Genomic DNA, 71,692 nt, shown 5'->3' with positions numbered 1-71,692 from the left:
CCCGGCCATTGGCCGGCCCTTATCCCCGGCCAAGTCCCGTCCGACTGACTCCCGGCCGGCCAAGTCCCATCCGGCAAGCTCCCGGCCGGCAGCCTCCCGGCCGGCCAAGGTTTGTCTCGGCCATTGGCCGGCCCAAAATCCTTCTCGGCCAAGGGGTGCCTCAATGACCCCTTGGTCGCCTATAAATAGAGAGGTCCGCCCTCTCCCAAAGGTAATCCGAATTTGAGTACTGAAATACTGTCGAACTCGTACATCACTCGTTTCGCTCATCTTTGGCCTCTCACCACCTCTAAAACCTCTATACTCCACCTCAATCCTACCAATGTTAAGCGTCGGAGAGGTAAACAGCGGCACCCCCTCTGTTTTCCCTTCCTAGTTCACCGGTTCTTTCTTCCTTTTCAGGTACTTGGACGAACTCAAGGGACACTCACAGCTAAGGGACGACTTGGGATACCAAGTCCGACACGCTCGAGCCGAAGTGAGACCACTTGGTCCGACCTTGGGTCTAACCACTTTGGGCTCCTAAATAGTTGTCCGAAAACGAGCGACAACATTTTGGCGCTAGAAGGAGGGGATCTGCCAACCTTGGCAACGCTCTCCCTTCCAATCCTTTTTCTTCCTACTCCTACGACTCTCGAGAGATGAGTCATGTTCCCGCCACCTCCGTGGGCACCCGAGCGACTAGCTCGAGGTACGGCCTCAGAAACCTAGCACATCGTCTAGGAGGGCAACCTCGTGACAACGAGAGCCAGCCCCAAGACTCGGCAAATGACCCTGAGGCCACGCTCCGAGAGGACATGGCTCGAGGGCTTGCCGAGCTCCTAGACCGCCCCGGCGTCGATGGCGCGCTCATTGTCGACCTCCTCGGCTACCGCATCGAGGACCATGTCAACCATGACAAGAAAGACCCCGACTACGTGGCGAAGTCAAGAACCAACGAGACCAACCTCGACCACGCTACTCACGAAATCGAACGCATACATGCGCCCTCGAGGGGACACCCTCGAGAGACCACATCGAGGCGTCGAAGATCGCACAATACCCGACGACGCTCAATCTCAAGGTCCCGAAAGGGATGCCCCGAGCTCACTATTTGCGTCCAAAACCCCCGGATAGGCGACGACACCGAAGGTCGTGGCGCCCGTCAAGGACATCGCTTGAACGACATATCCTTGCCAAGGGTGATAGGGACGGCCAATGGAGATTTGAGAGACCACCTCAATTCCTGAAGGGAATCTCATGGATGCGACTTGAGAGAGAAACTCAACGCCCGACGCGAGACCGCGAGAGAGGCTGCCTTGGGACACCAATCACCCAACGTTGCTGACCGCGCATCCAACAAAAAGTGCGCCACCACACTCATAGCACCGGCCCCCGGTCCCGGCTCGCAAAGGAAGAGGCGTAGAAATGGTCAAGTCCATAATGACCATCCTTCTCCGACCCCGAAGCAATCCTTCGTCCCTCTCAACGCAACACCCGACAGGATCCTGAGCTTACACAGAGAGAAGCTGGGATCCCCACCTCCGATGAAGAAGGACCCCGCAACGCGAGACAAGAGCAAACAATGCGAATATCACCATGACCACGGGCACGCAACAACTGAATGCTACCAACTTAGGAAGCGAATTGATTCCCTGATTCGAGGTGGGTACCTCAAGGAATTCGTCGCATCCGCTAGCGAGGTGACAACCCCGGCTGAGCGCCCGACTCGTCAAGAGGAAGGAAACACCTACTAAAGAACAAGCCCTTGCCATTTGCAGCCGCGATTGGCGAAGCATTCACCGCTAAACTCATGCCCGAACTCGCTCGACTTTGTCCTCACTTTATTTCAAACATTTAATTTTCTTTTTCAAAGAAGGCCAAGTGCCATGACAACATTATTGTATATCCATGGCAACCTATAACGACCCCCTTATTCAAATAAAGAGTTATTCTACACATGGTGGCAGATTATTGTATATCCCCTACACGAGAGTTTCCTGCTTTTTATCTCACAAACGCAAGAAACTCGAGGGGCTAACAGGGAGCAATACTCAATCAAAACAACTCAACAACTCAAAAACAAAACAAAAAAATATAAAGGTATAACAAAGTCTCAAAGGGCCGATGGTTAGGCCGGATATCCCAAAGAGAGACAATCTACATCACTCCTCGAGTTGAGTTCGCTACTCGAGTTGAGTCTCGAGTCCACGAGTCGACTAACTACTCCTCGTGCCGACTCTACGTAATTCATCGAGTTGAGTTCACTCCTCGAGTCGAATCCCGAGTCCACGACTCGACTAGCTACTCCTCGTGCCGACTCTACATAACTCCTCGAGTTGAATGCACTCCTCGAGTTGAGTTCACTCCTCGAGTTGAGTTCACTCCTCGAGTCGAGTACAGAGTCCACGAGTCGACTAACTACTCCTCATGCCGACTTTACGTAATTCCTCGAGTTGAGTTCACTCCTCGAGTCGAATCCTGAGTCCACGAGTCGACTAGCTACTCCTCGTGCCAACTCTACATAACTCCTCGAGTTGAATGCACTCCTTGAGTTGAGTTCACTCCTCGAGTTTAGTTCACTCCTCAAGTTGAATTCACTCCTCTAGTTGAGTTCACTCCTCGAGTTGAGTTCACTCCTCGAGTCGAGTACCGAGTCCACGAGTCGACTAACTACTCCTCGTGCCGACTCTACATCACTCCTCGAGTTGAGTTCACTCCTCGAGTCGAGTACCGAGTCCACGAGTCGACTAACTACTCCTCGTGTCGACTCTACGTAATTCCTCGAGTTGAGTTCACTCCTCGAGTGGAATCCTTAGTCCACGAGTCGACTAGCTACTCCCCGTGCCGACTCTACATGACTCCTCGAGTTCAGTTCGCTCCTCGAGGTGAGTCCCGAGTCCACGAGTCGACTAACTACTCCTCGTGCCGACTCTACATGACTCCTCGAGTTGAGCTCGCTCCTCGAGTTGAGTTCATTCCTCGAGTTGAGTTCGTTCCTCGAGTCGAATACCGAGTCCACGAGTCGACTAACTACTCCTCGTGCCGACTCTACATGACTCCTCGCGTTGAGCTCGCTCCTCGAGTTGAGTTCATTCCTCGAGTTGAGTTCGCTCCTCGAGTTGAATACCGAGTCCATGAGTTGACTAACTATTCCTCGTGCCGACTCTACATGACTCCTCGAGTTGAGCTCGCTCCTCGAGTTAAGTTCATTCCTCGAGTTGAGTTCATTCCTCGAGTTGAGTTCACTCCTCGAGTTGAGTTTGCTCCTCGAGGTGAGTCCCGAGTCCACGAGTCGACTAACTACTCCTCGTGCCGACTCCACATGACTCCTCGAGTTGAGTTCGCTCCTCAAGTTGAGTTCACTCCTTGAGTCGAGTACCGAGTCCACGAGTCGACTAACTACTCCTCGTGCCGACTCCACATGACTCCTCGAGTTGAGCTCGCTCCTCGAGTTGAGTTCACTCCTCGAGTTGAGTTCACGAGTCGACTAACTACTTCTCGTGCCGACTCCACATGACTCCTCGAGTTGAGTTCGCTCCTTGAGTCGAGTACCGAGTCCACGAGTCGACGAACTACTCTTCGTGCCGATTCCACATGACTCCTCGAGTTGAGCTCGCTCCTCGAGTTGAGTTCATTCCTCGAGTTGAGTTCGCTCCTCGAGTCGACTACCAAGTCCACGAGTCGACTGACTATTCCTCGTGCTGACTCTACATGACTCCTCGAGTTGAGCTCGCTCCTCGAGTTGAGTTCACTCCTCGATTCGAGTACCGAGTCCACGAGTCGAGTAACCACTCATCGTGTCGACTCTACATGATTCCTCGAGTTGAGTTCACTCCTCGAGGCGAGTACCGAGTCCACGAGTCGAGTAACTACTCCTCGTGCCGACTCTACATCACTCCTCGAGTTTAGTCTACGATTCGACTGATAAGTCTTCGCGCCAATTTTACACGCGACTCCCCGAGTTGAGGTCACTCCTCGAGCTGAGTCCCGAGTCCGCGAGTCAATTTATAAGTCCTCGTGTCTACACATGACCAGCCCTCGAGTCGACCTCACGCGTAGCTCCTCGGGTCGGGTCTATATAATAAGTCTCGACTTGAAAATCCTCATGATAGACATGCACGGCTGCTTGACTTATCAATAACCGATATACTCACAAGTCTCGATGACAAACCTGCGTGCTCTCATGCAAGCAACGCAAAAACCGTCCCTAACGACGTGTTTAAGTTGCCCCTAATGGCGCACCAAAATTCACCCCACGGCGCTCTCGTGAGGGAAAGAATGGGCCAATCGAGTCCCCAAAACGTGACGCGCGCGCCATGGCGTCGCATTCACAAGGGCACAAGACCCGACCCAAGAGACTCAACCTGAAAAACTCGACCAGTGCACTAAGATGCCACACTCGCCAGGGGATCAAGTCTACATCTATCCCCACCTGTCACATGACACGCGCGCCCAGCTCGTGCGCCAATAGGCAGCGAGTCATAAATGGGTTTCAAAGGCCTGCGCCCGCTGGACGTAACTGGTCTAGCCAGCGTCCACGGAAAACCTGGTCACACAAATGTGGCACCACGCTCTCCCCCCAGGTCGTGCGCCAATAGGCATCGAGTTACAAATGTGTTTCAAAGGCCTGCGCCCGCCGGACGTAACTGGTCTAGCCAGCGGCCACGAAAAACCCATTCACACCAACGTGACACCAAAGCCCCACGAGGCCAAAGCCATGCAAATCGATCACGCCTTCATTGGTAGGTCGAGAAAATAAGCCACGTACAATCAAGTCGCGCGAATCGATCACGCCTTCATTGGTAGGTCGAGAAAATAAGCCACGCACCGATAAGACGTGCTAATCGATTACGCCTTCTTTGGTAAATCGGGAAAATAAGCCACGCACCACCAAGACGTGGAAATCGATTGCGCCCTCGTCGGCAAATCGAAGAAAATAAGACGCGCACCAACAAAACAATGCGAATCGAATACGATAGTATGTCGAGAACATAAGACACGTAAAGCAAAAGCCGTCCCTCGCGACGCACAAAAGCCGTCCCTCGCGACGCACAAAAGCCGTCCCTCGCGATGCATCAAAGCCGTCCGTCGCGACTCGCAACACACAAAAGCCGTCCCCCGCGACGCACGAAAGTCGTCCCTCGTGACGCACCAAAGTCACCCCTCGAGAGTGTTCGTCTGAAGTCCACGCGTCAACGTGATTCTTGAGTTCCCACTCGACCACGCCCGACCGGAAACTTGGGGGGCTAATGTTGTCGGCCCGTCAACGGTGGACAAGGGCAAAGTCACAACGCCGACTCTCGGTCGGCCAAATCCCGACCGGCCGGCCAAGGTCCGTCCGGCCGACTCCCGGCCGGCCAAGACCTGTCCGGCCAGCTCCCGGCCGGTTAGGTCCCGTCCGGCCAGCTCCCGGCCGGTTAGGTCCCGTGTTGGAATTGATATAGGGTTTAAGAAAAAGATTAAATGCTTCGGGAAGCGGCGGAATTTTAAAAAAATTCTTTACAAGTAAAAACAGTTTTTACTAACCTAGACAAAGAGCAAGTACATGTAATTAAAAACTAATATGAGCTAGAAGTTTACTAACCTTTCTTGAAGCTTGAACTTTGAAGAAGCTTTTGGAAAGTTTGCAACGCTCGTCTCCCCTCGCAGCACGTCTCTCTTTCTTTCCTCGGCACCTCGAGCAACCACGAAAGTTTCTATCACTAAATCACTCGAAAAGAAGGAATCAGTGAGTGGGCACTTTTAAACACTACGACTTAAGAACGACTCTTGAAGTCGCAGAGCTAAACACTAGGTCGAATGAGGACCTAGGTGCCAAGACAAGAAAAAATCAAAAATAAACTAGAGAGAGAGAGAGAGAGAGGATTTTCGGCCACAAGTTCTAGAGAGAGAGTCTCTCAAATCTCTTAAACTTTGATGAATGAAATGTGAGGAAATGAGGCTCCTATTTATAGGAGAGGTCTCACCTTCTATAAGGTAGTTTCCTCTTCTACAGAATATCACATATTCATGAGCCAATTACCTCTTTTCCCACTTGAGATGCTCGGCCAACATAGGCTTCAATAAGCCTTGGATTTGTTTCCTATTTTGTTCCAAGCCTTGCTTTGTCTCTCTCTTGGCCGAAGTTATGCTTTCCTTCTAGAGGAAATTTGTTTCCTCTTTTTCTTTTGGCAAGTATCTTGATACATTTATGCACAAAATAAACTCTCTTTCCTTGGGTATTATGGGCGCCTATTCTCATCTAGAAGGAGCTTCTAGAAGCTTCTTCATTTGTTCATGACAACATGAGAAAAGCCCATTAAGAATTTTCAATAAAATTCTTATGAAATGAAATTAATTCACAAGGCCCAATAATCAAGTTATGGCCGAGTGACATTAAGTCATCAAATGAACTTGTCAAAAAATTTATTGACATTCATTTCATCATATGTCTCAAAAGAAAAAAATACCCTTTTGACTATTTTCGTTCTTGTTTTGACTTAGCTTCCAGTTTAACTATTCCTATCGATGTGATTCGTGACAGTGACCTCATGGACCCAAATGAACAAAGCTTGAGCTAAACACTTGGACTCAAAAGTTCACAAACCTTTTCCAAGTTTAGCTTAATGCCAACTGACTCCACTAAAGAGCTGACACTGAAAATCTCTCGGTTCAAATGAATTTGTTTTCTACTCAAGAGTTCGACCTAATTATGATGAGCGGATCCACTGAATATTATCTATGTTTACCCTTCATGAATGTCATCAGCTAGTCGGGATTTACTAAATTACCATTTTACCCTTCTAGCTGTTATTTCCTCAACTCCTTTGTCGCTTGTGAATAAGTTAGAAACAATGTATTGACGAGGAGCTAACAAGTGACATTGTTTCATCCAAAAGAGTCAGGACTCAATTTGGACACTGGCCAGTTCATTTATTCACACTCCAAGGAACAAAGCATGAGGTGACATACATTGCATTTCAGCAATCTTGTACATGAATTCCATATCTATGAGAACTTCACAAAGTTACTCATGACATACTCACAACTTAGTACTTCACCAATAGGCCTTGTTCGGAATCACATAGTGAGTCCGAACTTTGACTTTCTCAAATGAGAATACTAAGGTGTGAAATGGCATGTCTCATTTCAGGATTAAGGTAAGCATGATGCAATTCATACATAGTGACTTCGAGACACAAGAGGTTAAATGGTTTGTTCTTATATTGTCTCTAGAAGTGCACTGGTCAATTCAGTACCTTCGGAAGATACCTAGAAGAACTATAGAGTCCCAAACTCTCAATGCCTCATAACCAGACATCATAGATTCTTCTAACAATCATACTGAGGTCAATAGTCCTTTGACCCTAAGATTGCGAATATATCGTTCTAAGCAAACTACGAAGAGTTTGTTCATGCAAATCTACATTTGTCTCTTCGCAAGTTGTTAAGTTTGTTTATGGACTAAAAGACTAAGGTTTTATCATAAAGCTTCAAACAAAGAAAGAATGAATGAACGTTTCAACTTTATTAATGAATGAATAGGCAATTACAAGCAAGAGTCTTCATGAGACTTTATTACATCAAATGTACAAAATAAAGACTACAACTCTTCTTGTGGGCACCATTGACAACATCCCATCCGGCCAGCTCTCGGCCGGCCAAAGCCCGCCCGCCCGGTCAGCCCCCGGCCGGCAGCCTCCCGGCCGGTCAAGGCCCGTCCGGCCGAATCCCGGCCGGCCAAGACCTGTCCGGCCAGCTCCAGGCCGGTTAGGTCCCGTCCGGCCAGCTCCTGGCCGGCCAAGGCTCGTCCGTCCAGCTCCCGGCCGACCAAGGCTCCTCCAGCCAGCTCCCGGCCGGCCAAAGCCCTCCCGGTCAACCCCCGCCCGGCAGCCTCCCGGACGGCCAAGGCTTGCCCCGGCCATTGGCCGGCCCAAAGGTTATCCCCGGCCATTGGCCGGCCCAAAGGTTATCCCCGGCCATTGGCCGGCCCTTATCCCCGGCCATTGGCCGGCCCATATTCCCGGCCATTGGCCGGCCCTTAGCCGGCCCTTAGCCCCGGCCAAATCCCGTCCGGCCGACTCCCGGCCGGCCAAGTCCCGTCCGGCCGACTCCCGGCCGGCCAAGTCTTGTCTGGTAAGCTCCCGGCCGGCAGCCTCCCGGCTGGCCAAGGTTTGCCTCGGCCGTTGGCCGGCCCAAAATCCTTCTCGGCCAAGGGGTGCCTCAATGACCCCTTGGTAATCCAAATTTGAGTACTGAAACGCTGTCGAACTCGTACTTCACTCGTTTCGCTCATCTTTGGCCTCTCACCACCTCTAAAACCTCTATACTCCACCTCAATCTTACTAATGTTGAGCGTCGGAGAGGTAAACAGAGGCACCCCCTCTGTTTTCCCTTCCTAGTTCACATGTTCTTTCTTCCTTTTCAGGTACTTGGATGAACTCAAGGGACACTCACAGCTAAGGGACGACTTGGGATACCAAGTCCGACACGCTCGAGCCGAAGTGAGACCACTTGGTCCGGCCTTGGGTCTAACCACTTTGGGCTCCTAAATAGTTGTCCGAAAATGAGCGACAACAGTTACAAACAACAAGTATAACCCTCCCACTTAGTTTTTGGAGTTGGCACATCGTCTTTATAAGTTCGGAAACAAATTTCCTAGTTATAGAGTGATAGAGTGGACGACTAGAAAGGAATCCTAGATCTTCATGTTCAACGAAGAGCAGTGTTAGTGCATAAAGACACAAGGTACATACTCGGACATTTTCCTATTTTCTATTCGGGAAAGTGCATGAGGGAAGTGCGAACTTCAACTCACTCGAACACTTGAAAGTTTGAGATTACACATCATTATTTTTCGGCTTGTCTACAAGGAGACCTCCCACTCAAATTTTCAAGAGCCTGTAGATTTTGAACATATGTGATATAGATATAGTTTTGAAAACATTTTTGAAAACTTATTTGATTTGGATGACAAAATATTTTCAAGTTTGAAAACGAAAACGGTTTTTCAAAATTCAAACTAGTTTTGTAAAAATTCAATTTCAATTAAACTTTCAAAAATCAAAACATTTTAATCTTTCACATTATGTTTATAATCTCAAAAAAAAAATTTGCTCAAGAAAATTTTCTCATTAGAGTTCTATAACTCATGGTAGTGGGGCTGAACATCCGGATTTCTAAAAAACCCGGACTTTCGGAGCAGCCACACACCTCGGAGTAAAATCGCCATAACTAGCGGCTCCGATTTCCTTTTGACCCGAACCCAATTGCATTGGAAAGACGATAAACACACCTTTAATTTGATTGTAGATCATCAAATTTCGACTTCTGAATTGAGAGTTATACAACTTTTATTGTGGATTTTCTCGAGCTCGAAGAAAACTGGAAATAACTGAAGGGCGGACTTTGAGTGCGAAAAAAAGAATCGAGTGTAACAGAACGTTTTAGGAAGTTGTTAAAGCGTTTATTTGTGTTTTATTAACATGTTATAAAATAAATAACAACAAGCATAAAACGAATCAAGTAAATAAAAGAAACTAGTCAGACAAGATAACTAGTCACAAAAATTTACTCGAAAATTTCTCAAATTCAAAAACACGTTTTTCAATATTAAAAATAAAAACTTTTAGAACCGATTCTAATGTGTTTTAATAACATCCAAAACTCATAGAAAATGAACATGATTTTTAATTTAAAGGCAAGACCAATAAATTAAAAAAAATCTAAGAAAATAATTCTAATTTGTCACAAAATTAGTAAACTTTCGAAAACAACTTTCAAGCTCATAATTTTAATTACGTGTACATGCATATCTTTGACCATAGCTCTGATTCCATTTGTTGGAATTGATCTAGGGTGAAGAAAAAGTTTAACGCTTCGAGCAAGCGGCGGAATTCAAATTTTTTCTTTAAAACAAGTAAAACTATTTTACTAACCTAGACAAAGAGCAAGTACATATAAATTAAAATTATAAACGAGCATTATAAGTTTACTAACCTTTATGAAGCTTGAGCGTTGAGAAGCCTTTGGATGGTTGAAATGTTCGTCTCCCCTCGCGGCACGTCTCTATTCTTTCCTCGAGAACTCGAGCAACCACGAAAGTTTCTATCACTAAAATCACTCGAGAAAGAAAGGAATTAGTGTGTGGGCACTTTTAAACACGACGACTCGAGAACAAGTCTCAAAGTCGAAGAGCTAAAAATACTACGTCAAATGAGGACATAGGTGCCAAAACAAAAACGAAAGAAATTAGAGAGAGAGGGAAGAGGGCGGCCAAGCTAGAGAGAGAAGCTCTCAATCTCTAAAACTTGAGATGAATGAAATGACAAGAATGAGGGCTTTATTTATAGGAGAGGTTTTACTTTCAATAAGGTAGTTTCCTCTTCTATAGAATATCACATATTCATGAGCAAATATTTCATCTTTCTCTTTCTCATTTGGGCGTGTGACTTGAGGCTTCTAGAAGCAAAATTGTTTCCTCTTTTGCTTGCCTTGGCCGCCCATCATAGTTTCCTCCTAGAGGAAATTTGTTTCCTCTTTTTCTTTTGGAAAGTATCTTCCTACATTAATGCGCAAAATAAACTCTCTTTCACACTATGGCATGAACGAAATTCAGCCTTCTTTTCCTAGGGTTGGACGTGCAAGGCTTTTAGAACGGGTTTCTAGATTTTTCTTCATTTTTTCATGACAACATAAGAAAAGCCCATAAAGAATTTTCAAGTAAAATTCCATGAAATGAAATTAATCCTCAAGGCCCAATAAACTCTTCATGGCCGAGTGTTTTAAGTTTCATTTGTCATCATATGACAATGTCAAAAATTTATTGACAATCATTTCATCCTATGTCAAAAAAGACAAAAATACCCTTTAGACAATTTTCGTAAAACTTGTCTCGTTCTTGTTTTGACTTAGCTTCTAGTTTAACTATTCCTACTCGATATGATTTGTGATAGTGAACTCGTGGATCCAAATGAACAAAGCTTTGGCTAAAATACTTGAACTCAAAAGTTCACAAACCTTTTCCAAGTTTAGCTTAATGTCACCTGACTCCACTAAAGAGTTGACACTGAGAATCTCTCGGTTCAAATGAATTTATTTTCTACTCAAGAATTCAACCTAATCGTGATGAGTGGATCCACTGAATATTATCTATGTTTACCCTTCATGAATGTCATCAGCTAGGTGAGATTTACAAAATTACCATTTTACCATTCTAGATGTTATTTCCTCAACTCCTTTGTCGCTTGTGAATAAGTTAGAAACAATGTATCGACGAGGAGCTAACAAGTCACGTTGCTTCATCCAAAAGAGTCAATCGTACTGAGATCAATAGTCCTTTGATCCTTAGATTGCGAATATATTGTTTTAAGCAAACCATGAAGAGTTTGTTCATGGAAATCTACATTTGTCTCTTCATATGTTGTTAGGTTTGTTTAAGTACTAAAGACTTTAGATTATCATAAAGCTTCAAACAGACAAGGAAGAATGAATGAACGTTTCAACTTTTTATTAATGAATAAGAAATTACAAGCAAGAGTCTTCATGAGACTTTATTACATCAAATCTACATAAGTAAAGACTCCTATTCTTCTTGTGGGCAACATTGACAGCATCAACAACACGTATACAGATTTTCGGATCAATGCGATCAATTATATCTCTATTTTCCTTGGGTATAAGTTTCATATCGATTTGATGTCTATAAGAGATTTTTGGAACTTGATCACCCCACGTATTCGGCTCAAAACCCTATAAATAGACGAGGAAGTAACATAAGCGGGATATGCACTATTTCATACAAAAACTCGACCATAAAATTTCAACTATCGTTCAGCACCCTCATTTACACTTTCTCTTTTACTATATTTAGAGAAATTCTTTCCTTGAAACTTAGAGTTCTCTGGATCGCGTTCTCCAAACCTAGAGTTGTTGGTCTTGAATCAGATTTGCTATCAACAACTCGAATATAGATTTTCGGATCAATGCGATCAATTATATCGCTATTTTCCTTGGGTGTAAGTTTCGTATCGATTTGATGTCTATAAGAAGGTTTATTAGTGACTGTTACCCGTATAAGTTGCAGAGTTCGAGCTAGGACTCGAATGCACCAAGAATTATAAGAATCCAATACTGAGTATGAGTCAAGTAGGCCTGAAAGAAAAATGAAATTAGGAATGCACGCGTTCATAATGCAAGAACGAACCCTAACGAGGAGAATAAATTAATAGAGAAGAGGAGCTGGTAGGTCAAAGACTAATCAATCGATGAGATGAGAAACTAGTAGGTCAAAGACTAATCAAACAATAAACCACATCGCCATAAATATTTAAGTAAAACGCACACCTCGATGGTTATCCTGAGCACACAAGGAAGTAACCACCCACTAGACACGTTTGGGAAAAGTTATTCAAGGACTTATAGAACGTGGGCTTTGTCACCCCCACGTACTCGGCTCCAAACACTATAAATAGACGGGGAAGTAACATAAGCGGGATATGCACAATTCCGTACAAAAACTCGACCATAAAATTTCAATAATCGTTCAGCACCATCATTTATACTCTCTTTACTAGATTCGTCTGTACTTAGAGAAAATCTTGCCTAGAAATTCAGAGTTCTCGGGATTGCGTACACCAAACCTAGGATTGTTGGTCCCGAATAAGATTTTCTATCAACAACACTAATACAGATTTTCGGATCAATGCGATCAATTATATCTCTATTTATTTAGGTGTAAGTTTTATATCAATTTGATTTCTATAAGAGGGTTTATTAGTTACTGTTACCCGTATAATTTGCATTGTTCGAGCTAGGACTCGGATGCACCAAAAATTGTACGAATCCAATATTGAGTCCGAGTCAAGTAGTCTGAAAGACAAATGACATTAGGAACGCACGCGTTCATAATGCACGAACGAACCCTAAGGTGAAGAACCTTAGAGAGAAGAGGAGCCAGTAGGTCAAACACTAATCAAACAATGAGAATAGAAACCGGTAGGTTTAAAGACTAATCAAATAATAAAACATGTGGTCGTAAATATTTAAGTAAAACGCACACCTCGACGGTTATCTGTAGCATAGAAAGATGTAACCAACCACTACACACGTTTGGGAAGACTTATTCAAGGATTTCCAGAACATGGAACTTGATCACCCCACGTATTCGGATCCAAACCCTATAAATAGACGAGGAAGTAACATAAGCGGGATATGCACTATTTCATACAAAAACTCGACCATAAAATTTCAACTATCGTTCAGCACCCTCATTTACACTTTCTCTTTTACTATATTCATCTATATTTAGAGAAAATCTTTCCTAAAAACTCAGAGTTCTCGGGATCGCGTTCTCCAAACCTAGAGTTGTTGGTCCTGAATTTGATTTGCTATCAACAACTCGAATATAGATTTTTGGATCAATGTGATCAATTATATCTCTATTTTCCTTGGGTGTAAGTTTCGTATCGATTTGATGTCTATAAGAAGGTTTATTAGTGACTGTTACCCGTATAATTTGCAGAGTTCGAGCTAGGACTCGAATGCACCAAGAATTATAAGAATCCAATACTGAGTCTGAGTCAAGTAGGCCTGAAAGAAAATTGAAATTAGGAATGCACGCGTTCATAATGCAAAAACGAACCCTAACGAGGAGAAGAAATCAATAGAAAAGAGGAGCCGGTAGGTCAAAGACTAATCAAACGATGAGATGAGAAACCGGTAGGTCAAAGACTAATCAAACAATAAAACACATCGCCATAAATATTTAAGTAAAACACACACCTCGATGGTTATCCTGAGCACACAAGGAAGTAACCACCCACTAGACACGTTTCAGAAAAGTTATTCAAGGACTTATAGAACATGGGCTTTGTCACCCTACGTACTCGGTTCCAAACACTATAAATAGATGGGGAAGTAACATAAGCGGGATATGCACAATTCCATACAAAAACTCGACCATAAAATTTCAACTATCGTTCAGCACCATCATTTACACTCTCTTTTACTAGATTCGTCTATATTTAGAGAAAATCTTGCCTAGAAATTTAGAGTTCTCGGGATTGCGTACACCAAACCTAGGGTTGTTGGTCCCGAGTTAAATTTTCTATCAACAACACGAATATAGATTTTCGGATCAATGCGATGAATTATATCTCTATTTATTTGGGTGTAAGTTTTATATCGATTTGATGTCTATAAGAGGGTTTATTAGTGACTGTTACCCGTATAATTTGCATTGTTCGAGCTAGGACTCGGATGCACAAAATATTATAAGAATCAAATACTGAGTACGAGTCAAGTAGGCCTGAAAGACAAATGAAATTAGGAACGCACGCGTTCAGAATGCAAGAAAGAACCCTAAGGAGTAGATATTCAAAGAGAAGAGGAGCCGGTAGGTCATAGACGAATCAAACAATGAGAAGAGAAACCAGTAGGTCAAAGACTAAACAAACAAGAAAACACGTGGCCATGAATATTCAAGTAAAACGCAGACCTTGACGATTATCTTGTGTAGACAAGCATGTAAACACCCAACACATGTTTGGGAAGACTTATTCAAGGACTTCCAGAACAAGGGCTTGATCACCCCACGTACTTGGCTCCAAAACCTATAAATAGGCGAGGAAGTAACATAAGCGGGATATGCACAATTTCATACAAAAACTCGACCATAAAATTTCAACTATCGTTCAGCACCCTCATTTACACTTTCGCTTTTACTATATTCGTCTATATTTAGAGAAAATCTTGCCTAGAAACTCAGAGTTCTCGGGATTGTGTGCTCCAAACCTAGAGTTGTTGGTCCTGAATCAGATTTGCTATCAACAACACGAATACAGATTTTTGGATCAATGCGATCAATTATATCTCTATTTATTTGGGTATAAGTTTTATATCGATTTGATGTCTATAAGAGGGTTTATTAGTGATTGTTACTCGTATAATTTGCATTGTTCGCGCTAGGACTCGGATGCACCAAAAATTGTACGAATCCAATGCTGAGTCCAAGTCAAGTAGGCCTGAAAGACAAATGACATTAGGAACGCACACGTTCATAATGCACGAACGAACCCTAAGGTGAAGAACCTTAGAGAGAAGAGGAGTCGGTAGGTCAAACACTAATCAAACAATGAGACGAGAAACCGGTAGGTTTAAAGACTAATCAAACAATAAAACACGTGGTCGTAAATATTTAAGTAAAACGCACACCTCGACAGTTATCTTGAGCACAAAGTTCTCGGGATTGCGTACACCAAACCTAGGGTTGTTGGTCCCGAATAAGATTTTCTATCAACAACACGAATACAGATTTTCGGATCAATGCGATCAATTATATCTCTATTTATTTAGGTGTAAGTTTTATATCAATTTGATTTCTATAAGAGGGTTTATTAGTTACTGTTACCCGTATAATTTGCATTGTTCGAGCTAGGACTCGGATGCACCAAAAATTGTACGAATCCAATATTGAGTCCGAGTCAAGTAGTCTGAAAGACAAATGACATTAGGAACGCACGCGTTCATAATGCACGAACGAACCCTAAGGTGAAGAACCTTAGAGAGAAGAGGAGCCGGTAGGAAAACACTAATCAAAGAATGAGAAGAGAAACCGGTAGGTCAAAGACTAATCAAACAATAAAACACGTGGTCGTAAATATTTAAGTAAAACGCACACCTCGACGGTTATCTTGAGCACATTAGGATGTAACCAACCTCTACACACGTTTGGGAAGACTTATTCAAGGACTTCCAGATCATGGCCTTGATCACCCGTACTCGGCTCCAAACCCTACAAATAAACGATGAAGTAACATAAGAGGGATATGTGTTACCGGTCGTTTTCGAAACACCGAAAATTAAAAAACGATTCAAGGCCCGCCAGGCTTTGCCGGCCGGGAGCCCAACGGGCCCCGGCCCACCAGGCCCGAGCACCCCGACGCACCCACAGCCCGGCACGGCCGGCGCGCGCGCACCTGCCCCCCTACCCTGAGGCCCCCGGCCCAATGGGCCTCAGCGCGCCCTATCGCGCCTGGCTCACGCGCGCCTCGGCCCCCCGGCCGAGCGCCCCTGCTGCCTCAGCCGGGTGTCCCTGCCACCTCAGCCACCCCGGTCGAGCGCCTTCGCCAGCTCGGCCGCCTCGGCCGAGCGCCTTCGCCAGCTCGGCCACCTCGGCCGAGCGTCTTCACCAGCCCAACCACCTCGGCCTAGCGTCTTCGTCAGCTCGGCCACCTCGGCCGAGCGTCTTTGCCACCTCGGCCGAGCGTCTTTGCCACCTCGGCCGGGCACGCCCGCTGTCAGGCACGCCGCGCCAGGCACGCCCCGCGCCCATCCAGGCGACATGTCCCGCGCGCACTGCGCCCTATTGGGCGTGAAGCCTCGCGCGCCTCGCTCCCGGCCACCCGGTGGGCCTCAAGGGGCTGGCCCAAGGCCTCCCCTCAAATACTATAAATACCCGCCCCCCCTAGGGGAGAAAAGGGAGGACATTCATACATTTTCGAGAACAATACTTCTCTTCTCTGAAGAATTCTCTCGTGCTCTTGTGACATTCCAAGAGCGCGCAGTCCTCTTCCCTCGGCTCAGAAACAAGGACCCCCCTCCACGAGAGGGAGCGCGCTCCTCTTCTGCTACTCGAGCTTCTGCAGTACGCACTGCTCTCCAGCTTCTTGGCCCTTGAGCTAGAACTCCGAGCTACGAGCACGCGACCCCTCTAAAGTCTTCACCAGAAGCTACGAGCCGGGTCCTACTCTAAAGACTTGGGTTCCCAAAGCCTCTGAGCCCAAGATAGCCCCCATACACAAATTGAACTTCATTCTGACCTGATCCCGACTCAAGGGTACGTAGGCAGCCCACCTTTGGCACAGTCACACCCCCCATAACACACCTCAGGGTCTGGAGGGTGCAGCTCGGTCTACGAGCTCCCATTTTTGGCCCGGGCGCAATCACTTGGTCCGGCCTTGGATCGAACCGCCCGAGGTATTTAATAGTTTTTCATTTTCGTGCGACAAGATTTTGGCGCTAGAAGGAGGGGACTTCCCGACTTACACAGCTTGAAATCCCTTCTACAGCTCGACCCCTTTCTTCTCGACTCCAGAAAGACATGAGTGGTCAACCACACGTTCATTCCGAGGGCGTGAACAACCCCGAAAACGCAACCGCGGTGAAGAAATATTTCTTGCGCTCCTGAGCGCAAGGCGACGGGGAGTCTCTCAACGACGAGAGCCACACTCCCTCGCCCCCTCCTCTTCAGGACAGTTGGGACGACCGCATCCTTGAAATGGAGGAGAAAATCCGCCAGCTAAAGATAGCCAATGCAAGGTACCACCGCAAACTGGCGGGCAAGGCACCTGCACAAGGCGCCCCCACGGGGAATCTTAGGACCTCATGGACGAGGGACATGATTATGACCCCGACTATGAAGGCTTGGAAATTTCGGCGGACGTTGAGACTTCTCTCACCAAGGACGGGGAACTCCCTGTTGAGATCGAAGCCGGTCCGTCGAAAACGAAAGCAATACCGGTCTCCTCTCAAGAAGAGACCTCCCGACGTTCGGCCCATGACCGACTCGGTCAAAGAGGCAATGTCAAGGAAGGTACAACGACTCGGCGAGTAAGGCGCGTGGCTCGAAGCTCACACCCCCATACCGCCGGGCCGGATCTTAGAGATCGACTTACCGCCCAACGGAACAACCGTGGCGAAGACCTCCGAGAGAGGCTGAGCACTCGTAAGGGTCATAACACTACGGCCCCAATCAATGGGGACCCTCGCACGGCTCAAGGGTTGAACGAAAGGCGACAGGTGACTCCTCCTGAACAAGGAGTGACCCCCAACACTGGCCTCGACGACGTCACCATGATTCACAATCTTCGTAACGAGGTGCGTGACCTGCGTGAAGGCGGCTTGGCCGGTGATACATACGGGGTCGTGGAAGAACATTCCTCTCCCTTCACCGCCCAAATCCTTGCTGAGGTGTGCACGGGAAACTTCAAACTCCCGAATCTCCCTCCATACAATGGGAAATCTGATCCCACGTATTACATCCAAAATTACGAAACTTGTATGACGATGCAGGGCGTCTCACCTGGGGCTCTATGCCAAGCTTTTAGTCTTACCCTCACCGGACCCGGTTTCGAGTGGTTTAAGAATTTAAGACCAGGGAGCGTCTAATCGTTCAAAGACCTGAAGGACATGTTCCTGGCACGATTTGCTGCATCCATGGTCGAAAAGAAGACCAAGATGTACTTATGGTCAATCAGGCAAGAGAATAACGAGTACTTGAGACAGTATCTCACTCGATTCACCACAGAATCGAACAAGGTCGACCGCTTTGACGACAGTGACGCAATTACAGCCATCATCGAGGGCTTGCGCACTGGAGACTTCCTAAAGTCCGTCGTCGGCAGAGTTCCTTCTACGATGGCCGAGTTAATGAACCGAGCCAAAACCTTTATGGGGGTAGAAGATTACCTCGAAGGCCGTAGAGGGGTCCACCAAAGTTCCCGCCGTCGAGATGAGTCCGGCAGCGAGCCGAGTAACCCCCGCAAATGGGTGAACAAGGGCGGTCACACTACCGATAGCCGACCCCCTACGTCTCAAAAGCCGCTTCTTGCGAGCAATTTTAGAGACTACTCGGGTTACACTCCCTTGAACACCCCGGTAGAGCAAATCTACGCTGTGGCGTGTGACAAGTTCGTTACTCCGGCTCCAATAAGGGACCGGTCCCGCTATTGCGAGTTCCACCGGGATTACGATCACACGACCGCTCAGTGCTTCCATCTTAGGAAACAAATTGAGACGTTAATCCAGAAGGAAGAGCTCAAAGAGTTTGTCCTTCGCTTGGTAGGAGCGGCAGTCCCCACCGACAATAGGCCACAGCCTGAAAAAGGTAGAGGGACCAACCCAAACACCGACCGCACGGCGGTCACAGCTACGGCTGATGCGCAACTCCACGTCGTCACCACCATACTAGGTGGCTTGCAAGACGGGGACTCGGCCCGGCAAAGGAAAAAGCTCCTCAGAGCTGCCTCCCAAGAAGGCCTTGCCGGGCAGGTTAACCTCACCTACGAGGAACCTCCGTCCGTACTTTACGAGACGATACAATTTACCAATGAAGAGGCCAAGCGAGTTGTGCACCCGCACAATGACGCTATAGTCCTTAAGGCCCAGGTGGCCAACAACTTGGTAAAAAGAGTTCTTATTGATAACGGCAGCGTGGCCGATATAATATTTAAGACCACCCTCGAGCGCATGAAGCTCGGGGGGCTCCGCCCTGTCCCAACTCAGACACCCCTGTTTGGGTTCACGGGAGAAAAGGTCATGACTGAAGGAATCATTGATTTACCAGTCACCTTCGGAACTATCGGAGGCATCGAAGTCGTTCACATGGTCCCCTTTCTTGTGGTCGACCAGGAGTCGCCCTACAATGTTATCATTGGGCGACCCACGTTGAACAGACTAAGGGCTATCACGTCCACTTATCACCTACTAGTGAAATTCCCCACCGAAGAGGGAATTGGCATCATGGCCGGTGATCAAACCCAGGCGAGGATATGCTACGTCCAAGGCGTGGACGGCAAGCCTGCTGAAAAACGGGTTAACACGATCTACCAACTGGAAGACGACTACCCGTGTGATAAAAAAGACGCACGGCAACTCGGGGAATTAGACCCCCGCGACGATGTCGAGAGGTTGAAAGTTGACACCCCCGATGATCTCACTTCGATCGTTCTCGACGAAGCTAAACCTGACCAGGTAGTAAAGATCGGTGCACAACTCCCTCTCGCCATCAAAACTCAACTCTCGCCCTTCCTTCGGGAGTTTAAGGATGTCTTTGCATGGACACATGCAGACATGCCCGGCATAGACCCCGATGTGATTGTGCACCGATTGAATGACGATAAAACCATCGCTGAAAAGGTACAAGCTAGACGTGCGTTCAACCCCGAACCGTACCTAGCAATAAACGAGGAAGTCGAAAAACTTCTCTCCGTTGGTTTTATCCGAGAAGCCAAGTACCCAAAGTGGGTGGCCAATGTGGTCATGGTCAAAAAGCCCAACGGGAAGTGGCGCATTTGCATAGATTACAAAGATCTTAACAAAGCCTGCCCGAAAGATTGCTTTCCACTCCCACGCATCGAACAACTGGTCGACGCCACGGCAGGACATGAACTCCTAAGTTTCATGGACGCCTACTCGGGCTATAACCAGATAGGAATGCACGAGCCCGATCAGATCAAGACAACCTTTGTCACTGATCGCGGCCTCTACTGCTACAAGGTCATGCCTTTCGGCCTTAAGAATGCAGGAGCTACTTACCAACGATTGGTAAACCGGATCTTTGCCGACCTAATCGGCAAGACCATGGAAGTGTACGGGACTACATGCTCGTTAAAAGCCTACTGGCTACCAACCACGTAGACAACCTGAGGGAGATGTTCTTAATCCTCCGCCGGTACAAAATGAAGCTCAACCCCAACAAATGTGTGTTCGGGGTCGAATCCGGGAAGTTCCTAGGCTACATAGTTAGCCGTCGAGGTATCGAAGCGAACCCCGAGAAAATCAAGGCACTCCTTGACATGAAGTCCCCGCGACGTGTCAAGGAAGGCCAAAGTCTGACCGATCGGATTGCCGCCCTATCGCGTTTTGTGGCCAAAGCAAACGACAAGTGTCAACCGTTCTTCAAAGCGATTAAGAAGACGGACAACTTTGAATGGACGGACGAGTGCGAAAAGGCCTTCCAAGAAATGAAGGCCTACTTCGGGAAACCTCCGTTCCTCTCCAAGCCAAAAGAAGGCGAGACGCTTTACATCTACCTCGCCATCTCCGAACGAGCTGTGAGCGCTGTGCTGATCCGTGAAGAAGATAGGGCTCAATGGCCCATCTTCTACATAAGCAAAGCCCTACTTGACACCGAAACGCGTTATACAGAGATAGAGAAGCTCTCTCTTGCTCTCCTCGTAGCCGCCAAAAAGCTACGCCCATACTTCCAGGCTCACCCAATCGTTGTCCGAACCGGACACCCAATCGTTAAGGCTCTTCAAAAGGGAACATCGACTCGCATGGCGATCTGGTCCCAAGAATTGAGCGAGTACGGGATTGAGTTTCATCCGAGGCCGGCAATAAAGGCTCAAGCCTTAGCTGATTTCGTGGCAGAATTCTCCTACACTCCCGACATGGGAAGAGCAGAAGACGGCTCGACCGACGACTTGTCGGCTCGAAAGAGAAAGGTCGACCCTACGGGTCCCATCTGGGAACTACACGTAGACGGGGCATCTAATGCCCAAGGAGCAAGGGCCGGCGTGATTCTGACAAACCCCGACCGGGAAAAGTTACGCTACGCCCTCCACTACGGATTCCAGGCCTCAAACAATGAGGCCGAGTACGAAGCCCTCATCGTAGGGTTGGAGCTCGCTCAAAAGCTCAACGTACATAATTTACGAATACACTGTGACTCGCAGTTAATCGTAAATCAGGTTAAAGGTGACTATGTTGCCAAAGAACCTAACATGATCGCCTACTTGGCAAAGACAAATGCCAAGCTAGATGCCTTCTCCTGGTTCGAGATCATCCAGATCCCACGAGAAGAGAACTCCGAGGCTGATGCCTTAGCTCGCCTCGGATCCGGTATCACCGAAGATGGGTTGGGAACCATCCCAATCGAGTCTCTCTCGCGACCATCCGTCTCACGTGACGAGGTGGGAACGATTGAGAGCGCCGCTCATCCAACTTGGATGACCCCGCTTACGGACTTCTTGCGAAGAGGGGTACTTCCCGAAGACCGCAAAGAAGCCAAAAGGCTAAAAGCCCTCGCATCCAAATACGTGTTGAGAGGCGAAGCCTTATACAAGCGCGGGTATTCAACCCCGCTGCTCCGATGTCTCAACAGCGTCGAGTCGACCAAGGTCCTCCGTGAAATCCACGAAGGCCTGTGCGGAAACCACGCCGCTGGGAGGTCCCTCGCATTCAAAGCGCTTTGTTGTCGCTGTTTTTCGGACAACTATTTAGGAGCCAAAGACGGTTAGACCCAAGGCCGGACCAAGTGGTCTCGTCTTGACTCGAGCATGTCGGACTTGGTATCCCAAGTCGTCCCTTAGCTGTGGGTGAAGCTCACCTCGTCTTGATACCTGAAAAGCAAACAAGAGATTGTGAACTACAAAGGGGAAACAGGGGGGGTGGCCCTGTTTACCTCTCCGACGCTCAACATTAGTGGGATTGAGGTGGAGTATAGAGGTTTTAGGGGTGTTTAGAGGCCAAAGATGAGCGAAACGAGCGAAGTACGAGTTCGGCAGCGTTTCGGGACTCAAAAATGGATTACCTGGACCAAGGGGGGTGCCTTGGTATTTATAGGCAGCCAAGGGGTGGTTTGAAGACCCCTTGGCCGAGTGAGAATGCTTGGGTCGGCATTGGAGGAGGCTGGGTCGGCCAATGGCCGAGTGAACATGGTGGTGAGGTTCACTCGGCCATTGGCCGAGTGAAGGTCTTGGGCCGGCTGAGGTTCACTCGGCCATTGGCCGAGTGAACTGCTGGAAGGTTCACTCGGCCAATGGCCGAGTGAACTGTCTTGGCGGCTGAAGGGTTCACTCGGCCATTGGCCGAGTGAACTGCTGGAAGGTTCACTCGGCCAATGGCCGAGTGAACTGCCTTGGTGGCTGAGGGGTTCACTCGGCCATTGGCCGAGTGAACTGCTGGAAGGTTCACTCGGCCAATGGCCCAGCCAATGGCCGGGTGAGCCATTGACTCGGCCCGTGGCTGGGTTTTGACTTGGCCATTGGTCTGGGCCGGCTCCTGGTTGAGTCGGGGTTTCGCCGCCCAAGATCTCGTACCAGCCATGTGGGTCGAAGAGATGACCTTGTTCCCGTTGGCCCTAGACGGGCCAACAACACCGACTCTACATTTTCCTCGAGTTGAGTTCACTCCTCGAGTCGAGTACCGAGCCCACGAGTCGACAAGCTACTCCTCGTGCCGACTCTACGTTTCTCCTCGAGTTGAGTTCACTCCTCGAGTCGAGTACCGAGTCCACGAGTCGACAAGCCACTCCTCGTGCCGACTCTACGTTTCTCCTCGAGTTGAGTTCACTCCTCGAGTCGAGTACCGAGTCCACGAGTCGACAAGCTACTCCTCGTGCCGACTCTACGTTTCTCCTCGAGTTGAGTTCACTCCTCGAGTCGAGTACTGAGCCCACGGGTCAACAAGCTACTCCTCGTGCCGACTCTACGTTTCTCCTCGAGTTGAGTTCACTCCTCGAGTCGAGTATCGAGTCCACGGGTCGATAAGCTATCCCTCGTGCCGAGTCTACATTTCTCCTCGAGTTGAGTTCACTCCTCGAGTCGAGTACCGAGTCCATGGGTCGATAAGCTACTCCTCGTGTCGACTCTACGTTTCTCCTCGAGTTGAGTTCACCCCTCGAGTCGAGTAGCGAGTCCACGAGTCGACAAGCTACTCCTCGTGCCGACTCTACGTTTCTCCTCGAGTCGAGTTCACTACTCGAGACGAGTACCGAGCCCACGAGTCGACAAGCTACTCCTCGTGCCGACTCTACGTTTCTCCTCGAGTTGAGTTAACTCCTCGAGTCGAGTACCGAGCCCACAAGTCGACAAGCTACTCCTCGTGCCGACTCTACGTTTCTCCTCGAGTTGAGTTCACTCCTCGAGTCGAGTACCGAGCCCCATGTCGACAAGCTACTCCTCGTGCCGACTCTACGTTTCTCCTCGAGTTGAGTTCACTCCTCGAGTCGAGTACCGAGTCCACGAGTCGACAAGCTACTCCTCGTGCTAACTCTACGTTTCTCCTCGAGTTGAGTTCACTCCTCGAGTCGAGTACTGAGCCCACGGGTCAACAAGCTACTCCTCGTGCCGACTCTACGTTTCTCCTCGAGTTGAGTTCACTCCTCGAGTCGAGTATCGAGTCCACGGGTCGATAAGCTATCCCTCGTGCCGAGTCTACATTTCTCCTCGAGTTGAGTTCACTCCTCGAGTCTAGTACCGAGTCCACAGGTCGATAAGCTACTCCTCGTGCCGACTCTACGTTTCTCCTCGAGTTGAGTTCACTCCTCGAGTCGAGTACCGAGTCCACGAGTCGACAAGCTACTCCTCGTGCCGACTCTACGTTTCTCCTCGAATTGAGTTCACTCCTCGAGTCGAGTACCGAGTCCACGAGTCGACAAGCTACTCCTCGTGCCGACTCTACGTTTCTCCTCGAGTTGAGTTCACTCCTCGAGTCGAGTACCGAGCACACGAGTCGACAAGCTACTCCTCGTGCCGACTCTACGTTTCTCCTCGAGTTGAGTTCACTCCTCGAGTCGAGTACCGAGCCCACGAGTCGCCAATCTACTCCTCGTGCCGACTCTACATTTCTCCTCGAGTTGAGTTCACTCCTCGAGTCGAGTACCGAGCCCACGAGTCGACAAGCTACTCCTCGTGCCGACTCTATGTTTCTCCTTGAGTTGAGTTCACTCCTCGAGTCGAGTACCGAGCCCACGAGTCGACAAGCTACTCCTCGTGCCGACTCTACATTTCTCCTCGAGTTGAGTTCACTCCTCGAGTCGAGTACCGAGTCCACGAGTCGACAAGCTACTCCTCGTGCTAACTCTACGTTTCTCCTCGAGTTGAGTTCACTCCTCGAGTCGAGTACTGAGCCCACGGGTCGACAAGCTACTCCTCGTGCCGACTCTACGTTTCTCCTCGAGTTGAGTTCACTCCTCGAGTCGAGTATCGAGTCCACGGGTCGATAAGCTATCCCTCGTGCCGAGTCTACATTTCTCCTCGAGTTGAGTTCACTCCTCGAGTCGAGTACCGAGTCCATGGGTCGATAAGCTACTCCTCGTGTCGACTCTACGTTTCTCCTCGAGTTGAGTTCACCCCTCGAGTCGAGTACCGAGTCCACGAGTCGACAAGCTACTCCTCGTGCCGACTCTACGTTTCTCCTCGAGTTGAGTTCACTCCTCGAGACGAGTACCGAGCCCACGAGTCGACAAGCTACTCCTCGTGCCGACTCTACGTTTCTCCTTGAGTTGAGTTAACTCCTCGAGTCGAGTACCGAGCCCACGAGTCGACAAGCTACTCCTCGTGCCGACTCTACGTTTCTCCTCGAGTTGAGTTCACTCCTCGAGACGAGTACCGAGTCCACGAGTCGACAAGCTACTCCTCGTGCTAACTCTACGTTTCTCCTCGAGTTGAGTTCACTCCTCGAGTCGAGTACTGAGCCCACGGGTCGACAAGCTACTCCTCGTGCCGACTCTACGTTTCTCCTCGAGTTGAGTTCACTCCTCGAGTCGAGTATCGAGTCCACGGGTCGATAAGCTATCCCTCGTGCCGAGTCTACATTTCTCCTCGAGTTGAGTTCACTCCTCGAGTCTAGTACCGAGTCCACAGGTCGATAAGCTACTCCTCGTGCCGACTCTACGTTTCTCCTCGAGTTGAGTTCACTCCTCGAGTCGAGAACCGAGCCCACGAGTCGACAAGCTACTCCTCATGCCGACTCTACGTTTCTCATCGAGTTGAGTTCACTCCTCGAGTCGAGTACAGAGTCCACGGGTCGATAAGCTACTTCTCGTGCCGACTCTACATTTCTCCTCGAGTTGAGTTCACTCCTCGAGTCGAGTAACGAGGCCACGAGTCGACAAGCTACTCCTCGTGCCGACTCTACGTTTCTCCTCGAGTTGAGTTCACTCCTCGAGTCGAGTGAAGAGCCCACGGGTCGACAAGCTACTCCTCTTGCCGACTCTACGTTTCTCCTCGAGTTGAGTTCACTCCTCGAGTCGAGTACCGAGTCCACGAGTCGACAAGCTACTCCTCGTGCTGACTCTACGTTTCTCCTCGAGTTGAGTTCACTCCTCGAGTCGGGTACCGAGTCCATGGGTCGTTAAGCTACTCCTCGTGCCGACTCTACATTTCTCCTCGAGTTGAGTTCACTCCTCGAGTCGAGTAACGAGGCCACGAGTCGACAAGCTACTCCTCGTGCCGACTCTACGTTTCTCCTCGAGTTGAGTTCACTCCTCGAGTCGAGTGAAGAGCCCACGGGTCGACAAGCTACTCCTCGTGCCGACTCTACGTTTCTCCTCGAGTTGAGTTCACTCCTCGATTCGAGTACCGAGTCCACGGGTCGATAAGCTACTCCTCGTGCCGACTCTACGTTTCTCCTCGAGTTGAGTTCACTCCTCGAGTCGAGTATCGAGTCCACGAGTCGACAAGCTACTCCTCGTGCCGACTCTACGTTTCTCCTCGAGTTGAGTTCACTCCTCGAGTCGAGTACCGAGCCCACGAGTCGACAAGCTACTCCTCGTGCCGACTCTACGTTTCTCCTCGAGTTGAGTTCACTCCTCGAGTCGAGTACCGAGCCCACGAGTCGCCAATCTACTCCTCGTGCCGACTCTACATTTCTCCTCGAGTTGAGTTCACTCCTCGAGTCGAGTACCGAGTCCATGGGTCGATAAGCTACTCCTCGTGCCGACTCTACGTTTCTCCTCGAGTTGAGTTCACCCCTCGAGTCGAGTACCGAGTCCACGAGTCGACAAGCTACTCCTCGTGCCGACTCTACATTTCTCCTCGAGTTGAGTTCACTCCTCGAGACGAGTACCGAGCCCACGAGTCGACAAGCTACTCCTCGTGCCGACTCTACGTTTCTCCTCGAGTTGAGTTCACTCCTCGAGTCGAGTACCGAGCCCACGAGTCGACAAGCTACTCCTCGTGCCGACTCTACGTTTCTCCTCGAGTTGAGTTCACTCCTCGAGTCGAGTACCGAGTCCACGAGTCGACAAGCTAGTCCTCGTGCTAATTCTACGTTTCTCCTCGAGTTGAGTTCACTCCTCGAGTCGAGTACTGAGCCCACGGGTCGACAAGCTACTCCTCGTGCCGACTCTACGTTTCTCCTCGAGTTGAGTTCACTCCTCGAGTCGAGTGAAGAGCCCACGGGTCGACAAGCTACTCCTCTTGCCGACTCTACGTTTCTCCTCGAGTTGAGTTCACTCCTCGAGTCGAGTACCGAGTCCACGAGTCGACAAGCTACTCCTCGTGCCGACTCTACGTTTCTCCTCGAGTTGAGTTCACTCCTCGAGTCGAGTACCGAGTCCATGGGTCGATAAGCTACTCCTCGTGCCGACTCTACGTTTCTCCTCGAGTTGAGTTCACTCCTCGAGTCGAGTAACGAGGCCACAAGTCGACAAGCTACTCCTCGTGCCGACTCTACGTTTCTCCTCGAGTTGAGGTCACTCCTCGAGTGGAGTGAAGAGCCCACGGGTCGACAAGCTACTCCTCGTGACGACTCTACGTTTCTCCTCGAGTTGAGTTCACTCCTCGAGTCGAGTACCGAGTCCACGAGTCGATAAGCTACTCCTCGTGCCGACTCTACGTTTCTCCTCGAGTCGAGTTCACTCCTCGAGTCGAGTACCGAGTCCACGAGTCGACAAGCTACTCCTCGTGCCGACTCTACGTTTCTCCTCGAGTTGAATTCACTCCTCGAGTCGAGTACCGAGTCCATGGGTCGATAAGCTACTCCTCGTGCCGACTCTATATTTCTCCTCGAGTTGAGTTCACTCCTCGAGTCGAGTAACGAGGCCACGAGTCGACAAGCTACTCCTCGTGCCGACTCTACGTTTCTCCTCGAGTTGGGTTCACTCCTCGAGTCGAGTGAAGAGCCCACGGGTCGACAAGCTACTCCTCGTGCCGACTCTACGTTTCTCCTCGAGTTGAGTTCACTCTTCGAGTCGAGTACCGAGTCCACGGGTCGATAAGCTAGTCCTCGTGCCGACTCTATGTTTCTCCTCGAGTTGAGTTCACTCCGCGAGTCGAGTACCGAGTCCACGAGTCGACAAGCTACTCCTCGTGCCGACTCTCCGTTTCTCCTCGAGTTGAGTTCACTCCTCGAGTCGAGTACCGAGCCCACGAGTCGACAAGCTACTCCTCGTGCCGACTCTACGTTTCTCCTCGAGTTGAGTTCACTCCTCGAGTCGACAACCGAGCCCACGAGTCGACAAGCTACTCCTCGTGTCGACTCTACGTTTCTCCTCGAGTTGAGTTCACTCCGCGAGTCGAGTAACGAGGCCACGAGTCGACAAGCTACTCCTCGTGCCGACTCTACGTTTCTCCTCGAGTTGAGTTCACTCCTCGAGTCGAGTACCGAGTCCACGAGTCGACAAGCTACTCCTCGTGCCGACTCTACATTTCTCCTCGAGTTGAGTTCACTCCTCAAGTCGAGTAACGAGGCCACGAGTCGACAAGCTACTCCTCGTGCCGACTCTACGTTTCTCCTCGAGTTGAGTTCACTCCTCGAGTCGAGTGAAGAGCCCACGGGTCGACAAGCTACTCCTCGTGCCGACTCTACGTTTCTCCTCGAGTTGAGTTCACTCCTCGAGTCGAGTACCGAGTCCACGGGTCGATAAGCTACTCCTCGTGCCGACTCTACGTTTCTCCTCGAGTTGAGTGCACTCCTCGAGTCGAGTACCGAGTCCACGTGTCGACAAGCTACTCCTCGTGCCGACTCTACATTTCTCCTTGAGTTGAGTTCACTCCTCGAGTCGAGTACCGAGCCCACGAGTCGACAAGCTACTCCTCGTGTCGACTCTACGTTTCTCCTCGAGTTGAGTTCACTCCTCGAGTCGAGTACCGAGCCCACGAGTCGCCAATCTACTCCTCGTGCCGACTCTACATTTCTCCTCGAGTTGAGTTCACTCCTCGAGTCGAGTACCGAGTCCATGGGTCGATAAGCTACTCCTCGTGCCGAGTCTACATTTCTCCTCGAGTTGAGTTCACTCCTCAAGTCGAGTAACGAGGCCACGAGTCGACAAGCTACTCCTCGTGCCGACTCTACGTTTCTCCTCGAGTTGAGTTCACTCCTCGAGTCGAGTGAAGAGCCCACGGGTCGACAAGCTACTCCTCGTGCCGACTCTACGTTTCTCCTCGAGTTGAGTTCACTCCTCGAGTCGAGTACCGAGTCCACGGGTCGATAAGCTACTCCTCGTGCCGACTCTACGTTTCTCCTCGAGTTGAGTGCACTCCTCGAGTCGAGTACCGAGTCCACGAGTCGACAAGCTACTCCTCGTGCCGACTCTACATTTCTCCTCGAGTTGAGTTCACTCCTCGAGTCGAGTACCGAGCCCACGAGTCGACAAGCTACTCCTCGTGTCGACTCTACGTTTCTCCTCGAGTCGAGTACCGAGCCCACGAGTCGCCAATCTACTCCTCGTGCCGACTCTACATTTCTCCTCGAGTTGAGTTCACTCCTCGAGTCGAGTACCGAGTCCATGGGTCGATAAGCTACTCCTCGTGCCGACTCTACGTTTCTCCTCGAGTTGAGTTCACCCCTCGAGTCGAGTACCGAGTGCACGAGTCGACAAGCTACTCCTCGTTCCGACTCTACGTTTCTCCTCGAGTTGAGTTCACTCCTCGAGACGAGTACCGAGCCCACGAGTCGACAAGCTACTCCTCGTGCCGACTCTACGTTTCTCGTCGAGTTGAGTTCACTCCTCGAGTCGAGTACCGAGCCCACGAGTCGACAAGCTACTCCTCGTGCCGACTCTATGTTTCTCCTCGAGTTGAGTTCACTCCTCGAGTCGAGTACCGAGTCCACGAGTCGACAAGCTACTCCTCATGCTAACTCTACGTTTCTCCTCGAGTTGAGTTCACTCCTCGAGTCGAGTACCGAGCCCACGAGTCGACAAGCTACTCCTCGTGCCGACTCTACGTTTCTCCTCGAGTTGAGTTCACTCCTCGAGTCGAGTACCGAGCCCACGAGTCGACAAGCTACTCCTCGTGTCGACTCTACGTTTCTCCTCGAGTTGAGTTCACTCCTCGAGTCGAGTACCGAGCCCATGGGTCGATAAGCTACTCCTCGTGCCGACTCTACATTTCTCCTCGAGTTGAGTTCACTCCTCAAGTCGAGTAACGAGGCCACGAGTCGACAAGCTACTCCTCGTGCCGACTCTACGTTTCTCCTCGAGTTGAGTTCACTCCTCGAGTCGAGTGAAGAGCCCACGGGTCGACAAGCTACTCCTCGTGCCGACTCTACGTTTCTCCTCGAGTTGAGTTCACTCCTCGAGTCGAGTACCGAGTCCACGGGTCGATAAGCTACTCCTCGTGCCGACTCTACGTTTCTCCTCGAGTTGAGTGCACTCCTCGAGTCGAGTACCGAGTCCACGTGTCGACAAGCTACTCCTCGTGCCGACTCTACATTTCTCCTTGAGTTGAGTTCACTCCTCGAGTCGAGTACCGAGCCCACGAGTCGACAAGCTACTCCTCGTGTCGACTCTACGTTTCTCCTCGAGTTGAGTTCACTCCTCGAGCCGAGTACCGAGCCCACGAGTCGCCAATCTACTCCTCGTGCCGACTCTACATTTCTCCTCGAGTTGAGTTCACTCCTCGAGTCGAGTACCGAGTCCATGGGTCGATAAGCTACTCCTCGTGCCGAGTCTACATTTCTCCTCGAGTTGAGTTCACTCCTCAAGTCGAGTAACGAGGCCACGAGTCGACAAGCTACTCCTCGTGCCGACTCTACGTTTCTCCTCGAGTTGAGTTCACTCCTCGAGTCGAGTGAAGAGCCCACGGGTCGACAAGCTACTCCTCGTGCCGACTCTACGTTTCTCCTCGAGTTGAGTTCACTCCTCGAGTCGAGTACCGAGTCCACGGGTCGATAAGCTACTCCTCGTGCCGACTCTACGTTTCTCCTCGAGTTGAGTGCACTCCTCGAGTCGAGTACCGAGTCCACGAGTCGACAAGCTACTCCTCGTGCCGACTCTACATTTCTCCTCGAGTTGAGTTCACTCCTCGAGTCGAGTACCGAGCCCACGAGTCGACAAGCTACTCCTCGTGTCGACTCTACGTTTCTCCTCGAGTCGAGTACCGAGCCCACGAGTCGCCAATCTACTCCTCGTGCCGACTCTACATTTCTCCTCGAGTTGAGTTCACTCCTCGAGTCGAGTACCGAGTCCATGGGTCGATAAGCTACTCCTCGTGCCGACTCTACGTTTCTCCTCGAGTTGAGTTCACCCCTCGAGTCGAGTACCGAGTCCACGAGTCGACAAGCTACTCCTCGTTCCGACTCTACGTTTCTCCTCGAGTTGAGTTCACTCCTCGAGACGAGTACCGAGCCCACGAGTCGACAAGCTACTCCTCGTGCCGACTCTACGTTTCTCGTCGAGTTGAGTTCACTCCTCGAGTCGAGTACCGAGCCCACGAGTCGACAAGCTACTCCTCGTGCCGACTCTATGTTTCTCCTCGAGTTGAGTTCACTCCTCGAGTCGAGTACCGAGTCCACGAGTCGACAAGCTACTCCTCATGCTAACTCTACGTTTCTCCTCGAGTTGAGTTCACTCCTCGAGTCGAGTACCGAGCCCACGAGTCGACAAGCTACTCCTCGTGCCGACTCTACGTTTCTCCTCGAGTTGAGTTCACTCCTCGAGTCGAGTACCGAGCCCACGAGTCGACAAGCTACTCCTCGTGTCGACTCTACGTTTCTCCTCGAGTTGAGTTCACTCCTCGAGTCGAGTACCGAGCCCATGGGTCGATAAGCTACTCCTCGTGCCGACTCTACATTTCTCCTCGAGTTGAGTTCACTCCTCAAGTCGAGTAACGAGGCCACGAGTCGACAAGCTACTCCTCGTGCCGACTCTACGTTTCTCCTCGAGTTGAGTTCACTCCTCGAGTCGAGTGAAGAGCCCACGGGTCGACAAGCTACTCCTCGTGCCGACTCTACGTTTCTCCTCGAGTTGAGTTCACTCCTCGAGTCGAGTACCGAGTCCACGGGTCGATAAGCTACTCCTCGTGCCGACTCTACGTTTCTCCTCGAGTTGAGTGCACTCCTCGAGTCGAGTACCGAGTCCACGTGTCGACAAGCTACTCCTCGTGCCGACTCTACATTTCTCCTTGAGTTGAGTTCACTCCTCGAGTCGAGTACCGAGCCCACGAGTCGACAAGCTACTCCTCGTGTCGACTCTACGTTTCTCCTCGAGTTGAGTTCACTCCTCGAGTCGAGTACCGAGCCCACGAGTCGCCAATCTACTCCTCGTGCCGACTCTACATTTCTCCTCGAGTTGAGTTCACTCCTCGAGTCGAGTACCGAGTCCATGGGTCGATAAGCTACTCCTCGTGCCGAGTCTACATTTCTCCTCGAGTTGAGTTCACTCCTCAAGTCGAGTAACGAGGCCACGAGTCGACAAGCTACTCCTCGTGCCGACTCTACGTTTCTCCTCGAGTTGAGTTCACTCCTCGAGTCGAGTGAAGAGCCCACGGGTCGACAAGCTACTCCTCGTGCCGACTCTACGTTTCTCCTCGAGTTGAGTTCACTCCTCGAGTCGAGTACCGAGTCCACGGGTCGATAAGCTACTCCTCGTGCCGACTCTACGTTTCTCCTCGAGTTGAGTGCACTCCTCGAGTCGAGTACCGAGTCCACGAGTCGACAAGCTACTCCTCGTGCCGACTCTACATTTCTCCTCGAGTTGAGTTCACTCCTCGAGTCGAGTACCGAGCCCACGAGTCGACAAGCTACTCCTCGTGTCGACTCTACGTTTCTCCTCGAGTCGAGTACCGAGCCCACGAGTCGCCAATCTACTCCTCGTGCCGACTCTACATTTCTCCTCGAGTTGAGTTCACTCCTCGAGTCGAGTACCGAGTCCATGGGTCGATAAGCTACTCCTCGTGCCGACTCTACGTTTCTCCTCGAGTTGAGTTCACCCCTCGAGTCGAGTACCGAGTCCACGAGTCGACAAGCTACTCCTCGTTCCGACTCTACGTTTCTCCTCGAGTTGAGTTCACTCCTCGAGACGAGTACCGAGCCCACGAGTCGACAAGCTACTCCTCGTGCCGACTCTACGTTTCTCGTCGAGTTGAGTTCACTCCTCGAGTCGAGTACCGAGCCCACGAGTCGACAAGCTACTCCTCGTGCCGACTCTATGTTTCTCCTCGAGTTGAGTTCACTCCTCGAGTCGAGTACCGAGTCCACGAGTCGACAAGCTACTCCTCATGCTAACTCTACGTTTCTCCTCGAGTTGAGTTCACTCCTCGAGTCGAGTACCGAGCCCACGAGTCGACAAGCTACTCCTCGTGCCGACTCTACGTTTCTCCTCGAGTTGAGTTCACTCCTCGAGTCGAGTACCGAGCCCACGAGTCGACAAGCTACTCCTCGTGTCGACTCTACGTTTCTCCTCGAGTTGAGTTCACTCCTCGAGTCGAGTACCGAGCCCATGGGTCGATAAGCTACTCCTCGTGCCGACTCTACATTTCTCCTCGAGTTGAGTTCACTCCTCAAGTCGAGTAACGAGGCCACGAGTCGACAAGCTACTCCTCGTGCCGACTCTACGTTTCTCCTCGAGTTGAGTTCACTCCTCGAGTCGAGTAAAGAGCCCACGGGTCGACAAGCTACTCCTCGTGCCGACTCTACGTTTCTCCTCGAGTTGAGTTCACTCCTCGAGTCGAGTACCGATTCCACGAGTCGACAAGCTACTCCTCGTGCCGACTCTACGTTTCTCCTCGAGTTGAGTTCACTCCTCGAGTCGAGTACCGAGCACACGAGTCGACAAGCTACTCCTCGTGCCGACTCTACGTTTCTCCTCGAGTTGAGTTCACTCCTCGAGTCGAGTACCGAGCCCACGAGTCGCCAATCTACTCCTCGTGCCGACTCTACATTTCTCCTCGAGTTGAGTTCACTCCTCGAGTCGAGTACCGAGCCCACGAGTCGACAAGCTACTCCTCGTGCCGACTCTATGTTTCTCCTTGAGTTGAGTTCACTCCTCGAGTCGAGTACCGAGCCCACGAGTCGACAAGCTACTCCTCGTGCCGACTCTACATTTCTCCTCGAGTTGAGTTCACTCCTCGAGTCGAGTACCGAGTCCACGAGTCGACAAGCTACTCCTCGTGCTAACTCTACGTTTCTCCTCGAGTTGAGTTCACTCCTCGAGTCGAGTACTGAGCCCACGGGTCGACAAGCTACTCCTCGTGCCGACTCTACGTTTCTCCTCGAGTTGAGTTCACTCCTCGAGTCGAGTATCGAGTCCACGGGTCGATAAGCTATCCCTCGTGCCGAGTCTACATTTCTCCTCGAGTTGAGTTCACTCCTCGAGTCGAGTACCGAGTCCATGGGTCGATAAGCTACTCCTCATGTCGACTCTACGTTTCTCCTCGAGTTGAGTTCACCCCTCGAGTCGAGTACCGAGTCCACGAGTCGACAAGCTACTCCTCGTGCCGACTCTACGTTTCTCCTCGAGTTGAGTTCACTCCTCGAGACGAGTACCGAGCCCACGAGTCGACAAGCTACTCCTCGTGCCGACTCTACGTTTCTCCTTGAGTTGAGTTAACTCCTCGAGTCGAGTACCGAGCCCACGAGTCGACAAGCTACTCCTCGTGCCGACTCTACGTTTCTCCTCGAGTTGAGTTCACTCCTCGAGACGAGTACCGAGTCCACGAGTCGACAAGCTACTCCTCGTGCTAACTCTACGTTTCTCCTCGAGTTGAGTTCACTCCTCGAGTCGAGTACTGAGCCCACGGGTCGACAAGCTACTCCTCGTGCCGACTCTACGTTTCTCCTCGAGTTGAGTTCACTCCTCGAGTCGAGTATCGAGTCCACGGGTCGATAAGCTATCCCTCGTGCCGAGTCTACATTTCTCCTCGAGTTGAGTTCACTCCTCGAGTCTAGTACCGAGTCCACAGGTCGATAAGCTACTCCTCGTGCCGACTCTACGTTTCTCCTCGAGTTGAGTTCACTCCTCGAGTCGAGAACCGAGCCCACGAGTCGACAAGCTACTCCTCATGCCGACTCTACGTTTCTCATCGAGTTGAGTTCACTCCTCGAGTCGAGTACAGAGTCCACGGGTCGATAAGCTACTCCTCGTGCCGACTCTACATTTCTCCTCGAGTTGAGTTCACTCCTCGAGTCGAGTAACGAGGCCACGAGTCGACAAGCTACTCCTCGTGCCGACTCTACGTTTCTCCTCGAGTTGAGTTCACTCCTCGAGTCGAGTGAAGAGCCCACGGGTCGACAAGCTACTCCTCTTGCCGACTCTACGTTTCTCCTCGAGTTGAGTTCACTCCTCGAGTCGAGTACCGAGTCCACGAGTCGACAAGCTACTCCTCGTCCTGACTCTACGTTTCTCCTCGAGTTGAGTTCACTCCTCGAGTCGGGTACCGAGTCCATGGGTCGATAAGCTACTCCTCGTGCCGACTCTACATTTCTCCTCGAGTTGAGTTCACTCCTCGAGTCGAGTAACGAGGCCACGAGTCGACAAGCTACTCCTCGTGCCGACTCTACGTTTCTCCTCGAGTTGAGTTCACTCCTCGAGTCGAGTGAAGAGCCCACGGGTCGACAAGCTACTCCTCGTGCCGACTCTACGTTTCTCCTCGAGTTGAGTTCACTCCTCGATTCGAGTACCGAGTCCACGGGTCGATAAGCTACTCCTCGTGCCGACTCTACGTTTCTCCTCGAGTTGAGTTCACTCCTCGAGTCGAGTATCGAGTCCACGAGTCGACAAGCTACTCCTCGTGCCGACTCTACGTTTCTCCTCGAGTTGAGTTCACTCCTCGAGTCGAGTACCGAGCCCACGAGTCGACAAGCTACTCCTCGTGCCGACTCTACGTTTCTCCTCGAGTTGAGTTCACTCCTCGAGTCGAGTACCGAGCCCACGAGTCGCCAATCTACTCCTCGTGCCGACTCTACATTTCTCCTCGAGTTGAGTTCACTCCTCGAGTCGAGTACCGAGTCCATGGGTCGATAAGCTACTCCTCGTGCCGACTCTACGTTTCTCCTCGAGTTGAGTTCACCCCTCGAGTCGAGTACCGAGTCCACGAGTCGACAAGCTACTCCTCGTGCCGACTCTACATTTCTCCTCGAGTTGAGTTCACTCCTCGAGACGAGTACCGAGCCCACGAGTCGACAAGCTACTCCTCGTGCCGACTCTACGTTTCTCCTCGAGTTGAGTTCACTCCTCGAGTCGAGTACCGAGCCCACGAGTCGACAAGCTACTCCTCGTGCCGACTCTACGTTTCTCCTCGAGTTGAGTTCACTCCTCGAGTCGAGTACCGAGTCCACGAGTCGACAAGCTAGTCCTCGTGCTAATTCTACGTTTCTCCTCGAGCTGAGTTCACTCCTCGAGTCGAGTACTGAGCCCACGGGTCGACAAGCTACTCCTCGTGCCGACTCTACGTTTCTCCTCGAGTTGAGTTCACTCCTCGAGTCGAGTGAAGAGCCCACGGGTCGACAAGCTACTCCTCTTGCCGACTCTACGTTTCTCCTCGAGTTGAGTTCACTCCTCGAGTCGAGTACCGAGTCCACGAGTCGACAAGCTACTCCTCGTGCCGACTCTACGTTTCTCCTCGAGTTGAGTTCACTCCTCGAGTCGAGTACCGAGTCCATGGGTCGATAAGCTACTCCTCGTGCCGACTCTACGTTTCTCCTCGAGTTGAGTTCACTCCTCGAGTCGAGTAACGAGGCCACAAGTCGACAAGCTACTCCTCGTGCCGACTCTACGTTTCTCCTCGAGTTGAGGTCACTCCTCGAGTGGAGTGAAGAGCCCACGGGTCGACAAGCTACTCCTCGTGACGACTCTACGTTTCTCCTTGAGTTGAGTTCACTCCTCGAGTCGAGTACCGAGTCCACGAGTCGATAAGCTACTCCTCGTGCCGACTCTACGTTTCTCCTCGAGTCGAGTTCACTCCTCGAGTCGAGTACCGAGTCCACGAGTCGACAAGCTACTCCTCGTGCCGACTCTACGTTTCTCCTCGAGTTGAATTCACTCCTCGAGTCGAGTACCGAGTCCATGGGTCGATAAGCTACTCCTCGTGCCGACTCTATATTTCTCCTCGAGTTGAGTTCACTCCTCGAGTCGAGTAACGAGGCCACGAGTCGACAAGCTACTCCTCGTGCCGACTCTACGTTTCTCCTCGAGTTGGGTTCACTCCTCGAGTCGAGTGAAGAGCCCACGGGTCGACAAGCTACTCCTCGTGCCGACTCTACGTTTCTCCTCGAGTTGAGTTCACTCTTCGAGTCGAGTACCGAGTCCACGGGTCGATAAGCTACTCCTCGTGCCGACTCTACGTTTCTCCTCGAGTTGAGTTCACTCCGCGAGTCGAGTACCGAGTCCACGAGTCGACAAGCTACTCCTCGTGCCGACTCTCCGTTTCTCCTCGAGTTGAGTTCACTCCTCGAGTCGAGTACCGAGCCCACGAGTCGACAAGCTACTCCTCGTGCCGACTCTACGTTTCTCCTCGAGTTGAGTTCACTCCTCGAGTCGAGTACCGAGCCCACGAGTCGACAAGCTACTCCTCGTGTCGACTCTACGTTTCTCCTCGAGTTGAGTTCACTCCTCGAGTCGAGTACCGAGCCCATGGGTCGATAAGCTACTCCTCGTGCCGACTCTACATTTCTCCTCGAGTTGAGTTCACTCCTCAAGTCGAGTAACGAGACCACGAGTCGACAAGCTACTCCTCGTGCCGACTCTACGTTTCTCCTCGAGTTGAGTTCACTCCTCGAGTCGAGTGAAGAGCCCACGGGTCGACAAGCTACTCCTCGTGCCGACTCTACGTTTCTCCTCGAGTTGAGTTCACTCCTCGAGTCGAGTACCGAGTCCACGGGTCGATAAGCTACTCCTCGTGCCGACTCTACGTTTCTCCTCGAGTTGAGTGCACTCCTCGAGTCGAGTACCGAGTCCACGTGTCGACAAGCTACTCCTCGTGCCGACTCTACATTTCTCCTCGAGTTGAGTTCACTCCTCGAGTCGAGTACCGAGCCCACGAGTCGACAAGCTACTCCTCGTGTCGACTCTACGTTTCTCCTCGAGTTGAGTTCACTCCTCGAGTCGAGTACCGAGCCCACGAGTCGCCAATCTACTCCTCGTGCCGACTCTACATTTCTCCTCGAGTTGAGTTCACTCCTCGAGTCGAGTACCGAGTCCATGGGTCGATAAGCTACTCCTCGTGCCGAGTCTACATTTCTCCTCGAGTTGAGTTCACTCCTCAAGTCGAGTAACGAGGCCACGAGTCGACAAGCTACTCCTCGTGCCGACTCTACGTTTCTCCTCGAGTTGAGTTCACTCCTCGAGTCGAGTGAAGAGCCCACGGGTCGACAAGCTACTCCTCGTGCCGACTCTACGTTTCTCCTCGAGTTGAGTTCACTCCTCGAGTCGAGTACCGAGTCCACGGGTCGATAAGCTACTCCTCGTGCCGACTCTACGTTTCTCCTCGAGTTGAGTGCACTCCTCGAGTCGAGTACCGAGTCCACGAGTCGACAAGCTACTCCTCGTGCTGACTCTACATTTCTCCTCGAGTTGAGTTCACTCCTCAAGTCGAGTACCGAGCCCACGAGTCGACAAGCTACTCCTCGTGTCGACTCTACGTTTCTCCTCGAGTCGAGTACCGAGCCCACGAGTCGCCAATCTACTCCTCGTGCCGACTCTAAATTTCTCCTCGAGTTGAGTTCACTCCTCGAGTCGAGTACCGAGTCCATGGGTCGATAAGCTACTCCTCGTGCCGACTCTACGTTTCTCCTCGAGTTGAGTTCACCCCTCGAGTCGAGTACCGAGTCCACGAGTCGACAAGCTACTCCTCGTTCCGACTCTACGTTTCTCCTCGAGTTGAGTTCACTCCTCGAGACGAGTACCGAGCCCACGAGTCGACAAGCTACTCCTCGTGCCGACTCTACGTTTCTCGTCGAGTTGAGTTCACTCCTCGAGTCGAGTACCGAGCCCACGAGTCGACAAGCTACTCCTCGTGCCGACTCTATGTTTCTCCTCGAGTTGAGTTCACTCCTCGAGTCGAGTACCGAGTCCACGAGTCGACAAGCTACTCCTCATGCTAACTCTACGTTTCTCCTCGAGTTGAGTTCACTCCTCGAGTCGAGTACTGAGCCCACGGGTCGACAAGCTACTCCTCGTGCCGACTCTACGTTTCTCCTCGAGTTGAGTTCACTCCTCGAGTCGAGTATCGAGTCCACGGGTCGATAAGCTATCCCTCGTGCCGAGTCTACATTTCTCGTCGAGTTGAGTTCACTCCTCGAGTCGAGTACCGAGTCCATGGGTCGATAAGCTACTCCTCGTGCCGACTCTACGTTTCTCCTCGAGTTGAGTTCACCCCTCGAGTCGAGTACCGAGTCCACGAGTCGACAAGCTACTCCTCGTGCCGACTCTACGTTTCTCGTCGAGTTGAGTTTACCCCTCGAGTCGAGTACCGAGTCCACGAGTCGACAAGCTACTCCTCGTGCCGACTCTACGTTTCTCCTCGAGTTGAGTTCACTCCTAGAGACGAGTACCGAGCCCACGAGTCGACAAGCTACTCCTCGTGCCGACTCTACGTTTCTCTTCGAGTTGAGTTCACTCCTCGAGTCGAGTACCGAGCCCACGAGTCGACAAGCTACTCCTCGTGCCGACTCTACGTTTCTCCTCGAGTTGAGTTCACTCCTCGAGTCGAGTACCGAGTCCACGAGTCGACAAGCTACTCCTCGTGCTAACTCTACGTTTCTCCTCGAGTTGAGTTCACTCCTCGAGTCGAGTACAGAGCCCACGGGTCGACAAGCTACTCCTCGTGCCGACTCTACGTTTCTCCTCGAGTTGAGTTCACTCCTCGAGTCGAGTGAAGAGCCCACGGGTCGACAAGCTACTCCTCCTGCCAACTCTACGTTTCTCCTCGAGTTGAGTTCACTCCTCGAGTCGAGTACCGAGTCCACGAGTCGACAAGCTACTCCTCGTGCCGACTCTACGTTTCTCCTCGAGTTGAGTTCACTCCTCGAGTCGAGTACCGAGTCCATGGGTCGATAAGCTACTCCTCGTGCCGACTCTATGTTTCTCCTCGAGTTGAGTTCACTCCTCGAGTCGAGTAACGAGGCCACAAGTCGACAAGCTACTCCTCGTGCCGACTCTACGTTTCTCCTCGAGTTGAGGTCACTCCTCGAGTCGAGTGAAGAGCCCACGGGTCGACAAGCTACTCCTCGTGACGACTCTACGTTTCTCCTCGAGTTGAGTTCACTCCTCGAGTCGAGTACCGAGTCCACGGGTCGATAAGCTACTCCTCGTGCCGACTCTACGTTTCTCCTCGAGTCGAGTTCACTCCTCGAGTCGAGTACCGAGTCCACGAGTCGACAAGCTACTCCTCGTGCCGACTCTACGTTTCTCCTCGAGTTGCATTCAATCCTCGAGTCGAGTACCGAGTCCATGGGTCGATAAGCTACTCCTCGTGCCGACTCTATATTTCTCCTCGAGTTGAGTTCACTCCTCGAGTCGAGTAACGAGGCCACGAGTCGACAAGCTACTCCTCGTGCCGACTCTACGTTTCTCCTCGAGTTGAGTTCACTCCTCGAGTCGAGTGAAAAGCCCACGGGTCGACAAGCTACTCCTCGTGCCGACTCTACGTTTCTCCTCGAGTTGAGTTCACTCTTCGAGTCGAGTACCGAGTCCACGGGTCGATAAGCTACTCCTCGTGCCGACTCTACGTTTCTCCTCGAGTTGAGTTCACTCCGCGAGTCGAGTACCGAGTCCACGAGTCGACAAGCTACTCCTCGTGCCGACTCTACGTTTCTCCTCGAGTTGAGTTCACTCCTCGAGTCGAGTACCGAGCCCACGAGTCGACAAGCTACTCCTCGTGCCGACTCTACGTTTCTCCTCGAGTTGAGTTCACTCCTCGAGTCGAGTACCGAGCCCACGAGTCGCCAATCTACTCCTCGTGCCGACTCTACATTTCTCCTCGAGTTGAGTTCACTCCTCGAGTCGAGTACCGAGTCCATGGGTCGATAAGCTACTCCTCGTGCCGACTCTACATTTCTCCTCGAGTTGAGTTCACTCCTCAAGTCGAGTAACGAGGCGACGAGTCGACAAGCTACTCCTCGTGCCGACTCTACGTTTCTCCTCGAGTTGAGTTCACTCCTCGAGTCGAGTACCGAGCCCACGGGTCGACAAGCTACTCCTCGTGCCGACTCTACGTTTCTGCTCGAGTTGAGTTCACTCCTCGAGTCGAGTACCGAGTCCACGGGTCGATAAGCTACTCCTCGTGCCGACTCTACGTTTCTCCTCGAGTTGAGTGCACTCCTCGAGTCGAGTACCGAGTCCACGAGTCGACAAGCTACTCCTCGTGCCGACTCTACATTTCTCCTCGAGTTGAGTTCACTCCTCGAGTCGAGTACCGAACCCACGAGTCGACAAGCTACTCCTCGTGTCGACTCTACGTTTCTCCTCGAGTTGAGTTCACTCCTCGAGTCGAGTACCGAGCCCACGAGTCTCCAATCTACTCCTCGTGCCGACTCTACATTTCTCCTCGAGTTGAGTTCACTCCTCGAGTCGAGTACCGAGTCCATGGGTCGATAAGCTACTCCTCGTGCCGACTCTACGTTTCTCCTCGAGTTGAGTTCACTCCTCGAGTCGAGTACCGAGTCCACGAGTCGACAAGCTACTCCTCGTGCTAACTCTACGTTTCTCCTCGAGTTGAGTTCACTCCTCGAGTCGAGTACTGAGCCCACGGGTCGACAAGCTACTCCTCGTGCCGACTCTACGTTTCTCCTCGAGTTGAGTTCACTCCTCGAGTCGAGTATCGAGTCCACGGGTCGATAAGCTATCCCTCGTGCCGAGTCTACATTTCTCCTCGAGTTGAGTTCACTCCTCGAGTCGAGTACCGAGTCCATGGGTCGATAAGCTACTCCTCGTGCCGACACTACGTTTCTCCTCGAGTTGAGTTCACCCCTCGAGTCTAGTACCGAGTCCACGAGTCGACAAGCTACTCCTCGTGCCGACTCTACGTTTCTCCTCGAGTTGAGTTCACCCCTCGAGTCGAGTACCGAGTCCACGAGTCGACAAGCTACTCCTCGTGCCGACTCTACGTTTCTCCTCGAGTTGAGTTCACTCCTCGAGACGAGTACCGAGCCCACGAGTCGACAAGCTACTCCTCGTGCCGACTCTACATTTCTCCTCGAGTTGAGTTCACTCCTCGAGTCGAGTACCGAGCCCACGAGTCGACAAGCTACTCCTCGTGCCGACTCTACGTTTCTCCTCGAGTTGAGTTCACTCCTCGAGTCGAGTACCGAGCCCACGAGTCGCCAATCTACTCCTCGTGCCGACTCTACATTTCTCCTCGAGTTGAGTTCACTCCTCGAGTCGAGTACCGAGTCCATGGGTCGATAAGCTACTCCTCGTGCCGACTCTACGTTTCTCCTCGAGTTGAGTTCACTCCTCGAGTCGAGTACCGAGTCCACGAGTCGACAAGCTACTCCTCGTGCTAACTCTACGTTTCTCCTCGAGTTGAGTTCACTCCTCGAGTCGAGTACTGAGCCCACGGGTCGACAAGCTACTCCTCGTGCCGACTCTACGTTTCTCCTCGAGTTGAGTTCACTCCTCGAGTCGAGTATCGAGTCCACGGGTCGATAAGCTATCCCTCGTGCCGAGTCTACATTTCTCCTCGAGTTGAGTTCACTCCTCGAGTCGAGTACCGAGTCCATGGGTCGATAAGCTACTCCTCGTGCCGACACTACGTTTCTCCTCGAGTTGAGTTCACCCCTCGAGTCTAGTACCGAGTCCACGAGTCGACAAGCTACTCCTCGTGCCGACTCTACGTTTCTCCTCGAGTTGAGTTCACCCCTCGAGTCGAGTACCGAGTCCACGAGTCGACAAGCTACTCCTCGTGCCGACTCTACGTTTCTCCTCGAGTTGAGTTCACTCCTCGAGACGAGTACCGAGCCCACGAGTCGACAAGCTACTCCTCGTGCCGACTCTACATTTCTCCTCGAGTTGAGTTCACTCCTCGAGTCGAGTACCGAGCCCACGAGTCGACAAGCTACTCCTCGTGCCGACTCTACGTTTCTCCTCGAGTTGAGTTCACTCCTCGAGTCGAGTACCGAGCCCACGAGTCGCCAATCTACTCCTCGTGCCGACTCTACATTTCTCCTCGAGTTGAGTTCACTCCTCGAGTCGAGTACCGAGTCCATGGGTCGATAAGCTACTCCTCGTGCCGACTCTACGTTTCTCCTCGAGTTGAGTTCACTCCTCGAGTCGAGTACCGAGTCCATGGGTCGATAAGCTACTCCTCGTGCCGACTCTATGTTTCTCCTCGAGTTGAGTTCACTCCTCGAGTCGAGTAACGAGGCCACAAGTCGACAAGCTACTCCTCGTGCCGACTCTACGTTTCTCCTCGAGTTGAGGTCACTCCTCGAGTCGAGTGAAGAGCCCACGGGTCGACAAGCTACTCCTCGTGACGACTCTACGTTTCTCCTCGAGTTGAGTTCACTCCTCGAGTCGAGTACCGAGTCCACGGGTCGATAAGCTACTCCTCGTGCCGACTCTACGTTTCTCCTCGAGTCGAGTTCACTCCTCGAGTCGAGTACCGAGTCCACGAGTCGACAAGCTACTCCTCGTGCCGACTCTACGTTTCTCCTCGAGTTGCATTCAATCCTCGAGTCGAGTACCGAGTCCATGGGTCGATAAGCTACTCCTCGTGCCGACTCTATATTTCTCCTCGAGTTGAGTTCACTCCTCGAGTCGAGTAACGAGGCCACGAGTCGACAAGCTACTCCTCGTGCCGACTCTACGTTTCTCCTCGAGTTGAGTTCACTCCTCGAGTCGAGTGAAAAGCCCACGGGTCGACAAGCTACTCCTCGTGCCGACTCTACGTTTCTCCTCGAGTTGAGTTCACTCTTCGAGTCGAGTACCGAGTCCACGGGTCGATAAGCTACTCCTCGTGCCGACTCTACGTTTCTCCTCGAGTTGAGTTCACTCCGCGAGTCGAGTACCGAGTCCACGAGTCGACAAGCTACTCCTCGTGCCGACTCTACGTTTCTCCTCGAGTTGAGTTCACTCCTCGAGTCGAGTACCGAGCCCACGAGTCGACAAGCTACTCCTCGTGCCGACTCTACGTTTCTCCTCGAGTTGAGTTCACTCCTCGAGTCGAGTACCGAGCCCACGAGTCGCCAATCTACTCCTCGTGCCGACTCTACATTTCTCCTCGAGTTGAGTTCACTCCTCGAGTCGAGTACCGAGTCCATGGGTCGATAAGCTACTCCTCGTGCCGACTCTACATTTCTCCTCGAGTTGAGTTCACTCCTCAAGTCGAGTAACGAGGCGACGAGTCGACAAGCTACTCCTCGTGCCGACTCTACGTTTCTCCTCGAGTTGAGTTCACTCCTCGAGTCGAGTACCGAGCCCACGGGTCGACAAGCTACTCCTCGTGCCGACTCTACGTTTCTGCTCGAGTTGAGTTCACTCCTCGAGTCGAGTACCGAGTCCACGGGTCGATAAGCTACTCCTCGTGCCGACTCTACGTTTCTCCTCGAGTTGAGTGCACTCCTCGAGTCGAGTACCGAGTCCACGAGTCGACAAGCTACTCCTCGTGCCGACTCTACATTTCTCCTCGAGTTGAGTTCACTCCTCGAGTCGAGTACCGAACCCACGAGTCGACAAGCTACTCCTCGTGTCGACTCTACGTTTCTCCTCGAGTTGAGTTCACTCCTCGAGTCGAGTACCGAGCCCACGAGTCTCCAATCTACTCCTCGTGCCGACTCTACATTTCTCCTCGAGTTGAGTTCACTCCTCGAGTCGAGTACCGAGTCCATGGGTCGATAAGCTACTCCTCGTGCCGACTCTACGTTTCTCCTCGAGTTGAGTTCACTCCTCGAGTCGAGTACCGAGTCCACGAGTCGACAAGCTACTCCTCGTGCTAACTCTACGTTTCTCCTCGAGTTGAGTTCACTCCTCGAGTCGAGTACTGAGCCCACGGGTCGACAAGCTACTCCTCGTGCCGACTCTACGTTTCTCCTCGAGTTGAGTTCACTCCTCGAGTCGAGTATCGAGTCCACGGGTCGATAAGCTATCCCTCGTGCCGAGTCTACATTTCTCCTCGAGTTGAGTTCACTCCTCGAGTCGAGTACCGAGTCCATGGGTCGATAAGCTACTCCTCGTGCCGACACTACGTTTCTCCTCGAGTTGAGTTCACCCCTCGAGTCTAGTACCGAGTCCACGAGTCGACAAGCTACTCCTCGTGCCGACTCTACGTTTCTCCTCGAGTTGAGTTCACCCCTCGAGTCGAGTACCGAGTCCACGAGTCGACAAGCTACTCCTCGTGCCGACTCTACGTTTCTCCTCGAGTTGAGTTCACTCCTCGAGACGAGTACCGAGCCCACGAGTCGACAAGCTACTCCTCGTGCCGACTCTACATTTCTCCTCGAGTTGAGTTCACTCCTCGAGTCGAGTACCGAGCCCACGAGTCGACAAGCTACTCCTCGTGCCGACTCTACGTTTCTCCTCGAGTTGAGTTCACTCCTCGAGTCGAGTACCGAGCCCACGAGTCGCCAATCTACTCCTCGTGCCGACTCTACATTTCTCCTCGAGTTGAGTTCACTCCTCGAGTCGAGTACCGAGTCCATGGGTCGATAAGCTACTCCTCGTGCCGACTCTACGTTTCTCCTCGAGTTGAGTTCACTCCTCGAGTCGAGTACCGAGTCCACGAGTCGACAAGCTACTCCTCGTGCTAACTCTACGTTTCTCCTCGAGTTGAGTTCACTCCTCGAGTCGAGTACTGAGCCCACGGGTCGACAAGCTACTCCTCGTGCCGACTCTACGTTTCTCCTCGAGTTGAGTTCACTCCTCGAGTCGAGTATCGAGTCCACGGGTCGATAAGCTATCCCTCGTGCCGAGTCTACATTTCTCCTCGAGTTGAGTTCACTCCTCGAGTCGAGTACCGAGTCCATGGGTCGATAAGCTACTCCTCGTGCCGACACTACGTTTCTCCTCGAGTTGAGTTCACCCCTCGAGTCGAGTACCGAGTCCACGAGTCGACAAGCTACTCCTCGTGCCGACTCTACGTTTCTCCTCGAGTTGAGTTCACTCCTCGAGACGAGTACCGAGCCCACGAGTCGACAAGCTACTCCTCGTGCCGACTCTACGTTTCTCCTCGAGTTGAGTTCACTCCTCGAGTCGAGTACCGAGCCCACGAGTCGACAAGCTACTCCTCGTGCCGACTCTACGTTTCTCCTCGAGTTGAGTTCACTCCTCGAGTCGAGTACCGAGTCCACGAGTCGACAAGCTACTCCTCGTGCTAACTCTACGTTTCTCCTCGAGTTGAGTTCACTCCTCGAGTCGAGTACTGAGCCCACGGGTCGACAAGCTACTCCTCGTGCCGACTCTACGTTTCTCCTCGAGTTGAGTTCACTCCTCGAGTCGAGTGAAGAGCCCACGGGTCGACAAGCTACTCCTCTTGCCGACTCTACGTTTCTCCTCGAGTTGAGTTCACTCCTCGAGTCGAGTACCGAGTCCACGAGTCGACAAGCTACTCCTCGTGCCGACTCTACGTTTCTCCTCGAGTTGAGTTCACTCCTCGAGTCGAGTAACGAGGCCACGGGTCGATAAGCTACTCCTCGTGCCGACTCTACGTTTCTCCTCGAGTTGAGGTCACTCCTCGAGTCGAGTGAAGAGCCCACGGGTCGACAAGCTACTCCTTGTGACGACTCTACGTTTCTCCTCGAGTTGAGTTCACTCCTCGAGTCGAGTACCGAGTCCACGGGTCGATAAGCTACTCCTCGTGCCGACTTTACGTTTCTCCTCGAGTTGAGTTCACTCCTCGAGTCGAGTACCGAGCCCACGAGTCGACAAGCTACTCCTCGTGCCGACTCTACGTTTCTCCTCGAGTTGAGTTCACTCCTCGAGTCGAGTACCGAGCCCACGAGTCGACAAGCTACTCCTCGTGCCGACTCTACGTTTCTCCTCGAGTTGAGTTCACTCCTCGAGTCGAGTACCGAGTCCACGAGTCGACAAGCTACTCCTCGTGCTAACTCTACGTTTCTCCTCGAGTTGAGTTCACTCCTCGAGTCGAGTACTGAGCCCACGGGTCGACAAGCTACTCCTCGTGCCGACTCTACGTTTCTCCTCGAGTTGAGTTCACTCCTCGAGTCGAGTGAAGAGCCCACGGGTCGACAAGCTACTCCTCTTGCCGACTCTACGTTTCTCCTCGAGTTGAGTTCACTCCTCGAGTCGAGTACCGAGTCCACGAGTCGACAAGCTACTCCTCGTGCCGACTCTACGTTTCTCCTCGAGTTGAGTTCACTCCTCGAGTCGAGTAACGAGGCCACGGGTCGATAAGCTACTCCTCGTGCCGACTCTACGTTTCTCCTCGAGTTGAGGTCACTCCTCGAGTCGAGTGAAGAGCCCACGGGTCGACAAGCTACTCCTTGTGACGACTCTACGTTTCTCCTCGAGTTGAGTTCACTCCTCGAGTCGAGTACCGAGTCCACGGGTCGATAAGCTACTCCTCGTGCCGACTTTACGTTTCTCCTCGAGTTGAGTTCACTCCTCGAGTCGAGTACCGAGCCCACGAGTCGACAAGCTACTCCTCGTGCCGACTCTACGTTTCTCCTCGAGTTGAGTTCACTCCTCGAGTCGAGTTCCGAGCCCACGAGTCGACAAGCTACTCCTCGTGCCGACTCTACGTTTCTCCTCGAGTTGAGTTCACTCCTCGAGTCGAGTACCGAGTCCACGAGTCGTCAAGCTACTCCTCGTGCTAACTCTACGTTTCTCCTCGAGTTGAGTTCACTCCTCGAGTCGAGTACTGAGCCCACGGGTCGACAAGCTACTCCTCGTGCCGACTCTACGTTTCTCCTCGAATTGAGTTCACTCCTCGAGTCGAGTACCGAGTCCACGAGTCGACAAGCTACTCCTCGTGCCGACTCTACGTTTCTCCTCGAATTGAATTCACTCCTCGAGTCGAGTACCGAGTCCATGGGTCGATAAGCTACTCCTCGTGCCGACTCTATATTTCTCCTCGAGTTGAGTTCACTCCTCGAGTCGAGTAGCGAGGCCACGAGTCGACAAGCTACTCCTCGTGCCGACTCTACGTTTCTCCTCGAGTTGAGTTCACTCCTCGAGTCGAGTGAAGAGCCCACGGGTCGACAAGCTACTCCTCGTGCCGACTCTACGTTTCTCCTCGAGTTGAGTTCACTCTTCGAGTCGAGTACCGAGTCCACGGGTCGATAAGCTACTCCTCGTGCCGACTCTACGTTTCTCCTCGAGTTGAGTTCACTCCTCGAGTCGAGTACCGAGCCCACGAGTCGACAAGCTACTCCTCGTGCCGACTCTACGTTTTTCCTCGAGTTGAGTTCACTCCTCGAGTCGAGTTCCGAGCCCACGACTTGACAAGCTACTCCTCGTGCCGACTCTACGTTTCTCCTCGAGTTGAGTTCACTCCTCGAGTCGAGTACCGAGCCCACGAGTCGTCAAGCTACTCCTCGTGCTAACTCTACGTTTCTCCTCGAGTTGAGTTCACTCCTCGAGTCGAGTACCGAGTCCACGAGTCGACAAGCTACTCCTCGTGCTAACTCTACGTTTCTCCTCGAGTTGAGTTCACTCCTCGAGTCGAGTACTGAGCCCACGGGTCGACAAGCTACTCCTCGTGCCGACTCTATGTTTCTCCTCGAGTTGAGTTCACTCCTCGAGTCGAGTGAAGAGCCCACGGGTCGACAAGCTACTCCTCTTGCCGACTCTACGTTTCTCCTCGAGTTGAGTTCACTCCTCGAGTCGAGTACCGAGTCCACGAGTCGACAAGCTACTCCTCGTGCCGACTCTACGTTTCTCCTCGAGTTGAGTTCACTCCTCGAGTCGAGTACCGAGTCCATGGGTCGATAAGCTACTCCTCGTGCCGACTCTACGTTTCTCCTCGAGTTGAGTTCACTCCTCGAGTCGAGTAACGAGGCCACAAGTCGACAAGCTACTCCTCGTGCCGACTCTACGTTTCTCCTCGAGTTGAGGTCACTCCTCGAGTCGAGTACCGAGCCCACGAGTCGACAAGCTACTCCTCGTGCCGACTCTACGTTTCTCCTCGAGTTGAGTTCACTCCTCGAGACGAGTACCGAGCCCACGAGTCGACAAGCTACTCCTCGTGCCGACTCTACGTTTCTCCTCGAGTTGAGTTCACTCCTCGAGTCGAGTACCGAGCCCACGAGTCGACAAGCTACTCCTCGTGCCGACTCTACGTTTCTCCTCGAGTTGAGTTCACTCCTCGAGTCGAGTACCGAGTCCACGAGTCGACAAGCTACTCCTCGTGCTAACTCTACGTTTCTCCTCGAGTTGAGTTCACTCCTCGAGTCGAGTACTGAGCCCACGGGTCGACAAGCTACTCCTCGTGCCGACTCTACGTTTCTCCTCGAGTTGAGTTCACTCCTCGAGTCGAGTGAAGAGCCCACGGGTCGACAAGCTACTCCTCTTGCCGACTCTACGTTTCTCCTCGAGTTGAGTTCACTCCTCGAGTCGAGTACCGAGTCCACGAGTCGACAAGCTACTCCTCGTGCCGACTCTACGTTTCTCCTCGAGTTGAGTTCACTCCTCGAGTCGAGTAACGAGGCCACGGGTCGATAAGCTACTCCTCGTGCCGACTCTACGTTTCTCCTCGAGTTGAGGTCACTCCTCGAGTCGAGTGAAGAGCCCACGGGTCGACAAGCTACTCCTTGTGACGACTCTACGTTTCTCCTCGAGTTGAGTTCACTCCTCGAGTCGAGTACCGAGTCCACGGGTCGATAAGCTACTCCTCGTGCCGACTTTACGTTTCTCCTCGAGTTGAGTTCACTCCTCGAGTCGAGTACCGAGCCCACGAGTCGACAAGCTACTCCTCGTGCCGACTCTACGTTTCTCCTCGAGTTGAGTTCACTCCTCGAGTCGAGTTCCGAGCCCACGAGTCGACAAGCTACTCCTCGTGCCGACTCTACGTTTCTCCTCGAGTTGAGTTCACTCCTCGAGTTGAGTACCGAGTCCACGAGTCGACAAGCTACTCCTCGTGCTAACTCTACGTTTCTCCTCGAGTTGAGTTCACTCCTCGAGTCGAGTACTGAGCCCACGGGTCGACAAGCTACTCCTCGTGCCGACTCTACGTTTCTCCTCGAATTGAGTTCACTCCTCGAGTCGAGTACCGAGTCCACGAGTCGACAAGCTACTCCTCGTGCCGACTCTACGTTTCTCCTCGAATTGAATTCACTCCTCGAGTCGAGTACCGAGTCCATGGGTCGATAAGCTACTCCTCGTGCCGACTCTATATTTCTCCTCGAGTTGAGTTCACTCCTCGAGTCGAGTAGCGAGGCCACGAGTCGACAAGCTACTCCTCGTGCCGACTCTACGTTTCTCCTCGAGTTGAGTTCACTCCTCGAGTCGAGTGAAGAGCCCACGGGTCGACAAGCTACTCCTCGTGCCGACTCTACGTTTCTCCTCGAGTTGAGTTCACTCTTCGAGTCGAGTACCGAGTCCACGGGTCGATAAGCTACTCCTCGTGCCGACTCTACGTTTCTCCTCGAGTTGAGTTCACTCCTCGAGTCGAGTACCGAGCCCACGAGTCGACAAGCTACTCCTCGTGCCGACTCTACGTTTTTCCTCGAGTTGAGTTCACTCCTCGAGTCGAGTTCCGAGCCCACGACTTGACAAGCTACTCCTCGTGCCGACTCTACGTTTCTCCTCGAGTTGAGTTCACTCCTCGAGTCGAGTACCGAGCCCACGAGTCGTCAAGCTACTCCTCGTGCTAACTCTACGTTTCTCCTCGAGTTGAGTTCACTCCTCGAGTCGAGTACCGAGTCCACGAGTCGACAAGCTACTCCTCGTGCTAACTCTACGTTTCTCCTCGAGTTGAGTTCACTCCTCGAGTCGAGTACTGAGCCCACGGGTCGACAAGCTACTCCTCGTGCCGACTCTATGTTTCTCCTCGAGTTGAGTTCACTCCTCGAGTCGAGTGAAGAGCCCACGGGTCGACAAGCTACTCCTCTTGCCGACTCTACGTTTCTCCTCGAGTTGAGTTCACTCCTCGAGTCGAGTACCGAGTCCACGAGTCGACAAGCTACTCCTCGTGCCGACTCTACGTTTCTCCTCGAGTTGAGTTCACTCCTCGAGTCGAGTACCGAGTCCATGGGTCGATAAGCTACTCCTCGTGCCGACTCTACGTTTCTCCTCGAGTTGAGTTCACTCCTCGAGTCGAGTAACGAGGCCACAAGTCGACAAGCTACTCCTCGTGCCGACTCTACGTTTCTCCTCGAGTTGAGGTCACTCCTCGAGTCGAGTACCGAGCCCACGAGTCGACAAGCTACTCCTCGTGCCGACTCTACGTTTCTCCTCGAGTTGAGTTCACTCCTCGAGTCGAGTAACGAGGCCACGAGTCGACAAGCTACTCCTCGTGCCGACTCTACGTTTCTCCTCGAGTTGAGTTCACTCCTCGAGTCGAGTACCGAGCCCACGAGTCGACAAGCTACTCCTCGTGCCGACTCTACGTTTCTCCTCGAGTTGAGTTCACTCCTCGAGTCGAGTACCGAGCCCACGAGTCGCCAATCTACTCCTCGTGCCGACTCTACATTTCTCCTCGAGTTGAGTTCACTCCTCGAGTCGAGTACCGAGTCCATGGGTCGATAAGCTACTCCTCGTGCCGACTCTACGTTTCTCCTCGAGTTGAGTTCACTCCTCGAGTCGAGTACCGAGTCCACGAGTCGACAAGCTACTCCTCGTGCTAACTCTACGTTTCTCCTCGAGTTGAGTTCACTCCTCGAGTCGAGTACTGAGCCCACGGGTCGACAAGCTACTCCTCGTGCCGACTCTACGTTTCTCCTCGAGTTGAGTTCACTCCTCGAGTCGAGTATCGAGTCCACGGGTCGATAAGCTATCCCTCGTGCCGAGTCTACATTTCTCCTCGAGTTGAGTTCACTCCTCGAGTCGAGTACCGAGTCCATGGGTCGATAAGCTACTCCTCGTGCCGACACTACGTTTCTCCTCGAGTTGAGTTCACCCCTCGAGTCGAGTACCGAGTCCACGAGTCGACAAGCTACTCCTCGTGCCGACTCTACGTTTCTCCTCGAGTTGAGTTCACCCCTCGAGTCGAGTACCGAGTCCACGAGTCGACAAGCTACTCCTCGTGCCGACTCTACGTTTCTCCTCGAGTTGAGTTCACTCCTCGAGACGAGTACCGAGCCCACGAGTCGACAAGCTACTCCTCGTGCCGACTCTACGTTTCTCCTCGAGTTGAGTTCACTCCTCGAGTCGAGTACCGAGCCCACGAGTCGACAAGCTACTCCTCGTGCCGACTCTACGTTTCTCCTCGAGTTGAGTTCACTCCTCGAGTCGAGTACCGAGTCCACGAGTCGACAAGCTACTCCTCGTGCTAACTCTACGTTTCTCCTCGAGTTGAGTTCACTCCTCGAGTCGAGTACTGAGCCCACGGGTCGACAAGCTACTCCTCGTGCCGACTCTACGTTTCTCCTCGAGTTGAGTTCACTCCTCGAGTCGAGTGAAGAGCCCACGGGTCGACAAGCTACTCCTCTTGCCGACTCTACGTTTCTCCTCGAGTTGAGTTCACTCCTCGAGTCGAGTACCGAGTCCACGAGTCGACAAGCTACTCCTCGTGCCGACTCTACGTTTCTCCTCGAGTTGAGTTCACTCCTCGAGTCGAGTAACGAGGCCACAAGTCGACAAGCTACTCCTCGTGCCGACTCTACGTTTCTCCTCGAGTTGAGGTCACTCCTCGAGTCGAGTGAAGAGCCCACGGGTCGACAAGCTACTCCTCGTGACGACTCTACGTTTCTCCTCGAGTTGAGTTCACTCCTCGAGTCGAGTACCGAGTCCACGGGTCGATAAGCTACTCCTCGTGCCGACTCTACGTTTCTCCTCGAGTTGAGTTCACTCCTCGAGTCGAGTACCGAGCCCACGAGTCGACAAGCTACTCCTCGTGCCGACTCTACGTTTCTCCTCGAGTTGAGTTCACTCCTCGAGTCGAGTTCCGAGCCCACGAGTCGACAAGCTACTCCTCGTGCCGACTCTACGTTTCTCCTCGAGTTGAGTTCACTCCTCGAGTCGAGTACCGAGTCCACGAGTCGACAAGCTACTCCTCGTGCTAACTCTACGTTTCTCCTCGAGTTGAGTTCACTCCTCGATTCGAGTACTGAGCCCACGGGTCGACAAGCTACTCCTCGTGCCGACTCTACGTTTCTCCTCGAATTGAGTTCACTCCTCGAGTCGAGTACCGAGTCCACGAGTCGACAAGCTACTCCTCGTGCCGACTCTACGTTTCTCCTCGAATTGAATTCACTCCTCGAGTCGAGTACCGAGTCCATGGGTCGATAAGCTACTCCTCGTGCCGACTCTATATTTCTCCTCGAGTTGAGTTCACTCCTCGAGTCGAGTAACGAGGCCACGAGTCGACAAGCTACTCCTCGTGCCGACTCTACGTTTCTCCTCGAGTTGAGTTCACTCCTCGAGTCGAGTGAAGAGCCCACGGGTCGACAAGCTACTCCTCGTGCCGACTCTACGTTTCTCCTCGAGTTGAGTTCACTCTTCGAGTCGAGTACCGAGTCCACGGGTCGATAAGCTACTCCTCGTGCCGACTCTACGTTTCTCCTCGAGTTGAGTTCACTCCTCGAGTCGAGTACCGAGCCCACGAGTCGACAAGCTACTCCTCGTGCCGACTCTACGTTTTTCCTCGAGTTGAGTTCACTCCTCGAGTCGAGTTCCGAGCCCACGAGTTGACAAGCTACTCCTCGTGCCGACTCTACGTTTCTCCTCGAGTTGAGTTCACTCCTCGAGTCGAGTACCGAGTCCACGAGTCGACAAGCTACTCCTCGTGCTAACTCTACGTTTCTCCTCGAGTTGAGTTCACTCCTCGAGTCGAGTACTGAGCCCACGGGTCGACAAGCTACTCCTCGTGCCGACTCTACGTTTCTCCTCGAATTGAGTTCACTCCTCGAGTCGAGTACCGAGTCCACGAGTCGACAAGCTACTCCTCGTGCCGACTCTACGTTTCTCCTCGAATTGAATTCACTCCTCGAGTCGAGTACCGAGTCCATGGGTCGATAAGCTACTCCTCGTGCCGACTCTATATTTCTCCTCGAGTTGAGTTCACTCCTCGAGTCGAGTACCGAGTCCACGAGTCGACAAGCTACTCCTCGTGCCGACTCTACGTTTCTCCTCGAGTTGAGTTCACTCCTCGAGTCGAGTACCGAGTCCATGGGTCGATAAGCTACTCCTCGTGCCGACTCTACGTTTCTCCTCGAGTTGAGTTCACTCCTCGAGTCGAGTAACGAGGCCACAAGTCGACAAGCTACTCCTCGTGCCGACTCTACGTTTCTCCTCGAGTTGAGGTCACTCCTCGAGTCGAGTACTGAGCCCACGAGTCGACAAGCTACTCCTCGTGCCGACTCTACGTTTCTCCTCGAGTTGAGTTCACTCCTCGAGTCGAGTAACGAGGCCACGAGTCGACAAGCTACTCCTCGTGCCGACTCTACGTTTCTCCTCGAGTTGAGTTCACTCCTCGAGTCGAGTACCGAGCCCACGAGTCGACAAGCTACTCCTCGTGCCGACTCTACGTTTCTCCTCGAGTTGAGTTCACTCCTCGAGTCGAGTACCGAGCCCACGAGTCGCCAATCTACTCCTCGTGCCGACTCTACATTTCTCCTCGAGTTGAGTTCACTCCTCGAGTCGAGTACCGAGTCCATGGGTCGATAAGCTACTCCTCGTGCCGACTCTACGTTTCTCCTCGAGTTGAGTTCACTCCTCGAGTCGAGTACCGAGTCCACGAGTCGACAAGCTACTCCTCGTGCTAACTCTACGTTTCTCCTCGAGTTGAGTTCACTCCTCGAGTCGAGTACTGAGCCCACGGGTCGACAAGCTACTCCTCGTGCCGACTCTACGTTTCTCCTCGAGTTGAGTTCACTCCTCGAGTCGAGTATCGAGTCCACGGGTCGATAAGCTATCCCTCGTGCCGAGTCTACATTTCTCCTCGAGTTGAGTTCACTCCTCGAGTCGAGTACCGAGTCCATGGGTCGATAAGCTACTCCTCGTGCCGACACTACGTTTCTCCTCGAGTTGAGTTCACCCCTCGAGTCGAGTACCGAGTCCACGAGTCGACAAGCTACTCCTCGTGCCGACTCTACGTTTCTCCTCGAGTTGAGTTCACCCCTCGAGTCGAGTACCGAGTCCACGAGTCGACAAGCTACTCCTCGTGCCGACTCTACGTTTCTCCTCGAGTTGAGTTCACTCCTCGAGACGAGTACCGAGCCCACGAGTCGACAAGCTACTCCTCGTGCCGACTCTACGTTTCTCCTCGAGTTGAGTTCACTCCTCGAGTCGAGTACCGAGCCCACGAGTCGACAAGCTACTCCTCGTGCCGACTCTACGTTTCTCCTCGAGTTGAGTTCACTCCTCGAGTCGAGTACCGAGTCCATGAGTCGACAAGCTACTCCTCGTGCTAACTCTACGTTTCTCCTCGAGTTGAGTTCACTCCTCGAGTCGAGTACTGAGCCCACGGGTCGACAAGCTACTCCTCGTGCCGACTCTACGTTTCTCCTCGAGTTGAGTTCACTCCTCGAGTCGAGTGAAGAGCCCACGGGTCAACAAGCTACTCCTCTTGCCGACTCTACGTTTCTCCTCGAGTTGAGTTCACTCCTCGAGTCGAGTACCGAGTCCACGAGTCGACAAGCTACTCCTCGTGCCGACTCTACGTTTCTCCTCGAGTTGAGTTCACTCCTCGAGTCGAGTAGCGAGGCCACAAGTCGACAAGCTACTCCTCGTGCCGACTCTACGTTTCTCCTCGAGTTGAGGTCACTCCTCGAGTCGAGTGAAGAGCCCACGGGTCGACAAGCTACTCCTCGTGACGACTCTACGTTTCTCCTCGAGTTGAGTTCACTCCTCGAGTTGAGTACCGAGTCCACGGGTCGATAAGCTACTCCTCGTGCCGACTCTACGTTTCTCCTCGAGTTGAGTTCACTCCTCGAGTCGAGTACCGAGCCCACGAGTCGACAAGCTACTCCTCGTGCCGACTCTACGTTTCTCCTCGAGTTGAGTTCACTCCTCGAGTCGAGTTCCGAGCCCACGAGTCGACAAGCTACTCCTCGTGCCGACTCTACGTTTCTCCTCGAGTTGAGTTCACTCCTCGAGTCGAGTACCGAGTCCACGAGTCGACAAGCTACTCCTCGTGCTAACTCTACGTTTCTCCTCGAGTTGAGTTCACTCCTCGAGTCGAGTACTGAGCCCACGGGTCGACAAGCTACTCCTCGTGCCGACTCTACGTTTCTCCTCGAATTGAGTTCACTCCTCGAGTCGAGTACCGAGTCCACGAGTCGACAAGCTACTCCTCGTGCCGACTCTACGTTTCTCCTCGAATTGAATTCACTCCTCGAGTCGAGTACCGAGTCCATGGGTCGATAAGCTACTCCTCGTGCCGACTCTATATTTCTCCTCGAGTTGAGTTCACTCCTCGAGTCGAGTAACGAGGCCACGAGTCGACAAGCTACTCCTCGTGCCGACTCTACGTTTCTCCTCGAGTTGAGTTCACTCCTCGAGTCGAGTGAAGAGCCCACGGGTCGACAAGCTACTCCTCGTGCCGACTCTACGTTTCTCCTCGAGTTGAGTTCACTCTTCGAGTCGAGTACCGAGTCCACGGGTCGATAAGCTACTCCTCGTGCCGACTCTACGTTTCTCCTCGAGTTGAGTTCACTCCTCGAGTCGAGTACCGAGCCCACGAGTCGACAAGCTACTCCTCGTGCCGACTCTACGTTTTTCCTCGAGTTGAGTTCACTCCTCGAGTCGAGTTCCGAGCCCACGAGTTGACAAGCTACTCCTCGTGCCGACTCTACGTTTCTCCTCGAGTTGAGTTCACTCCTCGAGTCGAGTACCGAGCCCACGAGTCGACAAGCTACTCCTCGTGCTAACTCTACGTTTCTCCTCGAGTTGAGTTCACTCCTCGAGTCGAGTACCGAGTCCACGAGTCGACAAGCTACTCCTCGTGCTAACTCTACGTTTCTCCTCGAGTTGAGTTCACTCCTCGAGTCGAGTACTGAGCCCACAGGTCGAAAAGCTACTCCTCGTGCCGACTCTACGTTTCTCCTCGAGTTGAGTTCACTCCTCGAGTCGAGTGAAGAGCCCACGGGTCGACAAGCTACTCCTCTTGCCGACTCTACGTTTCTCCTCGAGATGAGTTCACTCCTCGAGTCGAGTACCGAGTCCACGAGTCGACAAGCTACTCCTCGTGCCGACTCTACGTTTCTCCTCGAGTTGAGTTCACTCCTCGAGTCGAGTACCGAGTCCATGGGTCGATAAGCTACTCCTCGTGCCGACTCTACGTTTCTCCTCGAGTTGAGTTCACTCCTCGAGTCGAGTAACGAGGCCATAAGTCGACAAGCTACTCCTCGTGCCGACTCTACGTTTCTCCTCGAGTTGAGGTCACTCCTCGAGTCGAGTGAAGAGCCCACGGGTCGACAAGCTACTCCTCGTGACGACTCTACGTTTCTCCTCGAGTTGAGTTCACTCCTCGAGTCGAGTACCGAGTCCACGGGTCGATAAGCTACTCCTCGTGCCGACTCTACGTTTCTCCTCGAGTTGAGTTCACTCCTCGAGTCGAGTACCGAGCCCACGAGTCGACAAGCTACTCCTCGTGCCGACTCTACGTTTCTCCTCGAGTTGAGTTCACTCCTCGAGTCGAGTTCCGAGCCCACGAGTCGACAAGCTACTCCTCGTGCCGACTCTACGTTTCTCCTCGAGTTGAGTTCACTCCTCGAGTCGAGTTCCGAGTCCACGAGTCGACAAGCTACTCCTCGTGCTAACTCTACGTTTCTCCTCGAGTTGAGTTCACTCCTCGAGTCGAGTACTGAGCCCACGGGTCGACAAGCTACTCCTCGTGCCGACTCTACGTTTCTCCTCGAATTGAGTTCACTCCTCGAGTCGAGTACCGAGTCCACGAGTCGACAAGCTACTCCTCGTGCCGACTCTACGTTTCTCCTCGAATTGAATTCACTCCTCGAGTCGAGTACCGAGTCCATGGGTCGATAAGCTACTCCTCGTGCCGACTCTATATTTCTCCTCGAGTTGAGTTCACTCCTCGAGTCGAGTAACGAGGCCACGAGTCGACAAGCTACTCCTCGTGCCGACTCTACGTTTCTCCTCGAGTTGAGTTCACTCCTCGAGTCGAGTGAAGAGCCCACGGGTCGACAAGCTACTCCTCGTGCCGACTCTACGTTTCTCCTCGAGTTGAGTTCACTCTTCGAGTCGAGTACCGAGTCCACGGGTCGATAAGCTACTCCTCGTGCCGACTCTACGTTTCTCCTCGAGTTGAGTTCACTCCTCGAGTCGAGTACCGAGCCCACGAGTCGACAAGCTACTCCTCGTGCCGACTCTACGTTTTTCCTCGAGTTGAGTTCACTCCTCGAGTCGAGTTCCGAGCCCACGAGTTGACAAGCTACTCCTCGTGCCGACTCTACGTTTCTCCTCGAGTTGAGTTCACTCCTCGAGTCGAGTACCGAGCCCACGAGTCGACAAGCTACTCCTCGTGCTAACTCTACGTTTCTCCTCGAGTTGAGTTCACTCCTCGAGTCGAGTACCGAGTCCACGAGTCGACAAGCTACTCCTCGTGCTAACTCTACGTTTCTCCTCGAGTTGAGTTCACTCCTCGAGTCGAGTACTGAGCCCACGGGTCGACAAGCTACTCCTCGTGCCGACTCTACGTTTCTCCTCGAGTTGAGTTCACTCCTCGAGTCGAGTGAAGAGCCCACGGGTCGACAAGCTACTCCTCTTGCCGACTCTACGTTTCTCCTCGAGATGAGTTCACTCCTCGAGTCGAGTACCGAGTCCACGAGTCGACAAGCTACTCCTCGTGCCGACTCTACGTTTCTCCTCGAGTTGAGTTCACTCCTCGAGTCGAGTACCGAGTCCATGGGTCGATAAGCTACTCCTCGTGCCGACTCTACGTTTCTCCTCGAGTTGAGTTCACTCCTCGAGTCGAGTAACGAGGCCATAAGTCGACAAGCTACTCCTCGTGCCGACTCTACGTTTCTCCTCGAGTTGAGGTCACTCCTCGAGTCGAGTGAAGAGCCCACGGGTCGACAAGCTACTCCTCGTGACGACTCTACGTTTCTCCTCGAGTTGACTTCACTCCTCGAGTCGAGTACCGAGTCCACGGGTCGATAAGCTACTCCTCGTGCCGACTCTACGTTTCTCCTCGAGTAATGTTCACTCCTCGAGTCGAGTACCGAGTCCACGAGTCGACAAGCTACTCCTCGTGCCGACTCTACGTTTCTCCTCGAGTTGAATTCACTCCTCGAGTCGAGTACCGAGTCCATGGGTCGATAAGCTACTCCTCGTGCCGACTCTATATTTCTCCTCGTGTTGAGTTCACTCCTCGAGTCGAGTAACGAGGCCACGAGTCGACAAGGTACTCCTCGTGCCGACTCTACGTTTCGCCTCGAGTTGAGTTTACTCCTCGAGTCGAGTGAAGAGCCCACGGGTCGACAAGCTACTCCTCGTGCCGACTCTACTTTTCTCCTCGAGTTGAGTTCACTCTTCGAGTCGAGTACCGAGTCCACGGGTCGATAAGCTACTCCTCGTGCCGACTCTACGTTTCTCCTCGAGTTGAGTTCACTCCGCGAGTCGAGTACCGAGTCCACGAGTCGACAAGCTACTCCTCGTGCCGACTCTACTTTTCTCCTCGAGTTGAGTTCACTCTTCGAGTCGAGTACCGAGTCCACGGGTCGACAAGCTACTCCTCGTGCCGACTCTACGTTTCTCCTCGAGTTGAGTTCACTCCTCGAGTCGAGTGAAGAGCCCACGGGTCGACAAGCTACTCCTCTTGCCGACTCTACGTTTCTCCTCGAGATGAGTTCACTCCTCGAGTCGAGTACCGAGTCCACGAGTCGACAAGCTACTCCTCGTGCCGACTCTACGTTTCTCCTCGAGTTGAGTTCACTCCTCGAGTCGAGTACCGAGTCCATGGGTCGATAAGCTACTCCTCGTGCCGACTCTACGTTTCTCCTCGAGTTGAGTTCACTCCTCGAGTCGAGTAACGAGGCCATAAGTCGACAAGCTACTCCTCGTGCCGACTCTACGTTTCTCCTTGAGTTGAGGTCACTCCTCGAGTCGAGTGAAGAGCCCACGGGTCGACAAGCTACTCCTCGTGACGACTCTACGTTTCTCCTCGAGTTGAGTTCACTCCTCGAGTCGAGTACCGAGTCCACGGGTCGATAAGCTACTCCTCGTGCCGACTCTACGTTTCTCCTCGAGTAATGTTCACTCCTCGAGTCGAGTACCGAGTCCACGAGTCGACAAGCTACTCCTCGTGCCGACTCTACGTTTCTCCTCGAGTTGAATTCACTCCTCGAGTCGAGTACCGAGTCCATGGGTCGATAAGCTACTCCTCGTGCCGACTCTATATTTCTCCTCGAGTTGAGTTCACTCCTCGAGTCGAGTAACGAGGCCACGAGTCGACAAGGTACTCCTCGTGCCGACTCTACGTTTCGCCTCGAGTTGAGTTTACTCCTCGAGTCGAGTGAAGAGCCCACGGGTCGACAAGCTACTCCTCGTGCCGACTCTACTTTTCTCCTCGAGTTGAGTTCACTCTTCGAGTCGAGTACCGAGTCCACGGGTCGATAAGCTACTCCTCGTGCCGACTCTACGTTTCTCCTCGAGTTGAGTTCACTCCGCGAGTCGAGTACCGAGTCCACGAGTCGACAAGCTACTCCTCGTGCCGACTCTACTTTTCTCCTCGAGTTGAGTTCACTCTTCGAGTCGAGTACCGAGTCCACGGGTCGACAAGCTACTCCTCGTGCCGACTCTACGTTTCTCCTCGAGTTGAGTTCACTCCTCGAGTCGAGTGAAGAGCCCACGGGTCGACAAGCTACTCCTCTTGCCGACTCTACGTTTCTCCTCGAGATGAGTTCACTCCTCGAGTCGAGTACCGAGTCCACGAGTCGACAAGCTACTCCTCGTGCCGACTCTACGTTTCTCCTCGAGTTGAGTTCACTCCTCGAGTCGAGTACCGAGTCCATGGGTCGATAAGCTACTCCTCGTGCCGACTCTACGTTTCTCCTCGAGTTGAGTTCACTCCTCGAGTCGAGTAACGAGGCCATAAGTCGACAAGCTACTCCTCGTGCCGACTCTACGTTTCTCCTCGAGTTGAGGTCACTCCTCGAGTCGAGTGAAGAGCCCACGGGTCGACAAGCTACTCCTCGTGACGACTCTACGTTTCTCCTCGAGTTGAGTTCACTCCTCGAGTCGAGTACCGAGTCCACGGGTCGATAAGCTACTCCTCGTGCCGACTCTACGTTTCTCCTCGAGTAATGTTCACTCCTCGAGTCGAGTACCGAGTCCACGAGTCGACAAGCTACTCCTCGTGCCGACTCTACGTTTCTCCTCGAGTTGAATTCACTCCTCGAGTCGAGTACCGAGTCCATGGGTCGATAAGCTACTCCTCGTGCCGACTCTATATTTCTCCTCGAGTTGAGTTCACTCCTCGAGTCGAGTAACGAGGCCACGAGTCGACAAGGTACTCCTCGTGCCGACTCTACGTTTCGCCTCGAGTTGAGTTTACTCCTCGAGTCGAGTGAAGACCCCACGGGTCGACAAGCTACTCCTCGTGCCGACTCTACTTTTCTCCTCGAGTTGAGTTCACTCTTCGAGTCGAGTACCGAGTCCACGGGTCGATAAGCTACTCCTCGTGCCGACTCTACGTTTCTCCTCGAGTTGAGTTCACTCCGCGAGTCGAGTACCGAGTCCACGAGTCGACAAGCTACTCCTCGTGCCGACTCTACGTTTCTCCTCGAGTTGAGTTCACTCCTCGAGTCGAGTACCGAGCCCACGAGTCGACAAGCTACTCCTCGTGCCGACTCTACGTTTCTCCTCGAGTTGAGTTCACTCCTCGAGTCGAGTACCGAGCCCACGAGTCGCCAATATACTCCTCGTGCCGACTCTACATTTCTCCTCGAGTTGAATTCACTCCTCGAGTCGAGTACCGAGTCCATGGGTCGATAATCTACTCCTCGTGCCGACTCTACGTTTCTCCTCGAGTTGAGTTCACTCCTCGAGTCGAGAACCGAGGCCACGAGTCGACAAGCTACTCCTCATGCCGACTCTACGTTTCTCATCGAGTTGAGTTCACTTCTCGAGTCGAGTACCGAGTCCACGGGTCGATTAGCTACTCCTCGTGCCGACTCTACATTTCTCCTCGAGTTGAGGTCACTTCTCAAGTCGAGTAACGAGGCCACGAGTCGACAAGCTACTCCTCGTGCCGACTCTACGTTTCTCCTCGAGTTGAGTTCACTCCTCGAGTCGAGTGAAGAGCCCACGGGTCGACAAGCTACTCCTCTTGCCGACTCTACGTTTCTCCTCGAGTCGAGTACCGAGTCCACGAGTCGACAAGCTACTCCTCATGCCGACTCTACGTTTCTCCTCGAGTTGAGTTCACTCCTCGAGTCGAGTACCGAGTCAATGGGTCGATAAGCTACTCCTCGTGCCGACTCTACATTTCTCCTCGAGTTGAGTTCACTCCTCGAGTCGAGTAACGAGGCCACGAGTCGACAAGCTACTTCTCGTGCCGACTCTACGTTTCTCCTCGAGTTGAGTTCACTCCTCGAGTCGAGTGAAGAGCCCACGGGTCGACAAGCTACTCCTCTTCCCGACTCTACGTTTCTCCTCGAGTTGAGTTCACTCCTCGAGTCGAGTACCGAGTCCACGAGTCGACAAGCTACTCCTCGTGCCGACTCTACGTTTCTCCTCGAGTTGAGTTCACTCCTCGAGTCGAGTACCGAGTCCACGAGTCGACAAGCTACTCCTCGTGCTAACTCTACGTTTCTCCTCGAGTTGAGTTCACTCCTCGAGTCGAGTACTGAGCCCACGGGTCGACAAGCTACTCCTCGTGCCGACTCTACGTTTCTCCTCGAGTTGAGTTCACTCCTCGAGTCGAGTATCGAGTCCACGGGTCGATAAGCTATCCCTCGTGCCGAGTCTACATTTCTCCTCGAGTTGAGTTCACTCCTCGAGTCGAGTACCGAGTCCATGGGTCGATAAGCTACTCCTCGTGCCGACTCTACGTTTCTCCTCTAGTTGAGTTCACCCCTCGAGTCGAGTACCGAGTCCACGAGTCGACAAGCTACTCCTCGTGCCGACTCTACGTTTCTCCTCGAGTTGAATTCACTCCTCGAGTCGAGTACCGAGTCCATGGGTCGATAAGCTACTCCTCGTGCCGACTCTATATTTCTCCTCGAGTTGAGTTCACTCCTCGAGTCGAGTAACGAGGCCACGAGTCGACAAGCTACTCCTCGTGCCGACTCTACGTTTCTCCTCGAGTTGAGTTCACTCCTCGAGTCGAGTGAAGAGCCCACGGGTCGACAAGCTACTCCTCGTGCCGACTCTACGTTTCTCCTCGAGTTGAGTTCACTCTTCGAGTCGAGTACCGAGTCCACGGGTCGATAAGCTACTCCTCGTGCCGACTCTACGTTTCTCCTCGAGTTGACTTCACTCCGCGAGTCGAGTACCGAGTCCACGAGTCGACAAGCTACTCCTCGTGCCGACTCTACGTTTCTCCTCGAGTTGAGTTCACTCCTCGAGTTGAGTTCACTCCTCGAGTCGAGTACCTAGCCCACGAGTCGACAAGCTACTCCTCGTGCCGACTCTACGTTTCTCCTCGAGTTGAGTTCACTCCTCGAGTCGAGTACCGAGCCCACGAGTCGCCAATCTACTCCTCGTGCCGACTCTACATTTCTCCTCGAGTTGAGTTCACTCCTCGAGTCGAGTACCGAGTCCATGGGTCGATAAGCTACTCCTCGTGCCGACTCTACGTTTCTCCTCGAGTTGAGTTCACTCCTCGAGTCGAGAACCGAGGCCACGAGTCGACAAGCTACTCCTCATGCCGACTCTACGTTTCTCATCGAGTTGAGTTCACTTCTCGAGTCGAGTACCGAGTCCACGGGTCGATTAGCTACTCCTCGTGCCGACTCTACATTTCTCCTCGAGTTGAGTTCACTCCTCGAGTCGAGTAACGAGGCCACGAGTCGACAAGCTACTCCTCGTGCCGACTCTACGTTTCTCCTCGAGTTGAGTTCACTCCTCGAGTCGAGTGAAGAGCCCACGGGTCGACAAGCTACTCCTCTTGCCGACTCTACGTTTCTCCTCGAGTCGAGTACCGAGTCCACGAGTCGACAAGCTACTCCTCGTGCCGACTCTACGTTTCTCCTCGAGTTGAGTTCACTCCTCGAGTCGAGTACCGAGTCCATGGGTCGATAAGCTACTCCTCGTGCCGACTCTACATTCTCCTCGAGTTGAGTTCACTCCTCGAGTCGAGTAACGAGGCCACGAGTCGACAAGCTACTCCTCGTGCCGACTCTACGTTTCTCCTCGAGTTGAGTTCACTCCTCGAGTCGAGTGAAGAGCCCACGGGTCGACAAGCTACTCCTCTTCCCGACTCTACGTTTCTCCTCGAGTTGAGTTCACTCCTCGAGTCGAGTACCGAGTCCACGAGTCGACAAGCTACTCCTCGTGCCGACTCTACGTTTCTCCTCGAGTTGAGTTCACTCCTCGAGTCGAGTACCGAGTCCACGAGTCGACAAGCTACTCCTCGTGCCGACTCTACGTTTCTCCTCGAGTTGAGTTCACTCCTCGAGTCGAGTACCTAGCCCACGAGTCGACAAGCTACTCCTCGTGCCGACTCTACGTTTTTCCTCGAGTTGAGTTCACTCCTCGAGTCGAGTACCGAGCCCACGAGTCGCCAATCTACTCCTCGTGCCGACTCTACATTTCTCCTCGAGTTTAGTTCACTCCTCGAGTCGAGTACCGAGTCCATGGGTCGATAAGCTACTCCTCGTGCCGACTCTACGTTTCTCCTCGAGTTGAGTTCACTCCTCGAGTCGAGAACCGAGGCCACGAGTCGACAAGCTACTCCTCATGCCGACTCTACGTTTCTCATCGAGTTGAGTTCACTTCTCGAGTCGAGTACCGAGTCCACGGGTCGATTAGCTACTCCTCGTGCCGACTCTACATTTCTCCTCGAGTTGAGTTCACTCCTCGAGTCGAGTGAAGAGCCCACGGGTCGACAAGCTACTCCTCGTGCCGACTCTACGTTTCTCCTCGAGTTGAGTTCACTCTTCGAGTCGAGTACCGAGTCCACGGGTCGATAAGCTACTCCTCGTGCCGACTCTACGTTTCTCCTCGAGTTGAGTTCACTCCGCGAGTCGAGTACCGAGTCCACGAGTCGACAAGCTACTCCTCGTGCCGACTCTACGTTTCTCCTCGAGTTGAGTTCACTCCTCGAGTCGAGTACTGAGCCCACGAGTCGACAAGCTACTCCTCGTGCCGACTCTACGTTTCTCCTCGAGTTGAGTTCACTCCTCGAGTCGAGTATCGAGTCCACGGGTCGATAAGCTATCCCTCGTGCCGAGTCTACATTTCTCCTCGAGTTGAGTTCACTCCTCGAGTCGAGTACCGAGTCCATGGGTCGATAAGCTACTCCTCGTGCCGACTCTACGTTTCTCCTCTAGTTGAGTTCACCCCTCGAGTCGAGTACCGAGTCCACGAGTCGACAAGCTACTCCTCGTGCCGACTCTACGTTTCTCCTCGAGTTGAATTCACTCCTCGAGTCGAGTACCGAGTCCATGGGTCGATAAGCTACTCCTCGTGCCGACTCTATATTTCTCCTCGAGTTGAGTTCACTCCTCGAGTCGAGTAACGAGGCCACGAGTCGACAAGCTACTCCTCGTGCCGACTCTACGTTTCTCCTCGAGTTGAGTTCACTCCTCGAGTCGAGTGAAGAGCCCACGGGTCGACAAGCTACTCCTCGTGCCGACTCTACGTTTCTCCTCGAGTTGAGTTCACTCTTCGAGTCGAGTACCGAGTCAACGGGTCGATAAGCTACTCCTCGTGCCGACTCTACGTTTCTCCTCGAGTTGAGTTCACTCCGCGAGTCGAGTACCGAGTCCACGAGTCGACAAGCTACTCCTCGTGCCGACTCTACGTTTCTCCTCGAGTTGAGTTCACTCCTCGAGTCGAGTACCTAGCCCACGAGTCGACAAGCTACTCCTCGTGCCGACTCTACGTTTCTCCTCGAGTTGAGTTCACTCCTCGAGTCGAGTACCGAGCCCACGAGTCGCCAATCTACTCCTCGTGCCGACTCTACATTTCTCCTCGAGTTGAGTTCACTCCTCGAGTCGAGTACCGAGTCCATGGGTCGATAAGCTACTCCTCGTGCCGACTCTACATTTCTCCTCGAGTTGAGTTCACTCCTCGAGTCGAGAACCGAGGCCACGAGTCGACAAGCTACTCCTCATGCCGACTCTACGTTTCTCATCGAGTTGAGTTCACTTCTCGAGTCGAGTACCGAGTCCACGGGTCGATTAGCTACTCCTCGTGCCGACTCTACATTTCTCCTCGAGTTGAGTTCACTCCTCGAGTCGAGTAACGAGGCCACGAGTCGACAAGCTACTCCTCGTGCCGACTCTACGTTTCTCCTCGAGTTGAGTTCACTCCTCGAGTCGAGTGAAGAGCCCACGGGTCGACAAGCTACTCCTCTTGCCGACTCTACGTTTCTCCTCGAGTCGAGTACCGAGTCCACGAGTCGACAAGCTACTCCTCGTGCCGACTCTACGTTTCTCCTCGAGTTGAGTTCACTCCTCGAGTCGAGTACCGAGTCCATGGGTCGATAAGCTACTCCTCGTGCCGACTCTACATTCTCCTCGAGTTGAGTTCACTCCTCGAGTCGAGTAACGAGGCCACGAGTCGACAAGCTACTCCTCGTGCCGACTCTACGTTTCTCCTCGAGTTGAGTTCACTCCTCGAGTCGAGTGAAGAGCCCACGGGTCGACAAGCTACTCCTCTTCCCGACTCTACGTTTCTCCTCGAGTTGAGTTCACTCCTCGAGTCGAGTACCGAGTCCACGAGTCGACAAGCTACTCCTCGTGCCGACTCTACGTTTCTCCTCGAGTTGAGTTCACTCCTCGAGTCGAGTACCGAGTCCACGAGTCGACAAGCTACTCCTCGTGCCGACTCTACGTTTCTCCTCGAGTTGAGTTCACTCCTCGAGTCGAGTACCTAGCCCACGAGTCGACAAGCTACTCCTCGTGCCGACTCTACGTTTCTCCTCGAGTTGAGTTCACTCCTCGAGTCGAGTACCGAGCCCACGAGTCGCCAATCTACTCCTCGTGCCGACTCTACATTTCTCCTCGAGTTGAGTTCACTCCTCGAGTCGAGTACCGAGTCCATGGGTCGATAAGCTACTCCTCGTGCCGACTCTATATTTCTCCTCGAGTTGAGTTCACTCCTCGAGTCGAGTAACGAGGCCACGAGTCGACAAGCTACTCCTCGTGCCGACTCTACGTTTCTCCTCGAGTTGAGTTCACTCCTCGAGTCGAGTGAAGAGCCCACGGGTCGACAAGCTACTCCTCGTGCCGACTCTACGTTTCTCCTCGAGTTGAGTTCACTCTTCGAGTCGAGTGCCGAGTCCACGGGTCGATAAGCTACTCCTCGTGCCGACTCTACGTTTCTCCTCGAGTTGAGTTCACTCCGCGAGTCGAGTACCGAGTCCACGAGTCGACAAGCTACTCCTCGTGCCGACTCTACGTTTCTCCTCGAGTTGAGTTCACTCCTCGAGTCGAGTACCTAGCCCACGAGTCGACAAGCTACTCCTCGTGCCGACTCTACGTTTCTCCTCGAGTTGAGTTCACTCCTCGAGTCGAGTACCGAGCCCACGAGTCGCCAATCTACTCCTCGTGCCGACTCTACATTTCTCCTCGAGTTGAGTTCACTCCTCGAGTCGAGTACCGAGTCCATGGGTCGATAAGCTACTCCTCGTGCCGACTCTACGTTTCTCCTCGAGTTGAGTTCACTCCTCGAGTCGAGAACCGAGGCCACGAGTCGACAAGCTACTCCTCATGCCGACTCTACGTTTCTCATCGAGTTGAGTTCACTTCTCGAGTCGAGTACCGAGTCCACGGGTCGATTAGCTACTCCTCGTGCCGACTCTACATTTCTCCTCGAGTTGAGTTCACTCCTCGAGTCGAGTAACGAGGCCACGAGTCGACAAGCTACTCCTCGTGCCGACTCTACGTTTCTCCTCGAGTTGAGTTCACTCCTGGAGTCGAGTGAAGAGCCCACGGGTCGACAAGCTACTCCTCTTGCCGACTCTACGTTTCTCCTCGAGTCGAGTACCGAGTCCACGAGTCGACAAGCTACTCCTCGTGCCGACTCTACGTTTCTCCTCGAGTTGAGTTCACTCCTCGAGTCGAGTACCGAGTCCATGGGTCGATAAGCTACTCCTCGTGCCGACTCTACATTCTCCTCGAGTTGAGTTCACTCCTCGAGTCGAGTAACGAGGCCACGAGTCGACAAGCTACTCCTCGTGCCGACTCTACGTTTCTCCTCGAGTTGAGTTCACTCCTCGAGTCGAGTGATGAGCCCACGGGTCGACAAGCTACTCCTCTTCCCGACTCTACGTTTCTCCTCGAGTTGAGTTCACTCCTCGAGTCGAGTACCGAGTCCACGAGTCGACAAGCTACTCCTCGTGCCGACTCTACGTTTCTCCTCGAGTTGAGTTCACTCCTCGAGTCGAGTACCGAGTCCACGAGTCGACAAGCTACTCCTCGTGCCGACTCTACGTTTCTCCTCGAGTTGAGTTCACTCCTCGAGTCGAGTACCTAGCCCACGAGTCGACAAGCTACTCCTCGTGCCGACTCTACGTTTCTCCTCGAGTTGAGTTCACTCCTCGAGACGAGTACCGAGCCCACGAGTCGCCAATCTACTCCTCGTGCCGACTCTACATTTCTCCTCGAGTTGAGTTCACTCCTCGAGTCGAGTACCGAGTCCATGGGTCGATAAGCTACTCCTCGTGCCGACTCTACGTTTCTCCTCGAGTTGAGTTCACTCCTCGAGTCGAGAACCGAGGCCACGAGTCGACAAGCTACTCCTCATGCCGACTCTACGTTTCTCATCGAGTTGAGTTCACTTCTCGAGTCGAGTACCGAGTCCACGGGTCGATTAGCTACTCCTCGTGCCGACTCTACATTTCTCCTCGAGCTGAGTTCACTCCTCGAGTCGAGTGAAGAGCCCACGGGTCGACAAGCTACTCCTCGTGCCGACTCTACGTTTCTCCTCGAGTTGAGTTCACTCTTCGAGTCGAGTACCGAGTCCACGGGTCGATAAGCTACTCCTCGTGCCGACTCTACGTTTCTCCTCGAGTTGAGTTCACTCCGCGAGTCGAGTACCGAGTCCACGAGTCGACAAGCTACTCCTCGTGCCGACTCTACGTTTCTCCTCGAGTTGAGTTCACTCCTCGAGTCGAGTACCTAGCCCACGAGTCGACAAGCTACTCCTCGTGCCGACTCTACGTTTCTCCTCGAGTTGAGTTCACTCCTCGAGCCGAGTACCGAGCCCACGAGTCGCCAATCTACTCCTCGTGCCGACTCTACATTTCTCCTCGAGTTGAGTTCACTCCTCGAGTCGAGTACCAAGTCCATGGGTCGATAAGCTACTCCTCGTGCCGACTCTACGTTTCTCCTCGAGTTGAGTTCACTCCTCGAGTCGAGAACCGAGGCCACGAGTCGACAAGCTACTCCTCATGCCGACTCTACGTTTCTCATCGAGTTGAGTTCACTTCTCGAGTCGAGTACCGAGTCCACGGGTCGATTAGCTACTCCTCGTGCCGACTCTACATTTCTCCTCGAGTTGAGTTCACTCCTCGAGTCGAGTAACGAGGCCACGGGTCGACAAGCTACTCCTCTTGCTAACTCTACGTTTCTCCTCGAGTTGAGTTCACTCCTCGAGTCGAGTATCGAGTCCACGGGTCGATAAGCTATCCCTCGTGCTGAGTCTACATTTCTCCTCGAGTTGAGTTCACTCCTCGAGTCCAGTACCGAGTCCACAGGTCGATAAGCTACTCCTCGTGCCGACTCTACGTTTCTCCTCGAGTTGAGTTCACTCCTCGAGTCGAGAACCGAGCCCTTGAGTCGACAAGCTACTCCTCATGCCGACTCTACGTTTCTCATCGAGTTGAGTTCACTCCTCGAGTCGAGTACCGAGTCCACGGGTCGATAACCTACTCCTCGTGCCGACTCTACATTTCTCCTCAAGTTGAGTTCACTTCTCGAGTCGAGTAACGAGGCCACGAGTCGACAAGCTACTCCTCGTGCCGACTCTACGTTTCTCCTCGAGTTGAGTTCACTCCTCGAGTCGAGTGAAGAGCCCACGGGTCGACAAGCTACTCCTCTTGCCGACTCTACGTTTCTCCTCGAGTTGAGTTCACTCCTCGAGTCGAGTACCAAGTCCACGAGTCGACAAGCTACTCCTCGTGCCGACTCTACGTTTCTCTTCGAGTTGAGTTCACTCCTCGAGTCGAGTACCGAGTCCATGGGTCGATAAGCTACTCCTCGTGCCGACTCTACATTTCTCCTCGAGTTGAGTTCACTCCTTGAGTCGAGTAACGAGGCCACGAGTCAACAAGCTACTCCTCGTGCCGACTCTACGTTTCTCCTCGAGATGAGTTCACTCCTCGAGTCGAGTGAAGAGCCCACGGGTCGACAAGCTACTCCTCGTGCCGACTCTACGTTTCTCCCCGAGTTGAGTTCACTCTTCGAGTCGAGTACCGAGTCCACGGGTCGATAAGCTACTCCTCGTGCCGACTCTACGTTTCTCCTCGAGTTGAGTTCACTCATCGAGTCGAGTACCGAGCCCACGAGTCGACAAGCTACTCCTCGTGCCGACTCTACGTTTTTCCTCGAGTTGAGTTCACTCCTCGAGTCGAGTTCCGAGCCCACGAGTTGACAAGCTACTCCTCGTGCCGACTCTACGTTTCTCCTCGAGTTGAGTTCACTCCTCGAGTCGAGTACCGAGCCCACGAGTCGACAAGCTACTCCTCGTGCTAACTCTACGTTTCTCCTCGAGTTGAGTTCACTCCTCGAGTCGAGTACCGAGTCCACGAGTCGACAAGCTACTCCTCGTGCTAACTCTACGTTTCTCCTCGAGTTGAGTTCACTCCTCGAGTCGAGTACTGAGCCCACGGGTCGACAAGCTACTCCTCGTGCCGACTCTACGTTTCTCCTCGAGTTGAGTTCACTCCTCGAGTCGAGTGAAGAGCCCACGGGTCGACAAGCTACTCCTCTTGCCGACTCTACGTTTGTCCTCGAGTTGAGTTCACTCCTCGAGTCGAGTACCGAGTCCACGAGTCGACAAGCTACTCCTCGTGCCGACTCTACGTTTCTCCTCGAGTTGAGTTCACTCCTCGAGTCGAGTACCGAGTCCATGGGTCGATAAGCTACTCCTCGTGCCGACTCTACATTTCTCCTCGAGTTGAGTTCACTCCTCGAGTCGAGTAACGAGGCCACAAGTCGACAAGCTACTCCTCGTGCCGACTCTACGTTTCTCCTCGAGTTGAGGTCACTCCTCGAGTCGAGTGAAGAGCCCACGGGTCGACAAGCTACTCCTCGTGACGACTCTACGTTTCTCCTCGAGTTGAGTTCACTCCTCGAGTCGAGTACCGAGTCCACGGGTCGATAAGCTACTCCTCGTGCCGACTCTACATTTCTCCTCGAGTAATGTTCACTCCTCGAGTCGAGTACCGAGTCCACGAGTCGACAAGCTACTCCTCGTGCCGACTCTACGTTTCTCCTCGAGTTGAATTCACTCCTCGAGTCGAGTACCGAGTCCATGGGTCGATAAGCTACTCCTCGTGCCGACTCTATATTTCTCCTCGAGTTGAGTTCACTCCTCGAGTCGAGTAACGAGGCCACGAGTCGACAAGCTACTCCTCGTGCCGACTCTACGTTTCGCCTCGAGTTGAGTTCACTCCTCGAGTCGAGTGAAGAGCCCACGGGTCGACAAGCTACTCCTCGTGCCGACTCTACGTTTCTCCTCGAGTTGAGTTCACTCTTCGAGTCGAGTACCGAGTCCACGGGTCGATAAGCTACTCCTCGTGCCGACTCTACGTTTCTCCTCGAGTTGAGTTCACTCCGCGAGTCGAGTACCGAGTCCACGAGTCGACAAGCTACTCCTCGTGCCGACTCTACGTTTCTCCTCGAGTTGAGTTCACTCCTCGAGTCGAGTACCGAGCCC

The sequence above is a fragment of the Urtica dioica genome, chromosome 2 (assembly GCF_054948205.1).
Source record: "Urtica dioica subsp. dioica isolate 48M chromosome 2, U.dioica_male_clone48M_v1_H2, whole genome shotgun sequence".
NCBI classification, from domain to species: Eukaryota; Viridiplantae; Streptophyta; class Magnoliopsida; order Rosales; family Urticaceae; genus Urtica; species Urtica dioica.
Note: the sequence above shows the minus strand (reverse complement) of the source record.